Raw genomic sequence first — 72,089 nt, 5'->3', positions numbered from 1 at the left:
AAAAAATTACGAGAAAAAAGATAAGAAAGAAAGAAACTCAGAATGAGCAGAGCTGCTGTAACAGGCTGCCGCACACGGGGGGCGCCGGAAGGATAGAATTTGGATCACCATCTTCTTCTAAAAGGCACCGAGCCTTTGCTCTGGAAGTTTCACTGATAGCCATGCACACATCACATCTTCTGCGCATTTCAATATCAGGACTTTGTATTTTTCTGATCTCATCATGAATGTTACAGATGTCAGTCATACTAGTGTCTATAACACTTACAGCTTCAGGTATTAACTCAATGTCTTTACTCTTCACCATTCTTTTAAATAAGTTTATGTGGTATTTCCACTTCTTGTAAACTCGCTCAAAATTGTTTGTCAAGTCATTTAACTTGGCTTCTTGTACTGAGCACTGTGGAGTTTCTTCTCCATTTGTCTGCTCTTTACTTTCATCATTTTGAAAATTATCATCAGCACTTTCTTCTTCAGTGGGCTGTATTGCATCTTCATTTTCATCTGCCATGTTGTCTTAATAGTATTTTCACTTGACTTTAACATTTACTTGATAAATCTTGATTTTAGCTGCTCCTTAGTATGAAAGGTCACTTTGAATTTCAAATGGAACTGAGGCTTGATAACAATTTACAAGTGCTTTGTTACTTCCAAGACACGGACTTTTGTGCTTGCTTGACTATCTTTCACTTGTTAGCTTGCTTCTTTACGTATTCAATGCATTTGCTGAAGCATGTGATACTTCTCTTGCTAGTAGCTTCTCTTGCTAGTAGCGTCTCTTGCTAGTAGCGTCGGTCCAACCATCTCGTTGCCTTCTCCGGAGCAGTGGAGTGTTCTACTATGCCGGCTTGTACACATACACGAGAGACACGAGAGTTCTTCTTTACTGATGTTTACTGTGCTTCTCTTAACGTACAGGTACACCGTAGAACTGGTGAATACAAATGTACAAGAAAATTATATTTCAGCATTAAAACATATTACAATATAAAATTCACAAAATATAAACAAACATACCACTTTGGCCTGCAAGTAGACAAACCGGTGTAACTGGAACTTAGGGCTTATTTCTTCTTTCTTAGCTTGACTTTTACACAGCTAGACCGTCACCATGCGCAGCTTCTCTGACCTTACTTCCCAAAACAGGAAGTGACCTCTGCCCTTACCTTATACTTACAAAATTAACTGGTTACTTTCCATGTATCAAATTAACTTTACACCAATCCGGTAGGCAAAAAAGGAAAGTGTTAACATGCTCAACACAAAAATAAAACATACAAAATAAAATGCGTTAGTTACATTATCATTACAAGAGCTCCGCCTAGTGGTCAAATACTAACATTTCACCAACTGTTACAATGATCAATGATTTTGCTGTAACGGCTCCAGCTGTCTGAGTCAGGGACACGTTGGAGATGAAGTGAGTGATCCAGTGACAAAGGTTTGGAAACCTGCAGTCAGCTGAGACTAAAGGAGTCACCTGACCGAGAGACGAAATGTTTCACTGAAAACGTCCAGATGAACAGAATCAACCTTTGGGATAATCTGTTACACACATCCATGTTTCACTTACTGCATTATATTTCCTCATTGCTGTGCACACAGGCCTGTGGCTTATAACCAACTCCAAGTTCAGACTCAGAGGCTGCTGAAGCTGTTTTCTGGAACAGAGACGTGTTGGATATAAAACCAACTCTTCTTTATGTGTCAGCACTGAGGAAAGGAGCAGCTTCGTTTCTAAGTGTATGAAGGACTGTAGCAGTGTGTGTGTGAGGTTTATTTCACAGACAGAACCATGTCAAAAACACAACTTCAGGTAAAAACAATACAAAATCAAAGAGTCTGATCAGAAGGATTAAACAGAGGAGTGTGGGACTGTTTTTAACAGACAGCAGGTTAAGCCAGGCTGGAGGAGTAAACTGAGCCTCGGTGTGAGCAGCAGTGTGTTTGACAGGAAGCTGAGATAAACAGTCTGGAGCCCATTTAGTGCTTCATATGAAAGTGTGAGGATTTGAAAGCAAATCTAAAATCAAGCAGGAGTCAGTGTGAGAATGATTTGTGCTTTTCCTCAGTCAGATGCTGGGAGTTTCAGTTCATCCATGTTCAGCGTGCTGTGCTTTGTGTAACAGGAGAATATGACAGTATAAATCAAGTCTTCATGTCACTGAAAGCCTCCACAGTCTGCTATGGAGGTGCATCAGTTTGGATTTACAAGAAGAACATTTCTTAAACCTGCCACAAGATGGCGCTCCAACAGAAGGGATGTCCACAGTGTAACACAGACACACACATACTGTGTGAATGTGTGAGGGAATGGGCTTTCAACACAAGGCTTCTGCTGCTACCTTTAATTACATAATTAGCTAACAAGAACAAACTGTTAATTACCACCAAAGAACGGCTCCAGATTTTAGCTGCTGACCATTTTGTGAAACGTTGATTACATCAGCTTATTGTTGATTTTTCAACCTTAATATCAGCTGCTTTAAAGGAGCCTCGTTCTCTCGCAGTAACAGTTTTCTTCACTAGATGCAGTGCAGGCACAGTCTGTGTTTCTAAACTACACACTAATGTTCATTGTTGTGCAGCTAAATCCTCCCTCTGGATGGGAAGAATCCCTGTCAGGCTTCAAACACCTGGCTTGGTGTTCTGGAGCTAATGTGTCACCTGTGAGGACTCTGAGATGAACACACAGCAGACACTTCAGTTCTCCGTCTGTGTGTCCTCAGTTTCCCAGCATGCCTTGGCTGTGGTGGTGGAGGTGAATGAGGGGGAACATCTGTCCTGCTGCTCTGTCAGCACTCAGGTTTCATACCTGGTGATCTCAGAGGACAAAGCGGCGTTACAGCAGCGCACGTTGATGAGACCTGATGCTCTGAACAGTTCAGACTTCAGCCTCACTCTGAGAAAACAAACGACTGACTGTCAGCAGCAACTACACCTGCTCCATCAGTGACGGAGAGAAGAACTGAGACTGAGAGACATACAGCTGCAGGTCAAAGGTCAGAAACGCCCGCTCTTTGTACGGGTCAGGAGTTAGTACTGCAGAGGTCAGAGGTCAGCTTGCTGACAAACCATTTGAAACAGTTTGGAGCTAAAAGCACAACAGCAGAGGAAAGAAGAGACACTGCAGAGATGATGCAAAATATTGTGTTTTGTTCTCAGCTGTCAAAAAGTGTAACACACGTGTTCCAGCACAGCCTTTGTGTACTTTCACTTCTCCATACTGTCCATTGGAAATCCTGTTTGTTAGTTTTTGATTTCAGTCCATGTGTCCAAAGCAAACTTCTGTCCCACACTTTCTCTGCTGACTCTTCACCGATGCTCAGATGATCTCAGATGATTTCACCAGAACTCATCAAAATTCGGGCTCCACAGAAACCCAGACGTCACTAAACAAGCGTAACAAGCAAAGTGAAAACTGGTCGTTCAGCTTTATTGACCAAAGATAAGCTCACATGTCACCTCATGACACAGACACTTATTTCCACAGCATGCACGAGGACTGACAATAAGTGTCTATAAAGCCACTTCTATCTGCCACACCTGTGCTTCTGTCATGGTTGCTCTCCTCTCACTCTGTCATTTATCCACAGTCTGCCTCCCTCTGCTCCGTCAGCTGACGTCCTCTCTACACCACCTGCTGTGTTTTATCCTGCAAAAACACATTTAAGAAGCGTTGCACCGAGTAACGGGAGTAACTGGTATAAAATACATTTAAAGGAGGTGGTGCTGAGTGCTGTGACTGGGGTCCCACCACTGACATCACGGGTGGAGGACATGTTGGAAAACTGCTACAAAGTTCTGTGCAGCCAGCAGAGCTTACAGTCTGTCCTGTGTGTCATACAGGCTCTCACACTTAGTGTTTCTGTGACACATTGAAGAGAAGTTTGTGTTGTTCACAGTTGTGCTTGTACTGAGTGACAGCTGACATGACCTAACAGGAATAATGTGTCTGTGCTGAATGAGAAGTAACACACAATGAAGTCTTGATGCATCTCAATCATCCAGGAAAGTGAGTCTGTTGGTTCTGTTCATCTGGACGCAGCGTTTTGTGGGAGAAACGTGTCGTCATCATCAGGTGACGTCTTCAGTCTCAGCTGCAGGTTTCAGTCTTACAAACAGGACAGAGAGTGATATTATACCCCTCATGTCAAACTGACAGGTCATGAATTATTCATGAGCTCCGGAACTAATAAAAATATGATATTCATAGCTCATTGCTTTTCCCCCCTTAAAAACAACTAATTGATTATTTAGAAAGTTTCTTATATATCAAAATAGGATTCTTTTATTTTTTAAAGCCATTAAAAAGGTTTTTTTACTTTTTATGCTCAAAAATCGCCATCTGATGGCGGGTCAGTGTGTGTGCGCGCGCCCCTGCGCGCCCGAGGCTGTGTGTCTGGGCGCGCGGGGGCGCGCCCGTGTCTCCGGACCGTGCTCTCTCAGGCTCCGTGCTCATGTGTTTAAAAATGTATTAAACCATATTAAAATTGTTTAGTTAAACTTGTGCTTTTGTAACGTTCAGTGTGGCCACAAATACAGGCTGCATGCCTTGGGGGAAAACTTTATTTCGATTTATATGCATTTGTAGATTTAGAATAAAACTCATACTCAGAAAAAACTCGCGATCCCCGCAGCCCCCTTAACCTAATCCTTAGAAACATAATCAGGGAAAACTCCTTAAAAAACCCTCCGTGTTTTCTCCAAAACCCTACAATAACTTGTTAGGGTACCCCCTCTATTCCCAAAACCTTATATTCGATAACAGGGAAAATCCTGCAAAAATCCTTAGTCTTTTTTTCTCAAATTCAGCGCCCCGCGGCTCCTGTCATGCTCGGCCAAACAAAGCCAAAACTCCTTTAAAAAATCCTCCGCGATTTCTCCAAAACCCCAACTCTGTTAGCTACCCCTCTATTCCCAAAAGCCTTATAATCCAAAAACAGGGGGAAAAACTCCAAAACCCAAAGAAAAACTCCTTATCTTGCAGGTGAGCGTTGTTGCCAGTCAAAACCTTTTTGGAAGCTCTTTACAAGAATCAATGTAATTATTTGTTTTACTTGAATCAAATGTAATGGTTTATATACCTGAAATAAAACTTTTTTTTGGAAACCCGTTACATCAAATAAAACTTTTTTGGAAAAACTTTACAAGAATCAATGTAATTATTTGTTTTACTTGAATCAAATGTAATGGTTTATATACCTGAAATAAAACTTTTTTGGAAACCCTGTACATGAAGTAAAAGGTTTTTGATTTTGTAAGTTCTGGCTTTAATATTTTCAGCTGATAAAGTGAACTTCATACAAACTCTGTGTTAGAAAAATCAAACTGTGTCTCGTGCGGGTGTATTGTGACTGCTCCATCACAATGTATAATTTGACTTGTGAGGTACACAAGTCAAATTATAGTTCTAGTACTACTGCTACTGCACAAAGCATATTGTTCAGAAATTTCACAAATTTGCTTAAGTCTAATGTGTTGGCTTACAGGTAAACTTGTTTTGCAGGTGGATAGGATGAAAACTTCCAGCATCACATAATGTTTTCCGATCAGTAGGTTTGGAGTAAAAAAGAACTGGACATATATTTGTCTTCTTTGGGCTACTTTTATGTCAAGAAAGTTAACTTATTTAGAACTGTGATCAAGGATAACACATAAACCCTTGCAAATGTGATGGTAAAAGAGTCTAACATCTAGGTGTTACATGGTGTTGCAGGTGATAAAGATCCATAAACTACTTCCATTTGTTTAGAGGTGATTGCCAGTTTTGTTGGGATTTTTAGAGATACAGAGATCCTGTTCTGCTTTACTTTAAAAAAAAAAAGGATTTTCAGAGCTGTTGATATATTAATCAGTGTTCATAGAAACATGGATCAACCCTGTTTTGACAGTGAGAGTGTTACATTGTGACAGTTTCCATAAAAGTCTGCAAATTCTCTGAACAGGTAGCCATGAAGCAGCCATTTTTTTTTAAGATTAATTAAACATAATATTATTTGTATGGCCATATCACAACAACAGCATAGCCTTAAACCAGGTTTGGAGTAAAGAGAACTGGACATATAGTTTCTTTTTTGGGTTACTTTGAAGTGAAGAAAGTTAACTTGTTTAGAACTGTGATCAAGGATAACACGTAAAACGTTGAACGTTTCAATATAAAAAGTGTACAAACTCCAGAAAAGTGGCAACTGAGGTGGCAAAAGTGCAGGCAATTTTCACTTAAGTAGAAGTACAGCTGCTAGTGTCAAAAACACTCGAGTAAAAGCTTGATAAAGTATCGGGTCAGAAATGTGCTCAAATTGAGGAAGTCAAAGTAGTAACCTAATTGAACCTTGTGCTATAATAAAAAAATAAAATAATATTAGTAGATAGGACTACAAACTTAGTCTGGTGGTAAAAGGCACAAAGGCCTCAGGGGGACATTTGGCAGCCAGGGTTAGAGCTCAGACACCTGGAGCCTGGGGGTTGGGGCTAACAACACTGACTGGTAAAAGAATCTAACATCCAAGTGTTACATGGTGTTGCAGGTGACAAAAAGCCATAAACCACTGTTTAGAGGTTGTTGTGGAAGTTTTCCGTTTAATAAAGCCTGCAGACAAGCGATGAGCGGTAGCTAACATTCTTTAATCAAGACAAAGAACAGAAATCGAGCTTGGTGAGGGACTGCCATCGCTGGGGCAGAGGGTGAGCAGAGTCTCTCACTGAGCCTAGCATGGCTCTCAGTTTTGTCTTTCCCGCAAAGAAAGTTTCACACTGCCTTGCTATCTTTTACAGTGGAGAAAAGACAAAAAGACTCTTCCTGTGGAGTTGTCTGCTTCCCCCCAACTTCCTTACCAGACCCCACTATCTGTTAAACTGTTTAAATGGAGTGTGAGGCAGACATGCTAAAACAGTGACCTAAAAGCATTACCAATAAACAATGTGATCAATACATAAATGAAAGAAATGCAGCTGATAAAAAAGCCATAAACTACTTCCATTTGTTTAGTGGTGATTGCCAGTTTGGTTGGGTTTTTTTGACACACAGAGAGTGAGAGATCCTGTCCTACATTACTTTAAAAAAAGAAGATATTTTCAGAGCTGTTGATATATGAAGCTCTGAGCATTGAGTGTTGCATTGTGAGAGTTTCAGTAAAAAGCCTGCAAATTATTGCATTTATACTGGAGAGCAAAGAAAAATTAAATTCTACTTGTACTATGGAAAATCAGTTTCATAAAAGCTACATAAACAGAGCTGAAGAAGACTGCGTTTGTAAAACTAGCGGTAACGTGTGAGAATTATAAGTTATAAGACTGTTTCTGCTATCGATACAATTTGTGTTGTTAATCCTAAATGATTCACGGTGACAACATCATAAGAACAAGGTCATTTTACTCCACACACACACATTTGGAAAATCACATAGTTTGACCATAAAAATTCCCAGAATAATTAGTATTTGAGATTGCTGAAGCAACATCACTAAAGAAAAATATCCTTGCATGTCACTTTCGTTTAAAAATATAAAAAATGTGAAGTTTTTTTTTGTAAAACATAAAAACAACAAAACTTAAGACCTTAAGAATCTCCTTATGAATTTTGTGAATATCTAGATCATTGGTGTTTGGATTTGAGGGTCAACAGGGCGAACACTGAGGCTGGGTATTAGAAATACAACATGGCAACATGAGACATGTTAACTCTGAGAACACTAACATCTAGATTAAGGTGTGAGAGGTAAATACATAACAGAAGCTAAAAAGGAGTTGCTTGTCTCTAGATTAGTTAAAATAAATTGAAAATAAACGGATTTGAACACGTTTGATGCATTATACAAAAAAAGGTTCATGATATAGTTCACATGATCTAAGCAAGAGTGACTCGGAATCTCAAATGTTAAAGTACACTTACTGATTGTACTTTTACTACATGAGCTAATGTAGATGCTCTAAAAGCACGCTGGCTGAAAAAGAAGCACACACTTGGAGAAACTGTGCTGTAACTTCTCATACTGTGAAGTTTTCTGACAAAAGTGAATTGAAAACTTATGCTGTACAGTTTACTAAGGGGTCCTTTGCTGGGCCATGTGCAATTACACAAAAGAACAAGTTAAATTTCACCATAACACTGACTGGAGAAAAGCCAAATTGGGATTCTAATTGAGATTACAACTGAAATCAGTAAAATCAGTGCTGTGATAGTTAGTTTAAGATCACAACCTGATTTAAAACACAGTCTAACATCAACATTCTTGCCCCTGAAAATAGGTCAGGATGGCCGAAAAATGTACTTTAAAATGAGATTTTCTTTTTGTTTCATTGGAACAGTAAAGTACCATAACAAAGAAATGAGTACACCTTTGTAGATATCACTGATATGGAGTTTTTCATGTTTTACATAAAGAGGGCTGCTAGTTTCCTAGTGGCATTTTCTCATTTAAACCATGATGACTTAAAAGTTTAGCAGCAAGACACTTGTTTCCTTTGTTCCATCAAACATTTCTTTGAGCCATCTGTGTTTATCAGAGCGATATGTGACTCATTTTTTATTGAATCACCAGAAAGTACACAAATACAAGATTAGATATTTTATTTATTTATCAAAGATACATAATTACACATTGATACAATGAACAAGGTGTTTATAAAAATTACACATGGTGTAAGAAAAACATAATAACATACAAAAAAGTGTTTTATGATAATCTGACATACTTTAAAAGCATAAGAATAAAAGTTTAAAAAAAGCATGTTCTTTGATGATCACATTACATGTATCATATTTTTAAAGCATAACATAGGGAGCAAAGTGCTCACAAAAACAGTTTTACAGGACTTAAACACGATCATTTTTTCCACAGTGCTTGTATGCCTCTTGCAAAACGATGTACTTTTCACGATAAGACACAATAACTCACGATTATCTAAGACCAGCCATGAAATGTCCGTCGCTTCATTACAATCATTTGTCCCCGCTGCTGCCCTCAGATCCAGATGCAGTCTTCTGTACTGGGGGGTAAAATGGCTCTTTTGGTGGTTCATGAAAAATATCTCAAAAAGCGATTCATGTTTGTGGCAGTGTAACAGGCTCATCAGCAGATCAGAATCATTTTCTGATCACATGAACACATTTCACCCAGCAGATAATCAATATGTCACTGAAAGCATACTTTAAAAGACTCAGTGAAAATGCTTCCAACTGGTTTTAGACTGAACTCTGGACATAACCTGCTCCTGACAGTTTGAGCTTATATTCTCTCGACTGCAGCTGTTTGAGATTGTGAACCAGCTTTGTAGTACAGAAAAGTCAACCCTGAAATAGCCTGAATGAGCAACATTCTCTGGAGGTAAAACCTTTAGTAGTTTAAAAATAAGGTTTTAACAACGAATCATCAAAGATCAGCTAAGCAGGTAAGACATGCTTGCATAGATGGGACCTGTTTTATAGAAAATCATCACTAAACTTTGAGGAAGTAATGGAAGATTTCAAGGATTAAATAATCTGTTATTGCTTCTGCTGTAAATACTTTCTGAGTAATATGTCATGGTCCTGAGTCTGACGACTTAGTGTTTTGTGTTTCTTTATATCATCCTATGTTTATTCTGTTATGTCTTTTGTTTGGCTTTGCTATGTGTTTGGGTTTTGTTTATGCCTGCCTGTGTTCCCTCTGTCTGTCCACGGCTTCTGCCGAGTCCTGCATTTTGGGTCCTTTCTCCCTGCCTGCACACAGCCATGACAAAATACTAATTTGATGTTTCCTGTGCATTAATTTCAACATGTGATTCTTTGTTTTCTGAGCCCTAAACCAATAAATAAATTAGACTTTACTTTAACTTGTCCCTGTGCTTTATTCACTGACATCTCATCTACTTTATTGATCTGATTGCTACCATTTAGCCCTCTTGGTTAGCTGACAGTAAAAAAATTTTATTAGCAAATATCTTGATAAAATGGAAACCCGTGCTCATGTGTAAAAGGGACCATGACGTCTCACATAAACTTCAGATGAGGTTTTTGCAGGTTTTATCAAATCTCAGCAAACATGTCCAGTTGGCGACTTTAAAGAAACTGAGGAAGCCTGAAGGATGATTTCCTGAGAAAAAATACAAAACCATAGATATTCTCTTCATTCTGGGGCGTCTGAGACAGATAATATTCCTCATAAATTAAAGGACACGTATCCTCAAACCCATTAAGGGTACTGAAATATTCCATCATATTCAAAAATTAATTAAAAATCCTTCTTTATAGTTGATGTCCAACTTTCAACACATGCTTCCTCTAGGGCACCTACTGTACCTCTGGGGCAGGTTTCATCTCAGTCCGCTGTAATATTTATCAAAAATTAAAGAAAGGCTGTGTGCCTTTCACAGTGACACTAAAAAACAGAACTCAGGCACATCAGGGAATAATCCAAAAGGTGGTTTTATTAAACTAAAACAACATACAAAATGTCCCTAACAGTAAATGGAGTGGTTCTTTTATAGCGCTTTTCTACTTTTCTGAGCACTCAAAGCGCTTTACACAACTTGTGAATTCACCCATTCACGCCAGCACATTTTTAATGTAACATTCACACTCCGATGGACGCATCGGAGAGCAATTTGGGGTTAGCATCTTGCCCAAGAATATTTGGCATGCAGACTGGGGAAGCCAGGAATCAAATCACCAACTTTCCGATCAGTAGATGACCTGCTCTACCACCTGAGCTACAGCTAACCCATACTATATAACTAAAAAAGGAACATGGTGGAAACAAAGGAAGCACAAGAAAACAATATTACACTGAAAGAGCAAGAGACACAGCCCAAACATAACTCACAACTTAAACTCCAAAAGAACAAGTCATGAATTATGTAAAAATAGAAACAAGTAAAGTTTATTTATTAAGCGCATTTCATAGACAGGCCATCACAAAGCACTGTACACAAAGATTAAGATAAACAAAGTTAAGTCAGAATGGACAATATACACAATATAAAGGTTAAAAGTAAATAAAAATGTAAAATTTAAAAAGCGTTGATTAACAGTAAAGTTTATAACTGCTTTTTAAAGGAGTCCACAGAGTCAGCCAAACGTAGTTGTAGAGGTTCCACAGCCTTGGTGCCACAGACTGAAAGGCTCTGTCCCTTTTGGCCGAATAAGTTTGTTGGTTGTTGGAACAACCAACAAACTTATTCTGTGAGCAAAGACAACAAGTAGCAGTGTATTTTGTACGAAGCTTGGATAAATAGTCTGGGGCCATTTAGTGCTCTGTATGTTAAAACATGAATTTTAAAACGAATTCTAAAATTGATTGGGAGCCAATGTAAAGAACATAAAATAGGAGTAATGTGAGCTCGCTTGCTAGAACGTGTTAGTATCCTGGCCACTCCATTTTGAAAAGCTTGGAGGCGAGAAAGAGATGATTTGTCCAAGCTGGTAAACAGGGAATTACAGTAATCTAAACATGATGACACAAATGCATGAGCAATTTTTTCCAGTTAGCTGAGGAGACCATATGTCGGAGTTTAGAGATGTTCCTTAAATGAAACAAACAGAAACGAGACAAAGATTTTACATGAGAGTCCAGGCCCAGAGAAGAGTTAGATATTGCTCCAAGATTTTGAATATTTGACTTAAGAGAGGAACAGAAAGGGGCAAGAACCTGATTGATTTTACGGTATGTTCAGCCTATTGAGTAGGATTTTAGTCTCAAAAATCTCCTAAAAACAGTCAGTGATCACTGTTGGCCCCCCCAGCGCGCCCCCGGATGCCAAAAGAGTGCCAGCAGATTGAAACCGAAAAAAGTGGATTGAAACTGAAAAAAAAATTGTAAGCGGAAAACAAAAAAAATTTGCAGTTTCAATTAATTGTTTTTCACTATCAATTTTTTTTTTCAGTTTCAATATTTTTTTCGGTTTCGTTTCAAGGTGGCATCGTTCTGATCCCATAAAAAACCAACTACTCACATTTCAACTTTTAACTATTTTAATTTTCGGCTTTTTCCTTTTAAACAAATTTAAAGTGAAACAACACAAAACATTGCAAACCACAACACAATTAAATATAAATTCCATCCATCCATCTTCATCCGCTTTATCCGAGGCCGGGTCGCGGGGGCAGCAGCCTAAGCAAAGAGGCCCAGACCTCCCTCTCCCCAGCCACCTCCTCCAGCTTATCCGGGGGAACACGAAGGCGTTCCCAGGCCAGCCGAGAGATATAATCTCTCCAGCGTGTCCTGGATCTGCCCCGGGGCCTCCTCCCGGTGGGACATGCCTGGAACACCTCACCCAGGAGGCGCCCAGGGGGCATCCTTGTCAGATGCCCGAACCACCTCAGCTGGCTCCTTTCGATGTGGAGCAGCAGCTGCTCTACTCTGAGCCCCTCCCGGATGGCCGAACTTCTCACCCTATCTCTAAGGGAGAGGCCAGCCACCCTTCGGAGGAAGCTCATTTCTGCCGCTTGTATCCGCGATCTCGTTCTTTCGGTCACTACCCACAGCTCGTGGCCATAGGTGAGGGTAGGGACGTAGATCGACCGGTAAATGGAGAGCTTCGCTTTTACACTCAGCTCCCTCTTCACCACGACGGACCGGTGCAGCGTCCGCATTACTGCAGCTGCAGCCCCAATCCGTCTGTCGATCTCCGGCTCCCTTCTCCCATCACTCGCGAACAAGACCCCGAGATACTTGAACTCCTCCACTTGGGGCAGGAACTCATCCCCGACCCGGAGTGGGCACTCCACCCTTTTCCGGCTGAGAACCATGGATGATTACTATACCTTTCTAATGTGACGTTGTTGCCCCTGGCTCTTTCTCTCTCTCTCCCTCCCGCTCTGTTCCTGTGCTACTGAGTGTAACTACCGCCCCTCCCCCCTCTGCTCAGCGTAAAGCACAAGGCTCGCGTGCGGAGTGAAGCGGAAAAAAAGTGCGAGAGAGAGAGAGGGTGAAAAACCCACGGCTCCCAATAAGGAGCCGGCTCGCGTTGTTCACTTCAAAGATCCGGCTCTAAGAGCCGTCTTGTTCGCGAACGACACATCACTACTCTGCCTCCCACTCAACCTTAAAATATTATAGGAACCACAAGTGCGCCTGCAGTCCGAAAGACAGAAGCGGCCATTTGGGGATATATAGTACTGTGAGGATTTTAACATAAAATTGACCCTTTATGTGAGAAAAAGATTCCAAAATTTTAATCTGGATTTCAGAGGGAGTCAGTGAAGACAAGCAAATATGGGTGAAATATGCTGTCTCTTTATAGTCCCTGTCATGACTCTCTCAGCAGCATTTTTGATCCATTAATATTAAACAAATATTGATGCAGCGGATCAAACCTGGCCCAGAAGTACAGTAGGTGTCCCAGAGGAAGCATGTGTTGAAAGTTGGACATCAACTTTTAAGCATGATTTGTAATGTATTTTTGAAAATGACATAATTGCATTGAGTCTACTGAATTGAATATAAGTTTCCTCTAGTTTTTGTGGAATATTACAGTAGATCTGTGTTAAAAGTTCGACATCAACTATCAAAAATTATTTTTAATGACTTTTTAAATATGCAACCAGACTGTCCCGATGGCTTTAACGGGCTGTCCCAATGCAATGTGTGCGTGCGCGTGCATATGTGAGTGCGTGTGCGCATGTACTTGTGCACGGTTCTATGCTTTCAATAGGGAAATAAGGAGAAAAGACACTGCCGTAATGGCCATTGTAGAAGCGCAAGAAAATTGATGCGGCGGATAAGAGGCGGCTGGCTTGACTGCGGCTCACAAATGACGGCTCACTTGATCGCAGTGGCTAAACATGAGGACGCTGATGACGCGCAACAATACACACATTAGATGCACTTATGTACTATTTGCTCCTTTTATTCCACATGGTACTGTGGTACTATACAAATCAGCATATGGGATTAAACCATCAAACAAATGCACAGACTGCACAAACAAAATAACTGCAACTCATAAAGAATTACACCAATTACTATGCCAAACTACAACATTGGCCTATGGCATCAATTAGTGCATAAAGCATACATCAAGTTACAGTGAAAAATGCATCAGAAAGACTGCGGTCAACAGAAAGCTTCCCCTCATGCTCACCCCACCTTCCTGCTCATCAACATCAGGTACGGTGAACAGGTGAGTGCAACCACATTTATCACCTAACACACCTAGGAGTCATGCCACACACCCTTACACCAATACAATGTGTTTAAACCAACCCTCTTAATCCAAAAAAGGACCAACTCAAATATGTATACACCTGACGTTGTTGTTTCAGTTTTGAAATAAATACACAAACACAAGTGGGGCTCAGTTTGGCTCATTGGAGACAAGTCACAGCTCAAACCAACTCAGCTGGCAACAGCTTCATTTGTGGAGGGAAGTCGCAACACAGAGTTGATCAGATGATGTTTAAGGTGTGTCATGTGACATGTTCAGTATTGTCACACATGTCTAGATTGTCCCTGATCAAACACTGATGATTATATTTGAAGAATTATTCCTGATGGCAGCAAAGTTTGAATGGAGCTCTCTGTCTGTGCTGATTTGTCGCCCTCTGGAGGTCAAAGCACAAACTGCATGATGTCACTGTAACCACCACAGTGACAGGAAGTGTTTTTAAATGATGAAATATGTCAGTGATGCTGATAGTGTGTTCATCACAGACGTTCAGGAGGAGAGGAGATGACATCATCACAGTGATCACATGACACACACGTGTTGGTAGAGTCTGTCTAATTACTCACACTCTGGGGAACATCCAGGTCCACCATGTTTGTAGTTTTCTCCTTCCCACTGTAGCTGTGTTTGAACAGTGTGTGCACACATGCTCTTCATCCACCCACAGTGACTCCACGCTGGTACAGAGCTCTCCTCTAACCTGTCACATACTTACAGGGATGTATTTCCACAGTCAGTCTGGCTCTGGCAGAGTCACCTGTGGGCTCCACCTCTGTGTGGACTTTCACACTGAGAGTGGGGACATCAGCAGGTGTTGGGATGTTGTAGGTGGCAGAAATCTGGGAAACAAACAGAACCAATCACAGCTCAGTGTAGCCTGCTGTCATTTTTCTACACCGTGACACTTTTACATTTATATCTCTATATTTATCTCAATATCCATCCATCCATCTTCATCCGCTTTATCCGAGGCCGGGTCGCGGGGGCAGCAGCCTAAGCAAAGAGGCCCAGACCTCCCTCTCCCCAGCCACCTCCTCCAGCTTATCCGGGGGAACACCAAGGCGTTCCCAGGCCAGCCGAGAGATATAATCTCTCCAGCGTGTCCTGGATCTGCCCCGGGGCCTCCTCCCGGTGGGACATGCCCGGAACACCTCACCCAGGAGGCGCCCAGGAGGCATCCTTGTCAGATGCCCGAACCACCTCAGCTGGCTCCTTTCGATGTGGAGCAGCAGCTGCTCTACTCTGAGCCCCTCCCGGATGGCCGAACTTCTCACCCTATCTCTAAGGGAGAGGCCAGCCACCCTTCGGAGGAAGCTCATTTCTGCCGCTTGTATCCGCGATCTCGTTCTTTCGGTCACTACCCACAGCTCGTGGCCATAGGTGAGGGTAGGGACGTAGATCGACCGGTAAATGGAGAGCTTCGCTTTTACACTCAGCTCCCTCTTCACCACGACGGACCGGTGCAGCGTCCGCATTACTGCAGCTGCAGCCCCAATCCGTCTGTCGATCTCCGGCTCCCTTCTCCCATCACTCGCGAACAAGACCCCGAGATACTTGAACTCCTCCACTTGGGGCAGGAACTCATCCCCGACCCGGAGTGGGCACTCCACCCTTTTCCGGCTGAGAACCATGGCCTCAGATTTGGAGGTGCTGATCCTCATTCCCACTGCTTCACACTCGGCTGCGAACCGTTCCAGTGCGAGCTGGAGGCCCTCACCCGATGAAGCCAACAGAACCACATCATCTGCAAAAATCAGAGATGAGATTCTGAGGCCACCAAAGCGAAAGCCCTCCGCCACTTGGCTGCGCCTAGAAATCCTGTCCATAAAAATTATGAACAGAACCGGAGACAAAGGGCAGCCCTGGCGGAGCCCATCACCCACCGGGAACGAGTCCGACTTATTGCCGGCAATGCGAACCAAGCTCTTGCAACGGTTGTATAGGGATCGAATGGCCCGTAGCAATGGGCCAGACACCCCATACTCCCGCAACACCTCACACAGGACACCCCGAGGGACACGGTCGAATGCCTTCTCCAAGTCCACAAAACACATGTAGACTGGTTGGGCAAACTCCCATGCACCCTCAAGTATCCTCGAGAGGATAAAGAGCTGGTCCAGTGTTCCGCGACCAGGATGAAAACCGCATTGTTCCTCCTGTATCCGAGGTTCAACTAGCGGACGAACTCTCCTTTCCATCCTTTTTATCTTAATATTTATCATCAATATCTGTGTTTCTCATTTTGTATCAGTGCTTGATGTTTGTTGTGTGTTTGCTGCTCCGACAGCTCAGTTTCCCTCTGGGATGAAGAAAGTTTATCTGATTCTCATGGAGACACAAAGTGACTTTATTGATTTTTAATTTAGTGTCAAACAGAATTGTACTGTGTGCAGTTCTTATTGTCAGCTCTAATGTTGTCTATGAAAACACATTTATTCCATGTGAAAATGCTTCTTTAGCGTTTTAAAGGTACAAAGAAACAAAGAAATCCTTTGTTTGACACCAACCAGGACCTGGTCACATGATGCTGTCACTGACCTGCACTGAAGCACATGCAGCTTCACCTCCAGCCTGTGTTTTCCTGACACGTCCTGCAGCGCCTCCTCCTGGTAGAACAGTTTGTTGCCCTGATTTCAATCAAATGTCAGCTGACTGCTGGAGCCTGAACTGTCCCTGCGCTCCAACCTTCAGGACTGAACACCAGAGTGGAGCAGAGAGCCTGAAGAGCCTCCACTGTGTCCTACAGGATGGATTCATGTTGACATGAAGTTCAAACTGCCTGTGTCACTTCAACACACTCTCACAAAAGAGTTTCTAACCTTCACTTCCTGGTTAAATAAAGGTTAAACAGGTTAAACATGTTTAACAGAGATGATCTCAGAGAAACAAAGTAGAGAAAGCACAGGTATAAACTTACAGACTGCAGCTGAGCTGTTATTTACAGGCTGTTACGTGTAGTTGGTGCACAGAAGGCTGTTCTGTTAAAACAACACATTTTTAGACCAAAGTCAATTTCATCTTGTAAATAAAGAATAAAAACATCCCTGCCTGCTAAAACAAGTCTGTATATCTGAGAGAAAAGCAACAACATGAAAGCTTCAGGATTATTTCTCCTGATTTGGTCCAAGACTGTAGATGAACTCAAAGATGAGCTTCATGCTGTTCGGGTGGTGTCGTACCTGAGTGGAGGAGAAGCCTCCGTAATAGTTCTGCTGCCCAGTCAGCCACCTGATAATACCAGAGGCATATCCCAGATCCTCAGCAATCGGGGAGGCGCTGAGTTTGGCCAACAGCACATAAGAACTGATCTCCACTGACAGGGAGGCTGATGTTTCTGCTGCTGTCTGAGACCAGTAGAGGAAACCTCCTACAAACACAATAACAGTCACAGTGATGCTAATAAAGCCTGAATGATGTCCTGCTAAAGGATGACTCACCTTCCCTCACTGCAGCTGTGTCTAAGTGCTGCAGAAGGTGAGCTCGGGTCTCCACGTCTCCTACAGGGTGAACACAAAGGCCAGCAGAGCTGTAGCTGCTGCTCAGGTCACTGAGAGACTCCTGGAGACAAGCCAGGCTCTGGATCATCACAGGATCCTTTAAAAGATCACAACAAAGAACTTTAATGGACAAACAGAAACCTTCTTTCATTAAACCCAGTGTGAGAACAAAAGGAGGCAGAGTTCCTGATTCAGTGACTCAAACAACAAAGACAAAACTCCTAAACACAAACTTAACAATGTGGTGTGATAGGTTTGTAGCATAAACCTATTCGCTGGAACGTTAAGACAATATAATTACACTGCAAGCAAGACGCAAGTAGGCAAACTTCTTCATGGTACTCGTGCACGGGAGAGAACCAGACAAACGCCGTTCCTTCGCTTGACCCCAGTAGCTCTCGTCCGTCCTCCCGTACACTGTCCTTTTATTGAGGTTACATGAATATGCATAAGTTCATTAACATATGACATACTGTGTGTGTGTGTGTGTGTGTGTGTGTATGTTACTGCTGATCAAAGGGTCATAAAAGCACACAAGCAAACATCCTTGGTTAGGAAGAGGGTAGACTAGACCCCCCCCCCCCCCCGGTGAGGAAGTCCAGCAGTTCATCTAAACAGAAAAGCACTTAGACTAGAACAGATGTAACTACGTTAATCCTACCATAACAATTAAACAAGGTACAAACTTTCCCATGCTCCCAGTGTGGAATGCACACCAGGCCTCTGTAGCCTGTTAAAGATCACACAACTTATCACTACACAATTAATTATACACTTCTAAGCATCTATGGTTAAATATTTCTAAGCATAAATGACAATCAACAATACAACTCTATCAGGTGTTTGCTGTACAGTGCAGCAAAGAATGCCCAGACCTCTACATTGGAGAGACCAAACAGCCACTTCACAAGCGCAAAACACTGAAGAGCCACCTCCACAGGACAAGACTCATATATATATATATATATATATATATATATATATATATATATATATATATATATATATATATATATATAAAAAAAACACCCAGCACGCCCCTGCGGGCGGTTTATCCTTCAAGCTCGGGTCCTCTACCAGAGGCCTGGGAGCTTGAGGGTCCTGCGCAGTATCTTAGCTGTTCCCAGGACTGCGCTCTTCTGGACAGAGATCTCCGATGTTGTTCCTGGGATCTGCTGGAGCCACTCGCCTAGCTTGGGAGTCACCGCACCTAGTGCTCCGATTACCACGGGGACCACCGTTACCTTCACCCTCCACATCCACATATATATATATATATATATATATGTATATATATATATATATATATATATATATATATATATATATATATATATATATATATATATATATATATATATATATATAATGTTCTTCCTCTACACCCCCCCCCCCCCCATTTTTGCACATGTCGAGGAGCGTGTCAGGCTACATTTCACTGTGTGTTATACTTGTATAACAATGCATGTGACAAATAAGAACCTTGAACCTTGAACCTTGAACCTTGATATCACCTGGAAGACAGTCTGGATGATCCCATAAATATCTAATTGTGAACAAGGTGAAGGAAATCTCATATAAAATTCTTCATAAATGTGACCCAGCCAGTCACTATATGGTAACATTTAAAAGAGACATAAATACTAATTGAACTTTCTGTGGGGATCATCCAGAAACTGTGGCACATCTCTTTTGGTTCCTCTACACAGAGATTCTGGAAGAATTTAGCAGTTTTGTCATTGTCCATATTTTAAGGGAGTTTTCTTTACGATGGGAAAATGTTTTATTCTGTTTCTTTAAGTTCCCCAGGAAGAATGATAAATGTTTTTTTATTAAAAATTTGTTGATACTTTTAGCTATTTTATATCTATAAATGTAAGTTTATTAATAAAACACCATATTTGTGCCTTTTTATAAGGATATGAATTGTACATACAATCAATTTCAGACTCAACCAACAAAAAGCCTCTCAGAACAATATTTATATGTAGATTTTTTTCGCCTACTCATATCATCATTTTTTTACTCCTGGTTCTGTATGTTCATGTTCTGTTCTTTTGTAAACTTCATCTGTTTGTATGTTGTATACTCATTGTGTTTCAATAAAGTTTGATTTTAAAAAAGGTACGTTCTAAACGAAGCTTCAGACGTCACTGATCACGTGACTCTGGCCAAACGAATCAAGCCTCGACACGGTGCTTCTGAAGCAGCGCGTTGTTCTTTCTGACACACGCACCGGAGCGTCAGCTTCAAGCGGACCATCACTACCTCTCACATCTAAAGGTGTCAAGGTAACTTTGAACTGAGTTCAGTCAATCTGGAGTTTTTCCAAGTTTTCTGTTGCTCTCTGTGAGAGAAGAGCGTTAAAGGCGGGGCTCTCCAGAGTCCAGCAAAACAGGAAACCACAGCTGGGTGTGTGTAAGTGTGCAAACCAATAGAATGCATCGTGGTGGAGGGGGGGCATCACGGGCATTGGCAAGAAAAAAATAAAATAATCGGTCGTACCCATGCTTCCCCGACGTCATGCCAGCGCATATTGGGAAATTCGTAGGCACCGATCGGTTTTCTATCAGCCATTTGCTGGGAGTAAGGGCGCCCTCCGTTTGCGAGGTGCGCCTGCTGCTGGCGGCACAGGGAGGAGAGGGCGGGGCGGCGGGGAGTCTCTGGCTGGCTGGAGCGGCATCTAATAACAACTCGCAAAACAAAATAAAAACAACAAACAGATATTATGATACAGACTTATAATCTGCACCCATGTTTTTTCTAAATTCTATAAAGTGAGCGCGAGAGCCCTCGGTGCGCCTGCGCGCTGCTGAAGTCAAAGTAAACTTTATTGTCATCTCTGCTACAGACAGTCCAGCATATAGAGAGACGAGACGACGAGGCTGCAGTTACAGCGATGCAAGTAAACAAACAATAAATATAAGAAGAGTAAGAAAATAAATCTACACTTTAGGACTCGGGGTAAAGGATCAATAACAATTTAAATTTATAACTTACAGTTTGATGATTTAAAGTCTCACACAACCCGTCAAAAGGGGCGGGGCCAGCTGCTTCCAAGTAGAGCACATTTCATTTATAATGATGTAAATCCAAGCCCATCATGGATTCACGATCTGAATCGTGGGTTGTGTGAAATCCCAGAAATCAACCTTAGACAAAGTGAATCTGTGAACTAAGGTGTAGGTCTGTTAGGTTAATTGTGCTGATCCTCGGGTTGGGGGATTTGTGTTTGTACTGCAGCGCAAAATTCAAACCAATGGAAGATGGACAACAAAAGTTCAAAGCCATCAGGTGCTCAGGTTAGAAAAAAGAGAAAAGATGCAGGTAAGCAGACGTGTGATTGGATAATGGCAGCTCATCCTGAACCAATCAGACTAAACTCCAAACAATACATTATGTTACAGATTTTAATATTAATTAGTCATTGTTACTTGTTGATTTGTCCTTTTCTCATTGTGTGAAGAATTATGACGACTGTTTGGTAGCTGTTATTGTCTCTCTCTCTCTCTTCATGTGTGTTTCTCTGGTGAAACAATAGTTTTGTGTTAATGTTAGGGCTGCACGATTTTGCATAAAATGAGAATCACGATTTTTTGGCTTAGAATTGAGATCATGATTCTCTCATAACAATAAATAAACATAAAACAACAAATGTCTCACGTTTTGTTGTTGCAGCAAAATGTTGTCCTGCTTGAAATTCTGTCTCCACCGTTGCTCGACGCTGCGTGTACAGAGCAGGTAGTGCAACAATAGAAAAATAGTTGCGGGACGGCACTGTGTAGCATTTGTCTAGGGTGTTGATCGTTTTCCTAAATCCCTCGTTTTGCACAGTGTTGATGGAGCCATATCTTTGGTCAGGTGATAAGTGATAGCCTCCGTGATGTCTTTGTGCCTGCGGGAGTTCGACGGGTATAGGGAAGCGCTGTATAAGGTTCCCGTTATTGATGTTTGGGTGGTTGACCGGGACGGATTTTCTCCTGTCACTTTCTCGTCATCCCTGACGTGCTCTCCGTTGTTTTTTCCCTGCTAATTTTAGCATCACACGGCACAGCTTCTGTATCACGTGGTATAAGGCTCCGCCCTTGTCATTTGTTGAGCAGGAAGAGTGAGCGCTTGTTTTCATGCAGAGTACGTCCCGGATCAAAATGTGAAGTTTTACAAATCACCACTTCTTTAGTGAATATCATTTCAGTCTCAGACAATCTCGTTTCTCCTACAGAGGTTGAATGCACCTTCTGCGGATGGCGGTACCACACAGTGTGCGTGGACTTCCCCTGCACAGAAGGCAACTACAAATGCTGTGAATGCTAAATAAACAGAAACAAATGATCCCTGTTGTCTTTGCTTGATGATTGGTTTGAGTCTTGACAATCCACATTGCTGGCGTTGCATCTTTCAATGGCAGCAATGGCAGGTATCAGTGCTCAAACCTTTTGTGTTTGTTTCCAACAAGTTGCCCACCTCGGGAAACAAAAATGTGTTCTTTTACTTGTCAGATGAACATATGAGACACTTTGACTCTTCAGTGCAGTGTGGAGCCTAACAAAGATCTGTTTTGTGTCCCAGCTGATCAGCAGGAGGAGGAGAGTCTGACGGAGCAGCAGAGGAACATTTTCAGCTACTTGGACTCAGCTCAGCCACTACAGAGGAAACAATGAGCTCAACACAGAAGGTGACAGACAGAGCAGGACCATATGACCAAAGATATTTATCACCATATACATCTGAACATTTGCCATAACGATGTAGCTGACGATAGAATTGACACCAGACAAAATACTTTACAGCTGCACAACTTTATTACAAACCCATCAATGTATTTTCACTGAAACAAGCAGCTGTTGTTTATGTGCATTAAAGTTATATAAAAATGTAACAGTGCAAATGCAAATTGCTCGCTGACAGTTTAACCAAAAGGCGTTTCCAGTGGAAACTGGCCGACACATCCTGAGCATAACCATGTATAATATCCACTAAACTTCAGAAGAGGTTATACAGTCGTGGCCAAAAGGTTTGAGAATTGCATAAATATTGGAACCTGGAGAAGTTGCTGCTTAAGTTTTTATAATAGCATTTTGCCTGCACTCCAGAATGTTATGAGGAGTGATCAGATGAACTGCATCGTCCTTCTTTGCCATGAAAACGAACTTAATCCCCAAAAAGCCTTACCACTGCATTTCATTGCTGTCATCAAAGGACCTGCTGAGACCATTTCAGTGATCGTCTTCTTAACTCAGGTGAGAATGTTGGCGAGCACGAGGCTGGAGATCATCATGGCTGTATCCCGATTCAGGTTCTGCAGCTTTAAAGTCCTCAAGGGCCGCGTACTCAAAGACCGCTAAGGCCGAAGTGCGAGGCTCGTAGGCTCGTGAAATGGGACGTCTAGCCTCCGTCGCGCTGCCCAGGTTGCCTAGCAACCATGATACTAACAGCTGGAAACGTTTCATACAGCTTTGTTTGACAGAAATGAAGGAGAACATATTTAGTTCATTTGTTTCTACATGAGCTCTGTGTGATTTGATGAGTATCTGAGGCTGAGACCACAGGACTGTGAAACATGATTCTTGGGCTTCATTTCTGTGCTGAACAGTCGTTTAAGATTAGCTGTAAATAACAATTAGCTGATGTTGTTCATGAGACTAAAGTCATCTCACTGTGGTAATGTAAATATAATATGGCCAATATTATAGTTATTATATTAATCACTTCACTCACAGACAAGTATCTGTGACAGTGTGTATACAGATGTATCATATATAAGAGACAAATGTTGTTCCTTCAGTATGTTGGCATTATTACATTTGGCTCAATGCTTACATATATGTGTAAAAAGCAAATGTACGAGCTGTGATAACTGTGTCTGATAGAATGAAGAGTAGACTGATATATGAAATATTCCTTTATTGGGTGAGAAAATCAGACCATGTCATAACTGCTGTAAGTCACACAGAATAGATATCAGAGCCTTAAACAGGCTGACGTCTGCTAAATGGGTCAAACTGGGCAGAAAGTCTACAAACACATAACATCCTTATAGAATTTTGATTGATTGAATCTTTATTTTGAACATGTTGAAAAAGTATAAAAAAAAAAAGAATTAAAAGAGACAAATGAACAAAGCAAACAAAAGGAAAACGAGCAACCACAACTCCAAATAACGTCCATGTTCAAAAAGGAGCAGGAAGAAGCATAAGCTTATTTAATCCCACCCCTTTTCCACTATCTAGTATCAATAGACTACAGAAATACCTCCTTGTAATTACATTATATGTTATGTGTAATTTTTTTTTTATTTTTTTTAAAAAAAATTTTAATATATACACATATATGTTTCTATCTATCCATACCTACGTATATACACACATACGCACATATACACATTTTCAATAACCCCATTAACACCTGAAGGATACACAACCTACAATTTTATATATATTTTATATATATATATATATATATATACACATACATACACACACATACACATACACATATATATATATACATATATATATATATATATATATGTATATGTGTGTGTATGTATGTGTGTGTGTGTATATATATATAAACACCCAGCACGCCCCTGCGGGCGGTTTATCCTTCAAGCTCGGGTCCTCTACCAGAGGCCTGGGAGCTTGAGGGTCCTGCGCAGTATCTTAGCTGTTCCCAGGACTGCGCTCTTCTGGACAGAGATCTCCGATGTTATTCCCGGGATCTGCTGGAGCCACTCGCCTAGCTTGGGAGTCACCGCACCTAGTGCTCCGATTACCACGGGGACCACCGTTACCTTCACCCTCCACATCCTCTCGAGCTCTTCTCTGAGCCCTTGGTATTTCTCCAGCTTCTCGTGTTCCTTCTTCCTGATATTGCTGTCATTCGGAACCGCTACATCGATCACTACGGCCGTCTTCTTCTGTTTGTCTACCACCACTATGTCCGGTTGGTTAGCCACCACCATTTTGTCCGTCTGTATCTGGAAGTCCCACAGGATCTTAGCTCGGTCATTCTCCACCACCCTTGGGGGCATCTCCCATTTTGACCTCGGGACTTCCAGGTTATACTCGGCACAGATGTTCCTGTACACTATGCCGGCCACTTGGTTATGGCGTTCCATGTATGCCTTGCCTGCTAGCATCTTGCACCCTGCTGTTATGTGCTGGATTGTCTCTGGGGCATCTTTACACAGCCTGCACCTGGGGTCTTGCCTGGTGTGATAGACCCCAGCCTCTATGGATCTTGTGCTCAGAGCTTGTTCTTGTGCTGCCATGATTAGTGCCTCTGTGCTGTCTTTCAGTCCAGCTTTGTCCAGCCACTGGTAGGATTTCTGGATATCAGCCACCTCCTCTATCTGCCGGTGGTACATACCGTGCAGGGGCCTGTCCTTCCATGATGGTTCCTCGTCTCCCTCCTCTTTCTTGGGTTTCTGCTGCCTGAGGTATTCACTGAGCACTCGGTCAGTTGGGGCCATCTTCCCAATGTATTCTTGGATGTTCGTTGTCTCATCCTGGACTGTGGTGCTGACACTCACCAGTCCCCGGCCCCCTTCCTTCCGCTTAGCGTACAGCCTCAGGGTGCTGGACTTGGGGTGAAACCCTCCATGCATGGTAAGGAGCTTTCTTGTCTTTATGTCAGTGGCTTCTATCTCCTCCTTTGGCCAGCCTATTACCCCAGCAGGGTACCTGATCACGGGTAGGGCGTACGTGTTGATGGCCCGGATCTTGTTCTTACCATTCAGCTGACTCCTCAGGACTTGCCTGACCCTCTGCAGGTACTTGGTGGTTGCAGCTTTTCTAGCGGCCTCTTCATGGTTCCCATTCGCCTGCGGGATCCCCAAGTACTTGTAATTGTCCTCTATGTCTGCAATGTTGCCTTCTGGTAGTTCAATCCCCTCAGTTCTGACTACCTTCCCTCTCTTTGTTACCATCCGACTACACTTCTCCAGTCCGAACGACATTCCAATGTCATTGCTGTATAGCCTGGTAGTGTGGATCAGTGAATCGATGTCTCGTTCACTCTTGGCATACAGCTTGATGTCATCCATGTACAGGAGGTGGCTGACAACTGCTCCGTTCCGTAGTCGGTATCCGTAGCCAGTCTTGTTAATGATCTCACTGAGGGGGTTCAGGCCTATGCAGAACAGCAGTGGGGACAGAGCATCTCCTTGGTAGATCCCGCACTTGATGGTGACTTGTGCTATGGGCTTGGAGTTGGCCTCTAGTGTTGTACGCCACATCCCCATTGAGTTCCTGATGAAGGCTCTTAGGGTCCCATTGATCTTGTACAATTCTAGGCATTCCAGTATCCAGCTGTGGGGCATTGAGTCATAGGCCTTCTTGTAATCAATCCAGGCAGTGCACAGGTTGGTCAGTCTGGTCTTGCAGTCTCGGCTGATTGTTCTGTCTACCAGTAGCTGGTGTTTTGCGCCTCTGGTATTCTTGCCAATTCCTTTCTGTGTCCCACTCATGTATTGACCCATGTGCCTGTTTATCTTAGCCGATATGATGCCTGACAGGAGCTTCCATGTAGTACTGAGGCAGGTTATTGGTCGGTAGTTGGAGGGGACCGGTCCCTTCTTGGGGTCCTTGGGGATCAGGACCGTCCGGCCTTCAGTTAGCCATTCCGGGTGTCTCTCGTTAACTAGCAGCTGGTTCATTTGTGCTGCCAGACGGTCGTGGAGTGCAGTCAGCTTCTTCAGCCAGTAGGCGTGAACCATGTCGGGCCCTGGTGCTGTCCAACTCTTCATACTGGAGACCCTTTCTTGGATATCTGCCACTGTGATGGTTACTGGACCCTGTTCAGGGAGGTCGCTGTGGTGTGCCCCTTGTCGCTGTTCAACTTGTAGCCAAGCATCTCACTGATCACTGCTGCCGTATTGTAGATCAGCTTGTTAGTGTCGGTAATCGTGGTTGTAGGTATTGCCCGTAGTGCTGCATTAACATCATCTAGCAGACCTTCTGAGGGTACTTCACGTAATCTTGGTAACCGGCTACGGGGGATCCAGGTTTCAAGCTTGGCCATGATCCTATTTTTCAGGTCAGTTCCTCTCGCACTCAACGATCCTTCTCCTATCACACTTGGGGCTATGTACCCAATCTCGGGTGGGGGTGATGATATCTCCCCCCTGACCTGGCGTCCTGACTCCTCCTTGCCGTAGCATTTGTGTTGTACCTCGTCAATCTCTAGCTGTGAGAGCAGTCCCTTCTTTCGAATGTTGGAACACTGAGCTACTAGTTGTTTCGCCGTCATTGTGGATGTTGGGTATCGAAGAATCCATAGGTCCCTCATCCTATTCATGTAGCCCCTTCCGCCGGGGTTACTTGCGTAGTAGCATTCCAACAACGCCCTGTTTTCGTCCCTTGCCCACCGATGCCTTCTTGTTCCAGTAGCCCACTTTTCGTCAGGGTGCCCTGGTTCCTCAACACCTGACGCGGACCTTGTTGATCCGGGCGACGTCCGAGCCGGCATGCCTTCATATTTATCTGTCTCGCTCATGTCTGCGGTAGGCTTGCTTAGCATAGGGGGTCTAGCCTTAGGACCCTTACTGGATACAGATGCCCCAGGCAGGAATCGAACTTGCGATCCTCTGTTCCAAAGGCGTGTAGTTTAACCACTACGCTATCCAGCTGCTATATATATATATATATATATATATATATATATATACCCATACCAACAAACCCGTGCATGCGCACACACATGAAAATATTAGACAAGAACACCCTATCAAATCTCTACCTTTTCCCTGTACCCTGTAAAAACCATATCCTTAAACCGCTTTTTAAACTGCGCCATGCTTGGACATTGCTTCATATCTTTACTTAGTCTGTTCCACAGCTTCACTCCACACACAGAGATGCAAAAACTTTTTAATGTTGTACGGATACGAGGATGTTGTAATTTAATTCCCCCCTCAAATTGTATCCCCGTTCCCTTTTAGAAAACATTTTTAGAATATTGTCAGGAAGCAGGTTATTTATTGCTTTATATATAATTTGTGCTGTGAGAAAATGAACCAGATCTGTGAATTTTAGAATTTTTGATTTTAAGAATAGTGGATTTGTATGATCTCTGTAACCAGTTTTATGGATTATCCTTATGGCCCTTTTTTGTAATATAAAGATTGATGATAGCGAACATTTGTAAGTATTGCCCCAAACCTCTGCACAGTAATTCAAATACGGTGCAATCAGGGAACAATAGAGAATGTGGAGTGATTTGTGGTCCAGAATGTGTTTTACTTTACTCAAGATTGAGACACTTCTTGAAATTTTGTTATGTATATGATTTATATGAGACTTCCAGTTTAATTTATCATCTATAATCACACCAAGAAACTTATGTTCAAGTACTCTTTCAATTTCCACACCATCTACATGAATCTGCACTTGTGCATTTCTAAGGGAATTCCCAAATAAGATAATTTTAGTTTTACTTAGATTTAGCGATAGTTTGTTCCTGTTAAACCATTTTTTAATTTTGCACATTTCTGAAGTAATTGTATCCAGCAGCTCCTTTAGATTCCCCCCAGAACAAAAAATATTTGTGTCATCTGCAAATAATACTAATTTTAATATATCAGATGCCTTACAAATATCATTTATATAAATAATAAATAATTTTGGACCCAGGACAGAGCCTTGTGGAACACCACAAGCAATGTCCAAGCATGATGAGGAATGGACACCCAGCTTCACAAATTGTTTCCGGTCACTTAAATAATTTTTCACCCATTGCAGTACAACCCCCCCTAATCCCATACCGTTCCAGTTTATTAATTAATATGTCATGATTATGCTGATGATTATGAGAATATGATGTAACACTATAGATCAACTTAGCTCAGAATATATAAAGCATATAAACAGTTACAGCAATATGGTGCAACAAACACAGCAGCTACTGATCCAAAATACTCAAAGCTTCATAGAACTGAAACCAACATTTATTTTTAGCTCCATCCTGCTGCTGATACAGACTTTAGGTTTCTGAACATTAAACTTGTTGCTGCCTTTCATAGTGTGTAACTTGAAGGCCCTGAGTACTTTCTCCCACACTGGAAACACTGGGATGATCACATTATTTGAACATTACCTAATAAGACTGATTCAGCACAGACAGTTATGTTAAACTTTCCTAGCAGTCCTTCACAAACAGGGAACAGTCTGTCTATTCTCTCCATCTGTCAGCTGCTGCTGGCTCTTCCTCCTCCTCTTCCTCACACACTGCTGAGTTTGTCCTGGTGGATCATCAGGGGTGCAAAGCCTCACAGATGATGTGCAGCAGTGGGTCCCTCAGTCTGTCCTCACTCTGGACACTTGCAGTCGTCACGCATGGAAATCAAATGTGTGATAAGCTGCAGGATTCAAACACAAGTGTAACTTATAAACACATGTTCATACTTTTATTCCACAATCAGAGAGAAAGAAACAGAGAGAGAGTGCAGGACAGACAGACAGGTGACAGTCTCAGGTGTATACACTGCTACACAACAGCACAGAGAAGCACGATTTAGTGTTTGTGTTATTACGAGTGTAAACAAGAAGAGTTCCAGATGGTGCAGTGGACACATGTGTGACTGCTGTGATTAAAGCATCTTTCTTTCAGCTTAACGAGTGAACCGTCAGCTCGTTCAAACACACGTTAAAGTCCGTTTGGCTCGACACCACCGAACAGAGGCAGCAATATAACACAGCTCACATTAACAGTGCAGTGAATCCTGCTTGTGCCGTGATGTTCAGGACTGCAAACCGAGCAGCATCACTGACTTTCAGCTTGTTGTGTTTGTGGATATATGACTGACTTTAATTATCCACAAAATCATCACAATCTCTGTCAGATTAAGGTCGACTATTGAACGGCGTATATTTTAAAGGCTTTAAAACCAAGTTAACGCTGAAAGTACAAACATCACTAATGTCACATAACTCTGCCGACAAGGCATAGCTATGGCTATGAAATGCTCTTTGTGTATCACTTCTTCATTATGAAAGATGTCATTAATGCACTAGTAATGTCTCATCTGGAGTATTGTTCAATCATTTGGTCAGCAGCTAATAAGACAGATCTTAACAGACTTCAGTTAGTCCAGAATAAGGCGTCCAGATTAGTGTGAAGATGTTCATACTATACTAATATTGATCGAATGCATAATAAACTTTCTTGGCTTCCTGTACAGGCTAAAATATTCTATGGCTTACTTGTAGTTCTAAAGAAAGCAATTCCGTTAAACACACCACATTTATTCTGCTCAGCTGCAGTATCCAGATGAAATACATCATCATATTACACAGTTTTCAACAAACTGCAATTTAGTAAATGCTCGAGTTAAAAGTAACGTTTTGTAAAACTGTTACATTTAGAGCAACTTTTAAGTGGAATAAGTTGCCTTAAAAAATTAGAGAATTATTCAAAACTTCAATGAACACTTAAAAGCCGATTTACAGAGCTTTTAGTTGTTGTAAATATTGTAAGACATGATTTGTTTTTGAAATTTGTGTAATGTGCCTCAATGTTATTGATATTATTATTATTATTATTATTGATTGCTTATATTTGAACAATTGTGAAACCTCACTGTGGATGTAAGAGTGAAATTATGTGGATATCTTGAATCCACTTTATTGTGTAATATTTTATGTAAGTATTTGACGGAAGACGAGCAACATCTGTTGTGGAAGCTAACGGGGTTCCTTTAGAATAAACAAACATAGGATTTATTATCACTGAATAATTCTGTATAAATCTATACAAATTATAGAAATATGTAATAGGAAACAACAAAATAATCTAAATTATAAAATAATGTGTGTGTGTGTGTGTGTGTGTGTGTGTGTGTGTGTGTGTGTGTGTGTGTGTGTGTGTGTGTGTGTGTGTACAATCAGGAGGGATGGGCATGATTTTAGTGTTTGAACAGTCATGAGTTATCTTTAACAGCAGGTTGGATGTAATGTGTTAGAACTACCAGCAGGTGGGGATAAGAGACCTTTAAGGTGTTTGGTGCCACGCGCTCCACCTTCAGGTTTAAAACTAGTGTTAATGGAGTTTGAAGGTTGAGTTTGTTCCACGACTGCATTTCACTCACTGCCTCTGTTTGTATCTCTGTCACTGCAGGACCAACATGGAGCCAGAAGTCAGCGCTCTCAGGAGGCCGACAAACCTCACAGAAGAAAGGGAGAGAAAAAACACACCTGTGACGAGTGTGGGAAGGGTTTTACTGTGAGGGCTAAACTAAAACGGCATCAGGTCATCCACACTGGAGAGAGACCGTTCAGCTGTGACTTGTGTGGAAAGTATTTTTCCTGGAAGGATTCCCTAAAAAAACACCAGCTCATCCACAGTGGAGTTAAAGCGTACAGCTGTGATCAGTGTGGGAGAGCTTTTACTCACAGTAGCCACTTATAGAAGCATCTAGTTACCCACTCTGGAATTAAGGCATACAGCTGTGACATCTGTGGAAAAACTTTCAGCCAGAGAGAGAGCCGAAATATACACCTACGCATTCACACCAGACATGATGTGTACTGCTGTGAACAGTGTGGCAAAGAGTTTACTCAAAGTAGCAGCTTACAGAAGCATCTAGTTACCCACTCTGGAATTAAGCCATACAGCTGTGACGAGTGTGGGATGGAGTTTACTCTGAAGGCTTCACTAAAACAGCATCAGGTCATCCACACTGGAGAGAGACCGTTCAGCTGTGACATGTGTGGAAAGTCTTTTTCCTTGAAGGGTTACCTAAAACAACACCAGCTCATCCACAGTGGAGTTAAAGCGTACACCTGTGATCAGTGTGGCAGAGCTTTTACTCAAAGTAGCCACTTACAGAGTCATCTAGTTACCCACTCTGGAATTAAGCCATAAGCTGTGACGAGTGTGGGATGGAGTTTACTCTGAAGGCTTCACTAAAACAGCATCAGGTCATCCACACTGGAGAGAGACCGTTCAGCTGTGACATGTGTGGAAAGTATTTTTCCTTGAAGGGTTACCTAAAACAACACCAGCTCATCCACAGTGGAGTTAAAGCGTACACCTGTGATCAGTGTGGCAGAGCTTTTACTCAAAGTAGCCACTTACAGAGTCATCTAGTTACCCACTCTGGAATTAAGCCATAAGCTGTGACGAGTGTGGGATGGAGTTTACTCTGAAGGCTTCACTAAAACAGCATCAGGTCATCCACACTGGAGAGAGACCGTTCAGCTGTGACATGTGTGGAAAGTATTTTTCCTTGAAGGAGTACCTAAAAAAACACCAACTCATCCACAGTGGAGTTAAAGCGTACAGCTGTGATCAGTGTGGCAGAGCTTTTACTCAAAGTAGCAGCTTACAGAAGCATCTAGTTACCCACTCTGGAATTAAGCCATACAGCTGTGACATCTGTGGAAAAACTTTCAGCCGGAGAGAGAGCCGAAATATACACCTACGCATTCACACCAGACATGATGTGTACTGCTGTGAACAGTGTGGCAAACAGTTTACAACAGACGCACACTTACAACGACACATGTTTACCCACACTGAGGAGAGACCTTATCAATGTGACCTGTGTGAGAAGACTTTTAAATCTCCACGTTACCTGAGACAACACCAACAGATCCACACCAGAAAGAGACTCTACAAGTGCAGCTACTGTGAGGTATGTATTTATATTGTTATCTTGTCATTTTAGCCTGACTGTTTGGAACAACTCTGCTCATTAAACTGTGTTAGCATGTTAGCAATTCTACTGCATGGAAAAGCAGCTCTGAGTGATTATTCAGATTTTCCTTTCAGTTATGATTTTAGTATTACTGTAGTATTATGGTGGTAGTATTGTAGTTATTGCAGCCCAGTAAACTGAGTGTGTTAACTGAAACAGTCAAATGTAGTTGGACGTCTGCAGAGATGCTCTTTATTTCAGGCGACGTTCAGGATACAAATGTTGAAGGACTGACTTACTCTGTCTTTGTGTCTTTGTTTAGAAGCAGAGCGACACAGATGGATCCAGTTCTCAACCCTGTCATCACTGTGGTGGTGGGAAAGACTTTCATTGTGACTGTTAGGTTTTGTATTGTTGATCGTCATTTATGCTTAGAAATATTTACTTATATGTGCTTAGTAGGGGTGCAACGATATTCGTATCGATATTGAACCGTTCGATACAGTGCTTTCGGTTCGGTACGCATATGTATCGAACAATACAACATTTGTAATTTATTTTATCAATTTTCCTTCTGACGATGCTGTCTGTGTTGAGCGCTCAGTGAATCTGTCTTCGACTACTCCGCCTAGGCTGCACTGTCGAGCGCAGATCCACTGAGCGCTCAACACAGACAGCATAGTCAGAAGGAAGAGCGCAGGGCAAGCTAGCGAGACAGAAGTTAAGCTCTCCAGGCAAATTGAACCTCATTCAGATCTGGCGTTTGGAATTATTTTGGTTTTCATGTGACGTATGACCCTGAAGGTAAGCGAGTCATGGACTAAAGTAAAACAGTATGTTGGATGTGCCATGCAATGCTCAATTACATTGGTGTGAACTAGTGTGTTAGCGCAGTTAGCTCGTTAACGTGTTGGCCGTCTAGCCCCATGCACGGAGCGATCGGCGGTAGCTCGTTAACCGAGATTTGCCGTGTTGTGGCGTTAAGGTCATTTCAACGAGATTAACCTGAAATCACTAGTGGGAACACAACGAATATGACTGCACATTTACACCGACATCATCCTAGTGCAAAGACAAAAACAACAAGCATGCTACTAACTTTAGCCGAGTCATTTAGACAGCTGTTAGCACAGGATTCTCCTTATGCTGCTGAGAATATAGCCCAGAAGAAGCGGATAGTATAGCTTTTATTTTGGAAAGAGCCATTTCTCTGTAATAAACTCTCTTTTCCAAAGATGAGTGATTCCTCAATCAGATACAGGGCTTGCAATATCGCTAGCCCGACGTCCTGGAGCTAGCGATTTTTTTCAGTCGGGCTACCAAAATCTCTCTTCCCTGCCCGTCGGGCTACTGTAGGAAGGAAAAATATATGTCAATGCTTTTGCATTCTTTCGGAAATGTAGCTGGGTAATTATGTCATTGGCATCGGTGAGCCACTGTCAATATGTGACATTGAAATCGCGTTTGAATTTGCGCTTGTTTTTTTGCTTTCACTTTGCAATCGTGAGAACTGTGTATAGAGAGCGACAGCACTGATCTGTGAGTGATGATAATTGTGCACCAATTCCTCTGACATCGTCTTATTAATCGTTAGCTTACTATGCAAACATGACAAGTGAAATCTCCCGCAGCTTAAACATGTGAGAGGTTGATCGCGCAGAGAATCGCTGAGCTTATGTGAGTGAGTGTGTAAAAGCAGCAGGATATATATTTCAGTTCTGCTGAGCCAAATAAGACAGGTCAGGGTGAAGAAGTGACAGCCAAAGAAAAGCTTACCACAAAACCGAGAAGTTATGACAAATCAGACTATAAGGCAAAAAGAAAGTGCAGCTTTATGGTTTCATGGACAAAAGAATTTCTGTGGCTGCGATATGACGAGCTAAATAACCAGGGCTGCACATAAGTGGTCCGCAGGTGCGCATTCGCTGTCAAAATAAAAAACACGCACAAGGGTTAGGGTTAAATTTAAAAACTGTACTTTTGAGTTAAAATATATATTTATAATTTTAATAAATGACAAATTAAAAAGGCATGAACATTTTTTTGTATCGAAAAAATATCGAACCGTGACACCAAAGTATCGAACCGAACCGTGAATTTTGTGTATCGTTGCACCCCTAGTGCTTAGAGTTTTGTAATTAGTTGTAGATTGGTAGAGGTTTTGATCCTTGATAGTCTGCAAACTTTGTGTGTATTAGACAGCACTCTGGGAGCATGAGAGAGGTCGTACCTTGTCTTATTGTTTTATGGTAGGATTAACGTAGTTACGTCTGTTCTAGTCTAAGTGCTCTTTGTTTAGATGAATTGCAGGACTTCCTTACCTTGTTATCTAGGGTGAACCATTTAGGGTGAGGGGGGGGTCTACCCTCTTCCTGACCAAGGATGTTTGTTGTGTGCTTTCATGTATATGACCCTTTGATCAGCAGTAACACACACACACACGGTACTCTTTGTGTGTATGTAGACGTCATATGTTAATGAACCTATGCATATTCATGTAACCTCAATAAAAGAGCAGTGGTACGGGAGAGCGGGCGAGAGCAACTGGGGTCAAGCGAAGGAACGGCGTCTGTCCAGTTCTCTCCCGTGCACGAGAAACATGAAGAACTTTGCCTACTCGTGTCTTGCTTTGCTGTGTAATTATATTGTCTTCAGCGTTCCAGCGGATGCTGCATTTACATAAAGAAGACGCACATTCATCAAACATGACTGACGCCCTGAATGTTTTGAGACAGATCCAGCAGGCCCAAAATCAGGACTATCCATGACGAAAAGGAGTGCCTGAGAGGATCGTCCACAAGATGGGAGCCGAGGCCAGGAGAGAGACTTCAGGAGGATCAGAGATCATCTTCAGCACAGCAGACATCACACAGAGAGCTGTGCTACTGAGCTTCCAGGAGATCAAGAGGAGACTTCCCACAGCAAGATTTTAAATACAATGAAAGATTCAATGTTGACGCTGAGGAAGACAACTAAGGTGTACGACGTGCTCTGCCTTAAACCTTCAGCAGCGTTGGAAGGAGTCTAAGGATGACATCATGATTCTGTGAAAAGCACAGGAACCAGAAGCTATGGTGGTGATAACAGCAGTTTCCTATGAGGTCTGCAGCTTTGGAAATAGCTGAGACCCATGTTGACAAACAACAAAACTAACTGGTATGTTTGAATGTCTATTCTACATACATTTGGACTCTGGTCCTATGGACAGTGATGGAAACAACTGGAAGAGACATTTATGACACCCTGCAGAACTCAAACCACTCTGCAGAGAGACATGTGATTGCACACCCGGAGGAAGCATCACCAAGATGGGATGTTTTTGAAATTGTTATCTTCTTATTTTCACTATTAAATTAACAATTTCTTTGTTTGTTTGTAGGATGCAGTTTGCCATGAGATGAGATCAATGGGGAATGGGATATCCGCTAATACCTTTGTTAAACTCTGTACTTTTACAGTGATTTAGGGTGATTTGACGTATGCTGAGTATAACAATGTTGGCATTGAAACTGTCAGACATGAGGTATTCATAACTGGAAACTTTTCTAGCATAAAGGTCAATAAAGGGGGGAATGTTAGGTTTTGTATTGTTGATTGTCATTTATGCTTAGAAACATTTACTCATATATGCTTAGAAGTGTATAATCAATTGTAGATTGAAAGAATGTCTCATCCTAGGAGGTCTGTAACAACTCTGTGTAGCATGAAGAGGGGAGTGCGTTCACTCCTCTACAGAGTGTGTTCTGGCATAGATCACACCCCCTAGGAGAGGTTTTATCTTTTCTTGATATATGGTATAGCAAACACATGTATATCTGTTTGAGTGTAAGAGCCTTTTGTTTAGATGGACCTGTTAGACTCCTGGCACCAGCTTTGGGGAGTCTTCACAGGGTCACATCTTGACCTCACACACACAGTATTCTTTGTTCACATGTATACCTATGTAAGATGTTATATGTTAATGACCCAATGCATATTCATGTCACCACAATAAAAGGAGTGCTCTGGGGAGTCTGGCTGAGAGTCTGACGGAGGTCAAGTGGTGGGACAACACTTGGCTCCAGCCAGATCTCCCTCATGCATGAGTGAACCAGAGAACTTTGGTACCTTGAGTCTTGCTTTTTGCTGCGTAGCAGATTGTCCTTAACGTTCCAGCGAATAGGTTTATGCTACAAACCTATCATTCCCCATCACATTCATCACCTGTTCCTCTGGTGTCTCTGATTGGAGCACGCAGGTGTGTGGAGCAGAGTGAAATCACACACCTAATGCTGTTTTATTCAACCTGGATCTTAGAAGTTTTGATTAACATTAAACATCGTTTAAACTGTATGTGTCTGTATCATGGGATGGATACACCCTTAACAAAACAAAGAAAATATGACAAAACCAAGTTTCCCCTCATGCTGTCGGACGCGCCTCGAGGAACCAGCTCCATTTAAAACATCACAGTCAGCTGTAAAGTGTCGTTTCAGTTTTTATACAACGTCAAAGAGCTTCATGTTTGAACAATCAGCTTATGAACAGGAATAAGAACTGCACGGTCTGGTTCTGGTTGGATGCAAACAAACAGCTGTGTGTTAATCCAGCAGCAGGACATGCTGGAGGATGGAGCTCAGCTAAAACGACCCATGAAGTCCTCACCGGCTCTCATGTTTACCATCAGGACCAATCCCTGCAACTGAAATATAATCTACTAAATATCAGAGTTGAGAAGGTTGTGTTAGCGTGTGGTGAGTGCAGGATGGGGAACTCCATCCTAACGACAAATTTCATTTCCTTAAAAAGGCATCAAGAGAAGCTTTGAAGGTAAAATGAAGGTTTTAGTGTGAAACTGTTTTATCACAGCTGCAGATTTATGAATACACAGGATTTAGTTTCACATATTTCCAGACAAAGCCATAAATGCTTCTTAATCAATGCCAGTAATATACTGCTTCCTGCTTTTAAGCTTGGGCGAGCCGTAGATGCTGAAATATTGCACCGTTCTTACAAATAAAGCAAACAAATGAAGAAATGTATTTCTATGATCTTACTCCATGGCCACATTCATACATGTGAAAGTCTCCATCCTGTGTCCTTCACTTATCTTCATCCCAGGTGTGAATTGTTCACAGGACTTAAAAGGAGGACGTGTCTGTGGAAAAGCCTCCGGTCAACCTAAACTCCTCCCTCATCAGGACACAGAAGAGCCGCTGAGGCAGCGCCTTGGAGTACGCTGCTGGTCGCGGCACACAGGTGCGCAACAAGATCTCCCGGCCTGCTGGAGGAGGGAAGTCTGGTACTCTGCTGCTTCCCCCAGTTTGCTTCTTGTCAGATCCCAAGTCCTCATCGACGGGCGCCAGAAGGGCAGCCTAAAAGGGCAAAGGTCAAATGTTAGCAAACAGCAACCGATTCTGAAGAAATGTGCTGTGTGAGGTGGACACGTGGATATTCAGAAGTACTGTAACCGAGTCTCCCACAGAGACCTGATCCAGACTACAGCTCACAAACACAGCTCCTCTACTAACACCTCACTGCAGCTGCACGCTGCTGATCCTGTCTGTGATTAGAATTGATTTCAATAAAGTAAAACAGAGGCTCGTTTTCTATGAGCGTAAACAGGGATCTCTGTTTCAGTCTCAGTGTAACAAACATGTTTACTGAATAAGTCTTTCAGTAAATATGTTTTTGTTAATTCAGTAAAATCTGCAAAGATGACTTGTACTGTTGGCAGCAACAAACAGAGACAACAGAGTGTGGGACAGACAGGAAGTCAGGACACGTCTATGTGCTTCACAGTGGGACTAGAACATGAACATTTCTACACACACCACAGGCAGCAACTGTGCAAACCTCCACGTCACCAAAAACACCCTGCAGGTCCCATCAGAGCAACGGCAGAGAAAACAGATGAAACATCTGTTAGAGAGAAAAACGCTTCGCTGCTTTCTTACCTGTATGACACCAAAAGGGTTTTGTTTTTTTAATAATAAAGGCTTCATGTTTTACAGTTAAAGCTCATGCAAACATGCAGGCTTATTTGTCTGAACAATGCAAAAGTTCAAACATGTCTCTTTCAAGCCTCATTATCAGCTGAGATCATAGTAAAGACACAGACAGGATCCTGATCCATCTGTTCTTTATATAATTACTGTTTTTACTGTAATGTACAGTGGGGCAAAAAAGTATTTAGTCAGCCACCGATTGTGCAAGTTCCCCCACCTAAAATGATGACAGAGGTCAGTAATTTGCACCAGAGGTACACTTCAACTGTGAGAGACAGAATGTGAAAAAAAAATCCATGAATCCACATGGTAGGATTTGTAAAGAATTTATTCGTAAATCAGGGTGGAAAATAAGTATTTGGTCAATAACAAAATACAACTCAATACTTTGTAACATAACCTTTGTTGGCAATAACAGAGGTCAAACGTTTACTATAGGTCTTTACCAGGTTTGCACACACAGTAGCTGGTATTTTGACCCATTCCTCCATGCAGATCTTCTCGAGAGCAGTGATGTTTTGGGGCTGTCGCCGAGCAACACGGACTTTCAACTCCCGCCACAGATTTTCTATGGGGTTGAGGTCTGGAGACTGGCTAGGCCACTCCAGGACTTTCAAATGCTTCTTACGGAGCCACTCCTTTGTTGCCCGGGCGGTGTGTTTTGGATCATTGTCATGTTGGAAGACCCAGCCTGGTTTCATCTTCAAAGTTCTCACTGATGGAAGGAGGTTTTGGCTCAAAATCTCACGATACATGGCCCCATTCATTCTGTCCTTAACACGGATCAGTCGTCCTGTCCCCTTGGCAGAAAAACAGCCCCATAGCATGATGTTTCCACCCCCATGCTTCACAGTAGGTATGGTGTTCTTGGGATGCAACTCAGTATTCTTCTTCCTCCAAACACGACGAGTTGAGTTTATACCAAAAAGTTCTACTTTGGTTTCATCTGACCACATGACATTCTCCCAATCCTCTGCTGTATCATCCATGTGCTCTCTGGCAAACTTCAGACGGGCCTGGACATGCACTGGCTTCAGCAGCGGAACACGTCTGGCACTGCGGGATTTGATTCCCTGCCGTTGTAGTGTGTTACTGATGGTGACCTTTGTTACTTTGGTCCCAGCTCTCTGCAGGTCATTCACCAGGTCCCCCCGTGTGGTTCTGGGATCTTTGCTCACCGTTCTCATGATCATTTTGACCCCACGGGATGAGATCTTGCGTGGAGCCCCAGATGGAGGGAGATTATCAGTGGTCTTGTATGTCTTCCATTTTCTGATGATTGCTCCCACAGTTGATTTTTTCACACCAAGCTGCTTGCCTATTGTAGATTCACTCTTCCCAGTCTGGTGCAGGTCTACAATACTTTTCCTGGTGTCCTTCGAAAGCTCTTTGGTCTTGGCCATGGCGGAGTTTGGAGTCTGACTGTTTGAGGCTGTGGACAGGTGTCTTTTATACAGATGATGAGTTCAAACAGGTGCCATTCATACAGGTAACGAGTGGGGGACAGAAAAGCTTCTTACAGAAAACGTTACAGGTCTGTGAGAGCCAGAGATTTTCCTTGTTTGAGGTGACCAAATACTTATTTTCCACCCTGATTTACCAATAAATTCTTTACAAATCCTACCATGTGGATTCATGGATTTTTCTTTCACATTCTGTCTCTCACAGTTGAAGTGTACCTCTGGTGCAAATTACTGACCTCTGTCATCATTTTAGGTGGGGGAACTTGCACAATCGGTGGCTGACTAAATACTTTTTTGCCCCACTGTAGAATATCATGGACATAATACACAGACTGCAGCCTAAATACTGCTAAAAACAGCCCTTTTTATTTTTAAGGTTTTACGTATTAACCTTTTATTATAAGAGTCACCTGATCCTTAGCAGGTGTGTATACAGAAATACACCAGGTCATTATTTAGGCAAAGCGAAGCCAAACTGCTCCTGTGTGACAGATGAAGTCCACCTTTAAACAGCATTTAGATGCTGCTAATGAAACTCGATTAGTGGCAGCACTGGTCTGTGGGCTGGGGACACTGGTGCCACCAGTACAGCGCGCACTTTTCACAGCGCCATCATGTGGATCAAACTGTATTCTGGGTCAAACCTGATGTTTTATCATTTACACTGAACAAAAATATAAACGCAACACTTTTGTTTTTGCTCCTGTTTTCCATGAGCTCAACTCAAAGATATGAAACATTTTCTACAAACACAAAAGACCCGACACTCGCAAGCAATGTTCCCTCTAAGCTGCGCGCGTGCACAATTGCGCACTGCTGGCACAATTGCGCACTGCTGGCACAATTGCGCACTGCTGGCACAATTGCGCACTGCTGGCACGGTCTCTGCACAGAAAATCTGCGTTGCGCACAAAAAAAAAAAAAAAAAGAAAAATCACCTGAATTGAAATTAAAATGAAAACTTTAACGATTCTGTTTTGCAGTGTTAGTCAGTGACTGGCTGCTCCCGTATGGGATCAGAACGAGGCCACCTTATCCCGTAGTCCAGCCAATCACGCGATTCACATTCGTATATAAGCAGCTGATCAACGTGGCTGACAGGCTATGACAGCGTCCTTATGTGCGACACCGGTGTTTTAGCAAAGCGGCTGATGTGGAGTGAAGCCACGTTAATGACAACGTGTACAACCATTGGAGATGTGAGCAGGACAGACGGAACAATTGACGGACAAAGTGTGGACTTTATACCAGTTTTTGAATTGTGTTGATCGGCCGCGTAAAACCAGAGTTATGATAAAATATCTGCAATGTTTGTTTTTCTTCCTGAATACTGTCGTTGTTTATATTTACTGCAGGAAGAAACGGTAAAAACGCCGTTTTATAAGGAAAACGCTCGAAAGCCTGCGAGCAAAAACAAACCCCCTCCCTCAGCCTTTCCTATTGGTGGAAAAATGCACCATGTCGACCAATCAAAAAATGATATGGCAACATGACATTTAGTTGTTTAGGAAGGGGGAAGTTTTAGGAGTGACGGCGTGTTTGAGATGCAATTGCCAAGTTTAGCACAAATCTTGTGTAGTTAGAGTGTAGTTAGTGTGTAGTTAGAGTGTAGTTAGTGTGTAGTTAGTGTGTAGTTAGAGTGTAGTTAGTGTGTAGTGTAGTCAATAGTTTTGTTGTGTGTGTCAGAACAATGGTTTACAGGTGTTGCAGCAGTGACACATCTGCTGCTGTCAGGCCTGCAGGTATCAGGCTGCTGTTCTCCTTCATCTCATAGTGGACAGAAATTATTTTTTGCAGCGGCACAAATAATTTGTGTGGCATCAGATTTGATGCAGAACAGCTGATTGTTCTGCAAATAGTTTGAAATGTTTATTTAAAAAACACCTCGGCTGCATTTTTAGGTAAACAGCTGCAAAAAACTCTGTTTGCAAAACTCAGTTACTTTTTTGAAGAAGTCTTGTTGTGTAAAAGTATTCTTGGATGCTGGTGTGACCACAGTGCACACGTCTGCTGTTGCTCACAGTGGTCCAAGGGACGCTCAGGGAGTTTGTGTGTTCAGACACGTGAAACATTACAGGGAACATTGCTCGCAAACACTGCTCACAAATCTGTCTAAATGTGTGTTAGTGAGAACTTCTCGTTAGCTGAGATAATCCATCCCACCTCACAGGTGTGGCATGTCAAGGTGCTGATTAGACAGCATGAATATTGCACAGGTGTGTCTGAGACTGCCCACAATAAAAGGCCACTCTGAAATATGCCGTACATGTGTAGCACAATGACACACATGTCGCAAAACCAGTCAGGATCCGGTTCAGCTCATGGAAACAAAAGTGTTGTGTTTATATTTGTGTTCAGTGTAACAAATACTGAGACGTGTAATAATGTCGTGTGTTGTTCATCTGAGGACGCTGCAAAGAACCAGATCATTTTTATTATCCTGTTTGTCTGTTATGTGAACCTTTAGAGGATGTACCTTATAATGACTGAGTGTGTTTATCGCACTATGTTAAATGTAACTGTGAGCGACACGAGGCTTACTGCTCATGGTTACCTCATCAGTGGTGAAGTCAGCCAGCTTGATGCAAGAAACAGGAAGAAGAAAAGGATGAAAGAGCAACACACAGATGAAAAACAAAAACAGACTTTCTAATCGACAGAGCTGAAATCTGAACATGTCACCAGCTGCAGGAGGCAACGCTCTGAACCACGTCGTTCCTCCTCCAGATGGAGCTTTCACTGCCTATAGTCTCTTGACATACAATGGTTGGATTCTCCTATGATACTGTATCAGCTGAGCCTCAAATTCTTATGATCTCAAGCTTCTTCAGTCTCAGTGAATCCTTAGTTGGCTCAGATGCATCATCTGGTGTTTGAGTGTAACAAGGTGGTTGTAACACAAAAGGAGTGTAAACAGGTGAGTGTGGTTTGTAGTGTAAACTAAAGCAGCGTGTCTAACCAACCACATCTCCATCGCTCCACAGCTGCTGAGGGAGCTACAACCCTCATTCAGCCTTTCACAGACATACAGCAATGAACTGTATGAACAATAAACTTTATTCATACACACAAATCCCTTTAGGGTTGTGTCAGCGAGGGCAAACGTGCCGCATCAAATACATGGAGCTACAAGCTGTGGTGACCCACTGTCAGTAAGGGAGCTTTATTACACACACACAGCATCACAACAACAGTTACCTCAAGCTGCTTCTATGTTATAAGGCAAAGACCCTGCAGTTACACAGGAAACATTAGGTGAGCGTCTGTGAGCGACAGTGGGAACCAAAGCCTCTAACATCCATCGATAGATGAGGGGCAGACGGGCTGAATGCAGAGAGGTCTACTAACACATGTTGAGTGAAGAAGAAACACCCAGTGCATTATGGGGAACTTAGACCTATAACTTAGACCTGTGCGCCTTAGCATATGCTACTTCCGGCGCATAGCGCTTAGTTTCCGGTGTGATATTCGCTCCTTGTTCAAGGTCGGGTTTTTCAACCAAATGGACGAATCAAGTGGCGATTTACATTTCTCGAGATGTCGAATGTATCTGTAGATGATGTTGATCGACTTGTCGATATTTTTTCCCCCCGCGCCTCAGAGAGAGACAGGATTCAAATTTTATACTTCTCAGTATTTGTATACAGCGCTCCCTCGTTTATCGCGGGAGTTACGTTCTAAAAATAACCTGCGATTGGTGAAATCTGAAGTAGCCAACTTTATTTTTTACAATTATTATAGATGTGTTAAGGTAAAACCCGTCACTACACACTTTATACACTCAGACCGACATGAACATTTTCACACGTTTCTCTCCTGTTTAAGCTCTCAAAGTTCAAACCTTCGTAGACAAATAAGTCCAGTATTACAGAAACCAAAGATCAAACCGTGTTTTCAGGTCCAGCACATGAGAACAGAGCAGCTGAGAGATAATTCAACATCAATGAATCATTAATGAATCAATGAATAAGCGATTCTGTACTGTACAGGAGAGACGGCACGGAGGAGATCAACAATAGTCTGCAGCCAATCAGGACGCAGAACACAAAGCGCTGTGATTCATCCGTGAAGCGCACACCTCTCCAACGTGCCAGACGCCATCGAATGTGAGCATTTGCCCACACAAGTCTGTTACGGCGACGAGCTGGAGTCAGGTCAAGACCCCGATGAGGACGACGGGCATGCAGTTGAGCGTCCCTGAGACGGTTTCTGACAGTTTGTGCAGAAATTGTTTGGTTGTGCAAACCAATTGTTCCAGCAGCTGTCTGGGTGGCTGGTCTCAGACGATCTTGGAGGTGAACCTGCTGGATGTGGAGGTCCTGGGCTGGTGTGGTTACACGAGGTCTGCGGTTGTGAGGCCGGTTGGATGTGCTGCCATATTCTCTGAAACGCCTGTGGAGACGGCTTATGGTTGAGAAATGAACATTCAATGCACGGGCGACAGATCTGGTTGACATTCCTGCTGTCAGCATGCCAATTGCACGCTCCCTCATTGCTTGTGGCATCTGTGGCATTTTGCTGTGAGACAAAACTGCACATTCCAGGGTGGCCTTTTGTTGTGGGCAGTCTGAGGTACACCTGTGCACTACTCATGATGTCAGATCAGCATCCTGATGTGGCACACCTGTGAGGTGGGATGGATTATCTCAATATAGCAGATGTGCCCACTACCACACATTTGGACTGATTTGTGACCACTGTTTGGGAGGGATGGTTATATTGTGTATCTGGAATGAATTTTAGGTCTCTACGTCCATCCCATGGGGAATGGGAGCAGTAACAAAGGTGTTGCGTTTATATTTTTGTTGAGTGTATGTAAGCTCTGCTCCAGTGTAATGCATAGGTACAACAATATGCTTTATCTTTAATATAGTTTGGTCACAAAAGACCAAAACTGAACTCTTTGAAGGCTGTAAACACACCATGTTTGGGTGGCTTCACCCCAAAAACACCACAGCAACACTGAAGTCTGGAGGCGGGAGCATCATGGGGGGGGGGGCTGTTTATTCAGCGTACAGCACTGAGACATTAAACATAACTCCAGGAAGGATGAATGGAGACATTGTTGATTAGAATCTGCTGCCATCTACCAGGATGATGAAGATGAAACAAGGATGGATGTTTCAGCAAGACCATGATCACAAACACAGCCAATGGAAACGGTTGGTTTCAGAGAAATCAAGTAAAGCTGCTGGAACGGCCCAGCCAATCACCTGAGCTGAATCTGTGGGAAGGATCCACGGAGCATTCGGGATTTATAGACTGTTTGTGTGGTGAGTGGGTCAAAGTCATGAGCAATGATGGGACTGGTTTCTCCATACAGACGCTGCCATGAACTGTCATCACCAACATTTGTATAAAGTAATAAATAAATGTCCCTGTGTCACTTTGTATTATTACACAACTTCATCTGTGGTTTGATTCCTTTGCACGTCTGGATTGGAAGTGTTGTTACCGACATCTGGTGATAATTTCACATCAAAGCACCTTTAGAAATATATTTACTTAGAGAACAGCCCGCAGCCCACCGTAGTAATAGTTGAACAGACACACACACAGAGCCAGACGGTAGGTCAGACTGTCACTGGGGGCCGACTTCAGCTGGTGGAAAAGGTTCTACAACGAGGGAAAAGACCATGAAATCAATAAAAATCCTGACAAAGTACTGACAGCACTGAGCCTGTCTTCACTCTGAAACTTATATTGGACCTGACCTGAGTGTAACCTTGAGTGTGCGAGTGGTGAAGAGGCAAACATACAAAATCAGAGGTTTTCTCTTGCTCCGATGTCCCACTGGAGTTGGACAGCTGAGTGTTATTCTTACAGTCAGACTTCTCCACAGCAGCATCTGGAAACAGAGACACAAACACAAATAAATAAGTCTGTCATTTAGAAACTCTGTTGTTTTCTAGATGTTAGAAGAATTAAACAAGTGCAGCTCACGTAGTCATCACTTCATGATAAAACACAGGATGCTGATCGCTCAGTGGCAAAAGCAGGATGTGACCAGAAGTAGACAATAAAAATAAGAACGCTGCCTGATATCCTGTTTAAGATGACGCTCTTGTGCTTTACTGAGCTGCTGTCAGATGGGATCAATATCTGTGGCCAGCACTCTAAGACATAAATGCAATTACGGCTGTAGTTTTAAGATTCAAGGCTGTCTTAGCTCGAGCTCGAGCTGCTGAGTGTGACGGGCTCAACAGTGACCAGGAAGGAAAAACTGTTTGTGACAAGAAGCAGAGGAGCCACATCAGTACGACTCAAACTACCACACGCTCCGAGGTCTCTGCTGCTCTGAATATCACGCTCACCGTCTCCTAACACGGGATCCACACCTCTTCTGTCAGAATCAGTTTCCTCATAAAATGAGCTGAAACCATTAAAACTCAGTCAAGTATTAGTCAACTCCGACTAGTTAATGCCTTTTAAACAGGTTACATGATTAACTCTTACCAGAAGGACAGAATTGAGTATCTCGGTGTTAAGGGGCGACTCATCGATGCGTCGATGGCGGCGAATGTGCTTCCGGGCACTGTGCACCATGTTGGAGACAGACAGTTTGGAAATGGGCACAGTTGCTGCTGGCTCGGTCAGCTTGGACAAAGCAGAGCTGATATCACTGTTTTCTACAGACGACAAACACATCCAAGAGTTTCTGTTCAATTGCTGAGGCCCGGGTCAGCACAGATGCCCAGATCTCCCAGTAAGCTACGCACGTTTCCAGAATGCAGTATGGTCACTCAACAAGTAAAGCCAGGAACCTGACCTTTGCCCTCATCTTCAGCGTATCCTCTTCCAGGAATCTCCTCTGTACACTCAGTCCTACAGCAGAGTTTAAAGAGCTCTGTCACAGCCTCACCTACAGGGAACACAAACAGTTACTGACCTGATATTTTCTTATTCAAACTTTTCATGAAGCACACGCTTCAGCACAGCGAAGCAGGACAACATCTGTGTAACATTTTCTAAATCATGGACGTGGCAACAAAAGAAAAGTCCACTTTACATCACATGTAAAGTGCTTGGGGCTATCATGAGAGGCGGGGCACACCCTGGACAGGTCGCCAGTCTGTCGCAGGGCAAACACAGAGACAGACATTCACACCGTGGGAAATTTAGGGCCCCAATGAACCTGTCCCCACTAACTGCATGACTTTGGACTGTGGGAGGAAGTAGGAGGCCCACACATAGAACAATGAGGAAAAAAAGACACTTTATTTGTCCTTTACTATGTTCTTTCTATCGGTAGCTTGATTACATCCGTCTTATCTGCTGCGTATCATTTGATGCATGAATTTTAGCTTAGAAATAGTTTCCTCTGTGCTGTTTGGACAAAAAACAAAGCCATAAAAAGTCTTCACACATCACACAACAATGTGTATGTTTGTAATGGATCCAAGTGTATTAGCAACCAGAAAAATACAACATTAAGGTCAGTGCACTTAATGCACTGACCTTAATGTTGTATGTAGCGGTGTGTTTGAAATCTGTACTGACTAGTAAAACCTCTGTGGTCTGCCCCAAAGCATCATGGTCTCTGTCCCCGAGTGTCCCACTGATCAGCTTAACTTACCCAGTAAACACTGAGGATTTTCAGCCGTCCTGACTCGAACTGACCAGTGAGGAGCTTGAAGAGGGTCGAGGTCACTGTTGGGTGATAAACAGAGTAAACAGTAGAGGAGAGTTTCTGATACACTTTTAGTTAAAGGGTTTTTATAAGTAATGAGTCATGTTTGATTACATGTGACGTAGTCCTTCACCAGTAATCAAGATAATTACACATGTAAGCATTTCCTTATGTCACACTCAGTTTGTCCCTTCATGCTTGTTAGACCTGTGCCAGCTCTGTTTGGGCCTTACAATCAAACCCATGTACGTTTACCCTTTTAATAAACTGCTCCACCCATTTCCTACTTTACGAGTGAAATATGAAGCAATGCAGTGTGTACACGGATGCAACACTCAGTGCTCAGCGCAGCGTTTTGTGTGCTATAGTGCAAGTGAACAGCTCACTCCCATCAAAGCTTTTCCATTGGATCGTTAACACAAACACCAAATGTCAGGAGGACATGCGCCTCAAACTGGAGTTGTCTTTCTAGCCCGGGTACCTCATCACTCAGTGTGGTGCACTTTAGCCCACGCTAGCATCAGCTGTGGTCACTGGCTGATTAGTGCTGGTTTCTATGGGCTCAGATTGTGGTCATTTGTACTTGTAAATCAAATGTGTAGTTGTGAGCTTTGTAACCTTGTAAGCCAGAATATCTGAAGATTTCATGTTTGTGCATCTACAGATGAGAATTTGTGTGTTTGTAAAAAATATTTACACGAGTTACAATTTTTTTTTTGTTAAGGTCGTCTTACAGACACAAAGCAACAAACTGTGTGTAAAACTCTGCGCTCAGGTCCCCTGGCAGTGTGTGAGTTTGAACTCACAAGTACAAAATATTTATGACCACAATTTGAGCCCATCGGTTTCCTCGTGGCTCAGCTGGTGACACAGTTGCAGTGAGGCTGAGTGTTGCGAGGTAACAAAACGAACTAGCTGGTATATTGCAGCTGCTCTTAGTACAGTACACCAGAACACTGCACACACAGCCTTACCTGTACACGTCATTATCCACAACTATGCCTTCAATAAGATGAGGCCAGGTTGTTGCGAGATGAAGTTCACTACAAAAGTGAAAAACAGAAACACAGTAACAGCAAACAAAGTAAGTCTTCCTCAGACCCACAGATAAGGATGATGATGAAGAGGCTCCGAGACCACGTGATAAGCAACAAAGCCGTCACACCGACTGCTCAGTGTGCAGAAAACATGTGACTGTAATTTTTAGAAAGTATCATCAGTTTTTACCTTATTGGCTCCTCACAGGCACCGAATGGAAACTTCCCAAACTCCACCCCCCCCCACCTCGCCACCAAGGAGCGCATCAAAATCTGCCAGAAAAAACACAAAAAACTGAATAATCATCCAAACAGCAAAGCAGGCAGTCTGTCACCAGAGCCCACCCAGGGCTTCCTCACAGTCAGGGAGTTCAGTAACACAACCAACCTCTGTTTGTGACACACACACACACACACACACACGTAAAACATATTGAACGCATCACCATTTGTCTACATATATTTCTAAAGGTGATGTTCACATGAAATTCTCACTAGATGTTGGTAACAACCCATCCAATCCACACATGCAGAGAAACAACTTTAAACTATACAAACTTTAAATCAAACAATATAACAAATAAACTCGATGTATTGTGAGTCTTTCTACGTACGATGGTGAAAATTCAAAATCCTGCTCCTCACATACAAGGTCTTAAATAAGGCTTTGCCAACTCCAGGCCTCGAGGGCTGGTGTCCTGCAGGTTTTAGATCTCACCCTGGGTCTACACACCTGAATCAAAGGATTAGTTCATTACCAGGCCTCTGGAGAACTTCAAGACATGTTGAGGAGGTGATTTAGCCATTTAAATCATCTGTGTTGGATCAAGGACACATCTAAAGCCTGCAGGACACCGGCCCTCGAGGCCTGGAGTTCGATGCCTGCCTAAATAATCAGGCCCCATCTTATCTTAATGACCTTGTAGTACCATATCACCCTATTAGAGCACTTCGCTCTCGCTCTGCAGGCCTACTTGTTGTTCCTAGAGTATTTAAAAGTAGAATGGGAGGCAGAGCCTTCAGTTTTCAGGCCCCTCTTCTGTGGAACCAGCTTCCAGTTTGGATTCAGGAGACAGACACTATCTCTACTTTCAAGATTAGGCTTCAAACTTTCCTATTTGCTAAAGCATATAGTTAGGGCTGGACCAGGTGACCCTGAATCCTCCCTTAGTTATGCTGCAATAGACGCAGGCTGCCGGGGGATTCCCATGATGCATTGAGTGTTTCTTCTTCACTCACTATGTGTTAACAGACCTCTCTGCATTGAATCATATCTGTTATTAACCTCTGTCTCTCTTCCACAGCATGTCTTTATCCTGTCTTCCTTCTCTCACCCCAACCAATCACAGCAGATGGCTCCGCCCCTCCCTGAGCCTGGTTCTGCTGGAGGTTTCTTCCTGTTTAAAGGGAGTTTTTCCTTCCCACTGTCCCCAAAGTGCTTGCTCATAGGGGGTCATATGATTGTTGGGTTTTTCTCTGTATCTATTATTGTACGATCTACTGTGCAATATAAAGCACCTTGAGGCGACTGTTGTTGTGATTTGGTGCTGTATAAATAAAACTGAACTGAACTGAACAGGTAAAAATATGGCGACATCAGGAGTTTCAGACGGTGAGAGAATGAATCTCGCTGCAAAAGAAATGATGTTTTAAACCCTGCATGTCAACGTCTCCCTGCACACCAAGCAAACATTAAATAAACTGTTTTATAGTCACTGTCTCGACTTGTTTCTGTAATTTGATGTCATCCATTTTTTTTATTTTGCCATTTTTATAAGAACAACAGAGCAGCTTTTTCATTTCAGTCGTTTTATTTTGACTCATGATTTTTTTCTTGACGTCGTTTTTTGTTGCTGTGATCTTTTGATGTTAAAGTCTAGTGTTGACCACAGAAAGAGACTTACTGTGATTATACTGTAATCTGTGAAAATCCTCTGTGTGCAGCTGATGGTTAAAAGAAAACATTTCAGTTCATTCAGATCATTTTTATGTTGACAATAGAAAACCATCCTGAATGGTCGGTTTGAATAAGTGCAAATTTAGATCCTATATGGTTGAAAATAACTTAAACATATCGTGATTTATTTCGTGTTTTGTGATATAGCAAAAAAATATTGTGATATTACATTTTCCTCATATCACCCAGCGCCACCATAGATGTCCATACATGACGTCTAACAATGAAGAATGACACGGGGGAAATGTATTGGACAGAAAGAAAGGTGCAAAAAGACACATTTATGAGTAATTACAGAGCAATCCTGCCACTTAGTGCAAATTAATATCAGCCGGTTCAGTCCCAACTATGGCCTCATTAGCCAGGTTTCACACAAGAAGCGTCTCATGATGGGTAAAACCAACAAGCTCTCTCAAGACCTTTGCACACTTAAGACTGATGGCATCGGCTACAGAAGAACTTCTAAGTTACTGAAGGTTCCAGTGAGCACTGTTGGGGCCATAAACCTGGCGTTGCCCCTGCAGGGTTTTTATTTATTTACGATAAACCAGCCACGACCAAGCGCTCCCCACACGATTTCAGACAGACGAGTGAAAAGACTTATCAGAAGAACGACCTGGAACCAGCAGGTACAATCGTTCCACAGGAAACAACAACATGACCTGCATCACACACGACTCCTAAAAGCCACTGGCAGGGTTTCTGGATGTCAGCCACTTGCTGACATGTATTTAAAAAAAATTTAATAATTTCTTAATAATAATATTACATTTTTCTATTTGTGTATTAATGACATGACATGTACTGCCTACCTGGAGGCTGCTGTGGCCATGAATACTGCTGCCAGTCTTGGAGCACGTAGGTGAAGCGAATGGCGATGTTGACTGGAGGCAGAGGGAACAGGGAACAACCCTGATGACAACAGGAAGACATCAGCTCATGTTTATGGTAACAAGCTGCAGCATTAATCTCTCTGTACAGGCGTGGATTACACCTCGTCATTGTCGGCTGTTTCTGGGAACATACTGAACACATTTAACCCTCATGTGTGGATGATGACAACATCAATCAGGATTTTTATTCTTCTTTAGGAATGAATATAAGATTTTTGAACTTCATTTTTTAAATGTCCACTTAGGTGGACAACATCGGTTTTGACTTATGAAGGGTATGGAGACATCAGTGTGTAGTGTTTCTGTGCAAGTTTACCATCAACATCAACACAAATACAAGAAAACAGCCTTTGAATAGCTGCAGACCACTGTGCATGAAAGGGTTAAACAACGTGATGTCTGGGAATCCATTGTGTTTCCAGGAATAGGAATAAACAAAGTTCAAACAAACTGATCATTAAACCAACATCCACTTCCTAACAGTCTTTATTTTATTCACAAATTAATTTCACAAAAATCCAGAAACCGAATTTACACAGAATTAGACGTCTTCTTCTTCCTCTTCTGTTTTCCCAATGTTCACATAACTAAGCAGTGTGCTGTACTGTTATCAACCTGCTCTTTGATGAACTATTACAAGAATATATTCCTATTATAAGATAAGATGTTTGTGTTATTTTCAAGTTGAATACAGTTTTTGTGTGACTGTCAGAGCACAGCAGGAGGAGGAGGAGGAGGAGAGACTGTACATGAGCAGGAAAAACCAGATGAATAAATGTTTTAGAAAATACATTTACATGCACTTCGTGGATGCTTTTATGATTATTAGTTGCATTTAACAGGATTCACATCGTCCTAAAATCGTCTGGAACAGGATGCTGAGGTGATACTTGTAGAACATGGGTACATGACGCTCTGTGGCTGCACAATTTTAATTTTTCTTTATTAAAAACAAACAAACAACCTTGAAATATGATCCATATAAAGATGTTTGTTCCAGAGCACTTACTATCTTAGATTTGAAGATGTCGAGCAGGCCGGACAGGTGGTTGTACTGCACGGGCGCTCAACGCAGGTGAACGATCTCAAAGTCGGTGCGCACGCCTGGTCCTTTGCACTCTCCGGCATACATCCGCCTCCACTTCTGCTGGATCTGCACAAACATCGGCACCTGACTGAACACAAGATAAACAGCAGAAGGCATTACTAGCAGGATCTCTGGTACACGCCCGACATCCAGCTTCAGTTTCTCTCAACCAGCAACAATCCAGCTAAACTAAACAGTCCGACTGAAACACAGAGCAACAAGCTGCAGAACTGCATTGTACTGGCATGTATGTCAGCACTGTCACTGCACGGACCGCTGAGTTCTACACACACTGGTTTTAATATGTTGTGTTCATTGGCGTAATCTGGGGCTGCAGCAATTCATCACTTCTAAAAAAAATCCTCCAAACCAATTCTTTGCTGCGATGCTGCGATGCAGCGTGCTCTGTAGCACAGACTTGTTCAACGATGTAAACGTGTGTGAGGGATAGGTCAGTAGGTAGAGTGGCTGCCCCGGGATCAGAAGGTTGGGGGTTTGAATCAAGTGAAAAGCTAAGCTGAGGTACCCCTGAGCAAGGTCCCTACACACTCCCCAGGCGCTGCATTGGGTGAATGGGTTAAATGCAGAGTTATTTCGCTACGGCCTACGGGGACTAACACATATACATTATTCAGCCACATTTGTGAGTATAAACAGCCATGCAAACCAAACTTATTTAGGAGCAGCATGTGAATAAAAGGTCTGACAACATTAAGCCCACACATCCCCAGTGTTAAACAAAAACACTGATAACACAGCAGCAGTGATGATGACGCTGCAGTTTGACGTGGAGCTGAAGTTTACACACTGACAGGAGCAAAGAGGCGTTACTGAGACGGTGAGCTCAGGTAAAGTGAAAGAAAACTTCTTTCAGCAGCGCTGCTCTCGTGATCATCATTAAAACCTTTATTCTGAAAGAGCTCGTCCTCCATCACAGCAGGAAAGCTACAGAAGTCAGGCTACATTCAAATATGTTGATGAACTATTCATTTAGTCTGATACCATGTTTACATGTCACAGCCTGCAACCGTCGCATTTTACCTGCAGCAAACAGGGGTGAGTCTAAAGGGGGGGCATGGGGTGGATGAGACCATGTTAATTTAAAGGCTTTTTAACATTTTTCAGATTGGCTTTTATTTTTATATTATTTCACTATCAATCTAAATGTAAAATTCTTCTTCCAGTAGAATAACAATAATAATAATAAATTGTATTTATAAAGCGCCCTTCAAGACACCAAAGGACACTGTACAATAGATAAAAACACATAACAGAACACTGACACAATGAAGAGCAATAAAAACAAAAGTAAGAGATAAAATGAACAAACAGTGGATTCACAGTGAACATGCAGATTTGAACAGATGGGTTTTGAGTTGAGATTTGAACTGGGGGAGAACCAGTGTTTCTTATATGTGGGAGCAGAGAGCTCCACAGCCTGGGAGCAGAGCAGCTATAAGCTCTGCTTCCCATGGTGGTGAGGCGGAAGGGAAGCACAGAAAGCTGGATAGAAGAAGAAGATCGAAGTGAGCGGGCAGAACAGGTAGTGCTGAACAGGTCAGAAAGGTAAGGAGGAGCGAGGTTATGAATGGCCTTGAAGGTGAGCAGAAGTTTGTATATTATCTGGAACTCCACTGGGAGCCAGTGAAGTTCCTGAAGAACAGGTGATGTGCTGGTAGGAGGGGGTTCTGGTGATAATGCGAGCAGCAGAGTTCTGAACCAGTTGAAGCTTATGGAGGGATTTATGGGGGAGACCATGCAAAAGAGAATTGCAGTAGTCAATACAGGAGGTAACGAGACTGTGGACAAGAATGGACGAAGACTGGGTGGAGAGAGAAGGACGTAATCTGTTAACGCTGCATACCCCACCTCTCAACTTTAAATCCATGTAGACATTGAGGGTTCTCGGGAGGGGCCGTGCTAACACCTGCTGCTCTCTGGCAGCAGCACCATGCTCTCCCATGTTTTAAATGCACCTTAGAACAACAAGCAGCAACACTACACATGAGCGAGAGGAGGGAGGTTTGGGGTCTTCACACACCCCCGTTCTCTGCTGGCCATCGGGGCCTCTTCCTGGGCAAAGGGGGCCCTCGGGCCTCCGGGCCTGCGGCTCGGTTCACTCTGGCACAGCTGGCTGCCGGCAGAGCCGGTGGGCACGCCACTGCAGCCCCCTCTGGCTTCTGCTCCGTGGCTACTGGGGTGACCCCTCGTCTGGGGCTCTCCTCAGCTCTTCCCAGGAGGGTGGCACGGATGCCCCTCCGGTGGTCCTCCTTGGGCTCTCACACTCTGGGGCCTCTGGATGTCTGGAGCCTGGATCTCCTCCATGCCTGCTTCATGCCCTGGAGAATGGGCTATGGCTCTCTACATCCTCTTGCAGACCGTTACATGGGGAAACCTTTTGAATACAAGCGCGCTGATCCACACAGGTGTGCACACGGGTGTTCACTGTTCATAGACATAAACTACACCTTTATTGGTGCTATTTCCAAGCACATTGTGCGCTGTCTGTCCTGCGTGCTGCACAACAACATTCAATATTTAGTATTTACTGCTGTTTACACTTAGCTAGATTAATGCGATGGTGTTGTGTTTAGTATGTTGCTTTGTTTTTTTTGCTTGTTTTCTTTTCTTTTTCTCTCAACAGGTGATCCAGAAGATTTTTTTTCTCTTCTTTCTCTTTTTAAGTGCCCTCTCTCACTGTCCCTCTCCCCTTCTGTTTTTCTTTTCCTTCCTCTTTCTTTCTCCCTTTCCTATCCCTCAGTCATGTCTGTCCCGTCTGTAACAACTGAAAATAAAATAAAATAAATAATAACAACAACAAAGGTCGATCAAATGGACCAGTACGGCAATGCCACAATGATCCATTTGGCAAAGTAAATCCACTGGGTCTCCTTGTTGGTCTTCAGACAACAATTGACGGCTAAAGAACCAAATGGGACAGGCAAAAAAAAAAAATGCTGCATAGATGGAAACAGGCAGAATAGGTGAAATTATTGATGTGAGATTTATAGGAAAGTGAACTGTCTAGGATGACACCAAAGCTCTTAACCTGAGGAGAAGGGAAAACTGTGGCGTTATCGATAGTGAGAGAGAAATGGTTCGCCTTCAAAGGGTGAACCATCACTCCTTCAGTTGCACACTTAAAACTCAAACATGAACACACATCACACCGTCAGGAGGCACTAATGTGCTCACAAAACCTTCCACGCAGTGCGATGACCGTAACTTACCAGCCACTGTTGGCCAGAGAGATGGAGATGGAGCTTAGAAGCAGGTTGCATTTCGACTCACTGATGACGGCCTCACAGTTCGTTCCAGGGCTGATGACCACAAACTCTCGTATGCCAAACCTACCAAGACATACAGCATCACAGCAGACATTTATCCACATAGGATGGAAGAAACATTTGCTTCATTCTGTATGCTGTTAGATCCCTTGGTAACAATAAAGACCATCACTAATCAATGGGATATTATTTTACTATTACACTCTGAAGAAAAATAAAATATTCAGAAATTGTCTGAATTACCTCTTTGTAGACGCATCTATGATTCTCTGCTTATATTTACGAAGTCTTTCTGGCAACTCAAAGCCAGAAACACTTGCACTTTCTGGACTTGCTCTCTTAAATGAAAGACACACTTAAACTATATGTTCATGTTGCACTTTATGCTATGCACTGTATCTAGCTCACATATCCATTTAACCTGTGGGATTATAATATTATTTTATGCCATGTTAGACCCCTAATTAAAGATTGTGAATTATTATGTAGTTTTAGTTTGCATTATTCTCCTGAATTAGACGAAGCTGATAACTATTGCATTTGTTAAACTGATTTGCATTACATTAGACTGCTGATTTATTGTGAATGAATGATATTGTTTTATGATGCATTATACTGCTGAGTTATAAGAAATAGTGTTCGCAGAAAGTCATCGCCTTATTTGTCTGATTAGAAGAGAACAGAACATACTGGAGAGGTTTTCTGCCCCATCTCAGCAGGAGCAGATAAACAGGGAGCCAAGGTCGTAGCTTAGGCGCCGTGTGAGGGAAAGAATGTGAATGTTTAGGCTTTATGATTAGGTGGGGGCCACTAGAGGCTATAAGAGTTTGATCAATGCTCCACCATTTTGAGATCTGATGCTGTCTGCGTACGGTGTCCATCTCCCACACGTGTGATCATTAAAATCATCGTTTGACTCAACCCGGCTGGACCAGTGTTGTTATTTTGGTTTTTCCTCTTGTATCCATCCCCAATATTTGAATCCGTAACAAACCTAACATGCACATCTTTGCACTGTGGAGGAAACCTGCGCAGGCACAGTTACAGGATGCATCTCCACACAGATTTGATCCAGGACCTTCTCGCTGTGAGGCGTGCAGATAAATGACTCCACTCCACTTTGAGTGAAGCAGTTTTTTAGCATAAAAAGTAAAGACTAAACTTACCATCTGACCAGGCAGTGGGCTCGTGGAGGGAAATCATTGTTCATACAGAGAAGATCCTGCATTGCCAACGGTATAGCATCTGCCAATAGAAGAACTGTGTCAAAAACATTGTTCATTTTAAACACCATCTGAGGTGCATATGATTATTAAAGTGGGACATCTACCAAAATAACTGTACTGGGTTGACTTTCACAGATGCTCATTTCTGTTGCGGCCACAAGGTGGCAGTAATTTACTGTCCTGTACATCACTGGTGTCTCTAGTGATGTACAGGACAGACCCAGCTGACTTACAGGCCAATCTCCAACCTTCCTTTCATATCAAACATCCTTGAAAGAGTAGTTGTCAAACAGCTAACAGATCATCTGCAGAGGCTTATTTGAAGAGTTTCAGTCAGGTTTCAGAGCTGAAAAACAAACCTCCAGGTTCATTATGACATTTATAAAGAGAAACTTCACAATTATAATTTACAACTGAGGAATGCAAGGAGGTCCTACTTCTCTGACATCATCACTAAAAACAGCCATAATGCTCGGGTCTTATTTTCTACAGTTGACAGGCTAACAAACCCTCCTGTGTCAGTGGCAGCTGAACTTCATTCAACCATGGCCTGCAATGACTTTGCCAAATTCTTCACTGAAAAAATCCAAAAAATTAGACAAGCAATTGGTACATCAACAGCAGATCCAGGATATGTACTGTGTCCACCAAAAAACTGTTTAAACACCATGAAACAGTTTCAACCTATTAACAGCAAAGACCTGGAGGACATCTTAGGTCAACTGAACTCCTCCTCCTGCTGTTTAGATGTCCTGCCAACAAGTTTTTTCAAAAAGGTCTCAAAGACTTTAGAGTCAGACCTGTTACAGATCGTCAACTTTTCTTTATTATCAGGTGTGTTTCCAGAATCACTAAAAACTGCTGTAATCAAACCTATACTGAAAAAGGACAATCTTGACAAGACACAAATGAACAACTACAGGTCGATCTCAAATCTCCCGTTTTTAAGTAAGATCATTGAAAAAGCAGTTTCCCAACAGCTCAGTTACTTCTTAAAACAGAATAATTGCTACGATGCCTTCCAGTCAGGTTTTAGACAGAACCACAGCACTGAAACCGCTCTGACCAAAGTGTTTAATGACATATGTCTGAATACAGACAGTGGAAAAATGTCAGTCCTAGTTTTACTGGATCTCAGTGCAGCATTTGATACAGTTGACCACAACATATTACTCAAACGACTGGAGAACTGGACAGGTCTTTCAGGAACTGTACTAAACTGGTTCAAAACATACGTAGAAAACAGGAAATACTTTGTATCAATAGGTAACTTCACATCTGAGCAGACAAGTATCACATGTGGAGTTCCCCAAGGTTCCATCTTGGGACCCCTTCTGTTTAACATCTACATGCTCCCACTGGCACAGATTATAAACAACAACAAAATAAACTATCACAGCTATGCAGATGACACACAAATATATATCACAATGTCACCAGGAGACCAAGGCCCTGTACAGGCTCTTGGTAAATGCATTGAGGAAATCAATGACTGGTTGTGCCACAATTTTCTCCAGCTAAACAAAAACAAAACTGAGGTAATAGTCTTTGGCGCCAAAGAAAAACGATTACAGGTCACCAGAGAACTTCAATCTATACATCTAAAAACCACAAACCAGGCGAGAAATTTGGGTGTAGTGATGGATGCAGACCTAAACTTAGAAAAACACATTAAGACAATAACAAAGTCAGCTTACTATCACCTCAAGAATATATCAAGGATAAAAGATCTGATGTCTCAACAGGACCTGGAAAAACTAGTCCATGCATTCATCTTTAGTAGGCTTGATTACTGTAACACCATCTTTACAGGTCTACCTAAAAAATCAGTCAGACAACTACAGCTCATTCAGAACTCTGCTGCTCGAGTCCTCACTAAGACCAAAAAAGTGGACCACATCAGTCCAGCTCTGAGGTCTTTACACTGGCTGCCTGTCCGTCAGAGGATAGACTTTAAAGTTCTGATGCTGGCCTATAAAGCTCTGAATGGTTTAGGACCAAAATACATCAGTGACCTCCTGACCCAGTATGAACCTTCCAGATCCCTCAGGTCATCTGGATCCGGTCTTTTATCAGTTCCCAGAGTCAGAACCAGACACGGAGAAGCTGCATTCAGCTTTTATGCTCCTTATATCTGGAACAAACTCCCAGAAAGCCTCAGATCAGCTGAAACACTCAGTTTATTTAAATCCAGGTTGAAGACTCACCTGTTCTCAGCTGCATTTGAATAAAGCACCAAATCCACACTTTAAGCTTAAATTTCAAAACTTACATTTAACTACTGATTTTATCTACTGTTCTGATTTTATCTGTTTTGATTTTATATACTGTTGTTTGTTTGTTTGTTAATTAGTTAGTTAGTTTATTTGCTTGTTTTATTCAATTTTAAATCATGCTTTTTATTTGTTCTTGTTTCTAATGTCTCTGTAAAGCACTTTGAATCACCTTGTTGTTGAATTGTGCTATACAAATAAACTTGCCTTGCCTTGCCTTGCCTCATCACAGCACAGAAACAGCTTTAGTGAAGGTTACAAATGATCTTCTTATGGCCTCTGACAGTGGACTCATCTCTGTGCTTGTCCTGCTAGACCTCAGTGCAGCGTTCAATTTCAAAGATGGAGCCTTGCTACCCTCCTCAGTGGACGCCCACTGCCATTCACAACCAAATAAGCAAGTATCCAGGTAACATTTCTGCTTTGCCTGCTTTTATTTGTACAAAGAAAAAAGGTGTTTATTCCTTTTTTTAAGCGGATACATCCAAACCTCGTGCTTTTTCCAAGGTTTACTTCATCAGTGTTTCAACAGTGGTGTGGGAGCAGGCTGTGGTACAAGCCAGAGTCAAAGCATGAAAACCAGAGGATGGAGGCCCACAGCTGTGCCCTGGGATGATGTTAATAATAATAAATATTTCTGCAAACCTGCAGGATAATAAAAACTAAAGCTACATAATAAAGGGTGTGGAGTCTGGATGTCAGCTTGTCATCGTTCTGATAACAAAATTCTGAAAACGTGACGGTCCTTCCACCACAGCCTGCATGTGCACTGAGCAGGACTGTCCAACACTGTCGACATCATTCACAACAAACAGTCAATGAAAAGCTGATGTTGATAATAGTGCAGACAAAGTGACTCTACCTTCCTCGAGGTTGTCCTTCCCATCATCCTCTTCACACTCTTGTTTCAGAAAGTAGTGGCTTATGTAGAACTTGAAGTCAGCAAAATTAATTTCCTGCGACTTCTCCGCCCAGGTTCCACTGGTGTATTCCCCCTGTGTTCAGATAATGCAGCATCATACGATGAAGGTGAGATACTTCCTTTCTGCATACTTCACACGCATGTAAAGATTTGATGAGTAAAAAATACCTTCTCTGGAGAAACCTTCTGTGCAGTGTTCCCTGTCAGCTTCCAATCATTAAGCACTTCCTCCACTCTGGACACAAAACTTCAGGCAGATGAACAGATTAGCCCAGCATACATGCACAGTGTCTGGTTCATGCTAAATAACCACTGAAACTAATCTTCAGAAATGAATTTCCCTCCAAGCACACTGTGCTTTAAATATTACATCTACAGTAAGCAATGAATATGACTGAATGCAAATGTTAACTGTGATTCGTTAAAGAGGCTGCAGCCATTTGAACTGCCTCTGCACACACGAGCTGCACCAACCAATGGATCAACATATTAGGACATGACAACGCAGTAATTTGCCGAGACAGTGCTTTGGTACAAACAACCATTTAGCCCCCCCCCCTCCCTCCTCCTCGTGACCTTTGGTTAGTGGCATTGTGATTTTGGAAGGAACCACTAAAACAAGAATCAATCTGATGCTAACATTGGCCAACCAGATCAGCTGCCTCAGTGTCTCAGAGTCCCTTGTTTTTTTTCCAGTGTGCGCTCGTGTTTCTCGTCATTTAATATATTTATTTAAGGGCTGGCTGTAGCTCAGGAGGTAGAGCAGGTCAGCTGCTGATCAGAGGGTTGGTGGTTCGATCCCCGGCTCCCCCAGTTTGCATGCCAAATATCCTTGGGCAAGATACTAACCCCGACTTGCTCTCCGATGCATCCATCAGAGTATAAATGCATATGTATGATAGTTAGAAAGCGCTCACCGTATAGATAATAGTGAGTGTGGCATGTTGTATAGACCACTTTGAGTACTCCAGGAGAGCAGGCAAGCGCTGTATAAGAACCAGTCCATTTATTTTATTACTGATTTTGAGGTTGAAAATTCCGACTTTTGACAGAGTGACTCTAATCTGTACCATCTAGCTATATTTAGTTTATTGTCACCTGACAAACACAAGGAGCCACAGCCTACTGGTTTACTGCTGTTTTGTTTAAAAAACAAAAACAAACAAACAACAAAAAACCCCAGCCTCCAACAGCACTGTAAACAACGGTAGACGGGTGCATAATAAGCAGCGAATAATGCAGAAAACAGACTTGAGATGGGAAACTTTTCTTGAAGCACACAGAGAGAGAGAGCTGTACAGGAAGTGTGATTTTATTGTGGTGGAAGCAAACCAGCCAAAGTATAAGAGATTTAATGACGATGAGTATCAAACGTGAAGCCTAGTCTGGATCTTCTTTTGCTGCTGGTTCAGTCAATTTTGGTCAGAGTGACAAAACCTGCAGCTCAGACTCTGTGAGCGGTCAGCTCATACGTCTGTGTACGTGCCGTCGGGTGAACGGTCCACGCTCTGTGTTTACGTCTTTGTGTGGAACCCGTGCAGCTGCTCTCATTTACTGTTTCAGCTGTTTGGTGATTGTTGAAATCGTTTTGTGAGGTTTAACCTGAGATTCTGGAGTTTCTGGCAAAATACATTTATATTTAAAATCGATTCAGGATTTAATGAATCAATATCACTTTATTCAAGCTAAAATCGATTTTAATTGGAATATCGATTATGGAAACCCACTCCTAGTTCAAACTTCTGGCTCAAGCCCTAACAAGCAGGTGAGTTCCTTATTGACAAATGTGTCTAATTACAGGTCAGTTCTTGGAAAATGCATTTTATTTAACGCACATTTTGTAATAATACATTTTAGTTGGCTATAGTTTGTTTGGTAATCAATATCCAGAAGATTATTTAAAAATGGCTCACACATATGGCATCAGTCTTCCTATTCATCTACACCGGAAGCACATCTATATCTGTGCAGTGTTATAGTTTTAGTGATGCTGGTGTGCGATATCAGAGTGGTGGTAAATGTATATGCACAGATACACAGCCTCACTCTTTAGCTTGACTATTTGAGGTTAGGTTCGCTGTAATATACAATCATGTTGTTATGTTTAGGCCTGAAGAAATAAATGCAGGTTCGTATCTCCCGAGGGCGAGCTGTGCGGAACACGTAAAGCTGTGGACTAATCCTAGTTTTCAGAGTAATGACCAGCTGGCTTACCGCTCCCACTCGGACGCAGTGGTGAAGTCGGTGATCTCGAAAACCTCCGACTCGGGCTGCAAAACACAAACGTAAACGTAAAATCAGCTGTCGTATTGTTACAGCGCGCTTAACAACCACACTGACATGTTACAAAACAAACTCACATCGCTATCAGCAGCCATGTTGTTGCCTTTGGCTGCCTGATCGGTTCCGGAAACTAGGATGTTTTTCTACGCATGTGCGAAAAGGTGGTCGCTTCCTCTATAGTTCTTTCACAATAAAAGAAAACAAACAAATTCTAAATTCAGTTAAATTTTATTTGTGTAGCGCCAAATCACAACAACAGTCGTTGTGCAAAACTCATTCAGGCATTTAATGACAGGTTTCAAGATGTGAAGAATATCCAAAAGGAACTGGAGATGTTTGCTACGCCGTTTAATGTGCAACCATCTGTGCCAGACACTTTCCAAGTGGAAATAATTGGGCTGCAAAACAACTACGAGCTCAAAGCTAAGTATAACAGCCTCTCTCTGCTGGACTTTCACAAACTGTACTTTCATGCTGAGGCTTTTCCCATCCTGGCGAGACATGCCCTGAAATTTGCATCTCTGTTTGGGACAACGTACCACTTTGAACAGGTCTTTTCAAAACTGACTCTTGCAAAGAGGCGCTTCCACTCAAGACTAACTGAATCAAACTTGAAAAAGCAGCTTCGAGTGGCATCATCATCATCACTGCCAGCTGACATCAGACACCTCGCCAAAAAGAAACAGTTCCAGCCATCTCATTAGGTGAGTCTGATGAGCAGAAATGCAGCAGTAACACAGCAGCAGCCCAAGCAGAGAAGCCTCCTCCAGCTTGTCCGGGGAACGCCAACCCATTCTCAGACCAGCCAAGAGATGTTAATATAAGCAATTAGCAGGGTGTGTCAAAGAGTGAACAGAACATCGCCGAGTCAGCTGACAGCTCCATAAAACGTGTTTCCTACAGCAGCAAACAGGCTTCAAGAAGTGACAGTAAGGAGAGGTGTCAAGATCTGTGGGCCAGTCAGCCTCTTGTGTAAAGGACACAGTGATGCTGAAGTCATAGAGGCTGTGGTCAGGTCAGTCAGCCCAGGTTTCAGTATTCCTGACATGCCTGAGATAAAAGGACCTCACTCCCCGTTAGTTAAAGGAAATATTGAAAGCTCATCAAAAAACTGCTGACTTAACTCTTTGTGCTTGCATTTGCTCTCAGGAAGGCATCAGTGCAGCACCGTACCAGTGACAGTGAGGAAAGGTTATGGCTCAAGAACTGCTCCAAAATCGAATTACCACCTCATTCCTGAAAAGCAGGCAGTTTATGAAAGATTTTGAGAATATATCAGTGATTCTTGAGATAAGGGACAAAACATGTCCAAAGTTTCTGTCAACACCATCAGATTTTTTAAAAAGTACAAAAAAATCAGGAATTATTGTGGGTAACTTACACTGTGAGGACCCCTTTACCACTTCCTGTTTGATACACATGCCATGAGGTCACTGCTCTGGTGAGTTTTTTTAATTTTTATTTCATTTATTGCATACCTTTCTGATAAGAAAAAACTCTGTGTCACACCCATAGTGCATCAACACCACAGTAGAGGCCATAAGCAACTGATGAAAAACAAGATGGCGTCTGTCAGAAAAACGTGCTATGAGAGAAAGTAGGGTATTTTGTCAGCACCATCAGGATTTTTGCCTGACGGTGTTGACCCTTTTTCTTTTTTCTTTTTTTTTTTTTTTTTTAATAAATAGGACAGGGGGAATGAATGAGAGAGAGAGGGGGAGAGAAAGAAAGAAAACCAAAGGGGAGAAGAGACGGTGAGAAGGGGGGGGAAGAGAGAGAAAAAAACAAAAAAACTCCTGGGTCACCTGTATGGAGAAAAAAAAAAACAAAAACAAACAAACAAACAAAAACAAACAGAGGAGACAGCAAACAACAAAGAGCAACATAATAATAGAGAAAACAAAGCACCATCACAATAAACTAGCTAGTCATAGATATCAGTATTTACTAAGTAATAAACGATATTGTGCAGCACGCAAGATAGACAGCGCACAGTGTGCTTTGAGGCAGCAGCCAAGAAAGCCCTTTTTCTAATGATTTTGGCAAATGTCACAAAAGTGTCCTATTCACTAATTATATTAAGTTATTTTTATTACTATTTCAGTCATATTACTTCCTGTGCATTTTACTGATATTTCTGCTTTACAGATGTGTTGAATATTATGGAATTTGCCTGATCTTGAATCTCATAGTTAATGTATACTTTATTAATCCTGTAGGAAAATGCTTAGTCCTCTGCATTTAACCCATTTACTCAGTGAAGCAGTGGGCAGCTACCAATCCATGACCCGGGGAGCAGTGTGTAGAGACGGTACCTTGCTCAAGGGTATCTCAGGATAGCCGCTGTTCAGTGGATTTGAACCCCCAACGATCATGGGGCAAACACTCTATCTACTGAGCTATCTCTGCCCCGAGAGCTGGTCTTTTAAGTGATGATGTATGAACCCTGCTTTCGGGTCCAAACTACTCTGTGTTTATTAAGGCTGTTGTGTTTTAACATGTTTTTATTCTTTTTTTATCTTGTTCTATTTAATCTGAACAAGCCCCTAAAAACAGTCAGTGATCACTAGGGTTGCAAAGGGGCGGAAAATTTCCGGTAAATTTCCGAAAAGTTTCCGGTAAATTTCCATGGTAAGTTAAGCTTGGGAATTTTGGAAATATTCCATATTGGAAACTGTCCATGGAAATAATGGGAATTATGGAAATTAATGGGAATTTAGGAGAACTAACTGGGAATATATTATTTCCAAGCATAAATATAAACAGAAATCATAAGAAAACCTCCATGCGAAATGTTTTCAACAGATATTTAAACAGATTTATTTGTAAGTACAGTAGAATAGAACACGTTTCAATAACTTGTTTCATGGATGAATAAAAACAGAAATGTTGAGTTCAATATTACCATCCCCTAACCCCGCTCATTCAAAAATGCCCCCTGTCCAAAAATCTCCACAAAGTCCCATTCAAAAGGTTAAATGAAAAATGCCACTTATCCTCCAAAACGTCCCATTAAACATGCAAATCTTCCTTCAAGCAATCCTCTTTTCTCATTTTTGCTCAGTCAATAGACTCTTCCTGGACCTCATCATCATCCAACAACATGTCCACTTCCTCAGCATCCAACTCTGAGTCTTCCTCTTCAGTGTCACTTTCCAGCCTTGTTGAGGATGGCTCTGTGTCAGGCTCAAAGAGCCGTAGGTTTGCCCGAATGCCGACCAGCTTTTCCACTCTCACATTTGTGAGCCTGTTGCGAACCTTTGTGTGGGTGTTCCCAAACAGTGACCAGTTGTGCTCGGAGGCAGCTGATGATGGTGGGATTTGGAGGAGAATGGAGGCTACAGGTGCAAGGGCCTCAGATTCACATAGTCCCTTCCACCAGGTGGCTGCAGATATGTGCTGGCATGACTGCCATATTCCATCCCCTTTCCAAAGGCCTTGCTTTGTTCGATACTTTGCCAAACTGCCTAGAACTTTGCCTTTATCGAGACCCAGGTGGTCAGACATGGCTGTAATGACCGCATAGGCACCGTTGATCTCTTCCCCAGAAAGTATGCCCTTGTCATATTTGGGGTCCAGCATGTATGCTGCTGCATGCACTGGCTTCATGCAGAACTCCCTCCGCTGTTCCAATGACTTGACCACAGCCGTTTCCTCTGCTTTCAGTAGTAGGGAAGTGGGCAGAATTGTCTGGATTTCTTCTTTGAGTTCTGCAAAAAGGCACTGGACATCTGACAAGATGGCACCATCCCCCTCTATCTTCGCTATTGCTGCTGCAATAGGTTTGAGGATTTTCTGACTGCTAGATACTCTAGATACCCAGAACACATCATCCAAGATGACCTTCTTGATGTCACTGTCGATGCCTACAGACTGGGATATGGCCATCTCTTGCAGAGACTCCTTTCCCTTCAGAAGGCTGTCAAACATGATAACAACACCACCCCATCGCGTTATGCTGGGAAGCTTCAGTGTAGTACTCTTGTTCTTTAACTTTTGCTTTGACAGAAATGTAGCGGAAGTTACTTGTTTGCCTTTAACATATTTCAGAACTTGCTTCACTCTCTTATTCAGAGTGTCCATTGTTTTTAGTGCCATTATGTCTTTTAGGAGAAGGTTTAGTGTATGGGCTGCACAGCCAATAGTAATTATATGAGGGTAGGTCTCCTCCACATGTGCCCAGGCAACCTTCATGTTGGCTGCATTGTCAGTGACCAGTGCAAAAACCTTATCTGGTCCAAGGTCATTGATGATCACTTTTAGCTCATCTGCAATGTATTGGCCTGTGTGTCTGTTTTCCTTTGTGTCTACACTCTAGTAGAACACAGGCTGAGGAGTGGTGATTATGTAGTTAATAATTCCTTGTCCCCTGATATTGGACCATCCATCAGAGATGACTGAAATACAGTCAGCTTGGTCAATGGTCTGTTTCACCTTTGCTTGAACTCGACTGAACTCTTCATCCAGTAGATGAGTAGACAATGCATGTCTGGTTGGGGGAATGTATGCTGGTCGGAGAACATTCAAAAATCTCTTCCAGTACACATTGGATGTCAGCATCAGGGGTGAGCCAGCTGCATAGATTGCACGAGCGAAACACTCATCTGCGTTTTTCTGGCTAGTGTCATCCATAAAATCAAAGAATCCTCTGATGCCAGAGGGACCAGGAGCTGATGAGTGGGTATCTGACTCTGATACAGCTGAAACAGATTCATTTTCCCCTTGAGTGGAACTCCTGGCTGCTGCATGTGTTGGGCCTTGAGGAATTTTTTTGCACTTTGCAATGTGCTGCTGCATTTTTGTGGCATTCTTCACGTACGTCTTATCACAATACTTACACATATATACAGATTTCCCTTGTACATTAGCTGGTGTAAAATGTCTCCACACATCAGATAGCGCACGTGGCATTTTTCTGTAAAATAAAACAAGAGCTTGTAAAAATGCTAATGCAATGCAAGAGATCGTAATAATACAATTGCAATATGATAATAAACAGATATAAATAGTAAGGCTAGCTAAACAACTGGAATGATCTTCAAAACAAAACAACCAAATGAGGAAGCTAGCATCTTCTTTATGTTATACTAGCTATGGCTTATTTAGCATCTAACAGATGCTAGCATTTTATTTAGCATCTAACAGATGCTAGCATTTTATTTAGCATCTTATTAGATGCTAGCATTTTATTTAGCATCTTATTAGATGCTAGCATTTTATTTAGCATCTTATCAGATGCTAGCATTTTATTTAGCATCTTATCAGATGCTAGCATTTTATTTAGCATCTTATCAGATTGCTATCTACCAGATTAATACATTTTATGTGATATTCACAATTTAAACATTTAATGAATATATTTTCCCATAATATCATCAAAACTTACCTCACTTGTTAAGTCCACAGGCTCAAATGTGTGCCTTTAATACTCTTTGTCCTTCAGGCTCAAAAGTGTGGTCCATGTGTACATGTGATGGAGGCATGCACAGTGCCAGTAGGTGGTCTCAATAGCCATGCAGCAAGCTTGTGCTCTGTACATGTGATTAAGGAATGGCATGGATATTCAAGTGTATTTGAATTGCATTTGTTTGTTTTTGTCAATATTATGCTAAAATATACTTTCCTCAACTATATTTAAGTTCCCTAAGAAGAGCCAACCTTCAATTTTGAAAATTCCCACTTTATTCCCATTAATTCCCGTTAATTCCCATAAATTCCCGTTAATTCCCATGGAAAGATTCCATCTTTGAAAATTCCGGGAATTTTGCAACCCTAGTGATCACTGTCAGCCTAACCATCGGGAACCCTCACGTTAACTTTTATCAAGTGGAAAAAAGTTTCACTGTGTTTATGTTACACTAACATAGCTGTGTTGCTAGCAATCACGTAGCACATCATTATATACCAGCTAGTCCAACATCAGTAACCCTACAAACGCCAGTGCTGTTTAGTTTTGTCTTCATTTATGTTGGAAGTGATAGCAGAGCTGGTGTTAAGGTGGAAACCGGCGAGCTAACTTCTAACTCTGTTAAATTTCATATATTCTGTTTTCATGGATGCCTGGATGTTACACCTGGTAAAACAGCCACACTGATCATTTTATTAAAGATGAAAGAATTTAGACAGTTTGTAACTCTCAGTGATGCCGCAGAGTTCCTTTGACTTTGGGATCTGCAGCGGAGTTTGGACCTGGAAACGGCTAATGACATCAGACTTAAAGACCGGATAGCATTTCTGTTGCTTAATACATATTTGTGTTGTGAATATTCATCCTTAATATGTGTAAATGCATATGCTTCAGAAAAATTATAGCAATTACAAAATAGTACATTTCAGGCTAGAATAGCAAAGGGGAAGCTGTCAGTAGAGGAACAAAAGAGAAGGAACAGGGAGGATCAAAAAATAAGTAGAGAAAAAATTAACAGCCAGCCTGAGTTTCTCATAAAGGGAAAGATGGACAAATAGAGTGAAAGAGGGAAAAATAAAGAACATCAGTGATCTGAAAGGAAGAGAAAAAAGGCAGAAGAGAAGGTTTTGGAAACTAGCACAGAGAGTCAAAAGTAGAGAAAGTCCAGCAGGGTCTAAACACACAACCACAGAGTACTTTAGGAATCAAGGAGTAGTAGGCAGCTACTTGCTGGTGAACTATTAAGATGTAGAACTTGACATGTGCAAAAACAGAATTGTTATGATGTGTCTTGTGATATTACAAAGGTTGTTAAGGTTTAATGGTCATTTTGAAAGAAATAATATCTTGCTTTCTACTCGTGTGTCACCACTTGTCAACTCCATAATATGGATTTTTTGTTTATTTTTCTGTTTTGAAGAACCATATATTTTCCTCCCTCATGATCTTCCAATAAAAATACGTAATTTTCTAAATAAATATGTCATTTTCATGCTGCTAAATATGATTGTTTCTTATGGAGATTAAATACAAGCTTCTGAAAATATGTATGACTGTAACTCTAATAATCCATCCATCCATTCATTCGCTTCCACTTATCCTTCTCAGGGTCGCGGGGAGCGCTGGAGCCTATCCCAGCTGTCATAGAGAGAGAGATGTTTCTCACCACATATCCAAACCGACATCATGACCAGCAGCTTTACAGCTGTGGCTCCAGCAAACATCAGCTGATACTAGAAAGTAATATTAAATAAATTCTAACAACAGCTGATCAAGCTTAAACGTGCTGCTGTTTTTTAGCGCGACAACCGCTGGTTTCCTCTTTCTGGCGCAAAGTGGGAGATAAACTAACGAGAGAGACGATCAGCTGATCATTGATCAATTTCATGATTGAAGTAGCAACAGGAGAGGGAGGGTGAGAGAATGAGAGAAGAAGAGACAGCTGACAGTGTAAAGACACAGAATAACTCCAGCTTTGTGTCTTTTTCCATTGTAGCTGAAGTCCGGGACAAACTGTGCTCCTTTTCACCTCAATACGAAACGCGTAATATTTTCTCTGAATGCGGGACAATTCCGTTTTTTAGGGGACGGTTGGCAACTCTACTAACTAACCTTATGAATAAAATGAAGTTCACTATCAGTAACATCATAGCACCACCCAGCTGTAGAAACTCCATCATGCTGGCTAGTACGCAGTACGAGTTATTGTAACTGACTGTAAAAAGTCAGCACAACGAAAATAAACTCCACCTAAACTTGGTTTATATCTGACCCAGATAGACTGCAGGTCATAACTTCTTACCTGAAGTTCAATTCACCTGACACTCGGACCGGCGGCCGCCTCGGGCCTCTGCTCCTCCTGCCTCACCTTTCCCTCATCCACCTGGCCTCTTGTGGCAGCTCCGCCATAGCCACCACCAAACAACTGTGAAAACGTAAAGTGGGCAGCATCTGACTGCATTTCAATGGAAGACTGCAAAGCTGAGTGCAGACTTGTTTTTATTTTCTGCTATTTTCCATTGTTTCAAACTTGTCCAGGCCTTAGACCTCAGGTGTGTTCTCCCAAGTAGTACTTAATGCATAAAAATACTATTTTCATGAAAACACTGAATAAAATGTTGCTTTGTTGAAAAAGAATATGTACATTTGAAAAATAACATAAAATCAAGTTATACAAAGTGTCTTTGAATGGCAGAGATGTGTGCACATACCACAGAGCCATGGCTCACTGTCTGAGTGTCTAAATGAGTTTCACAGGCCTGAACGCTCGCTTGAAGTCGTTAATAATTCTTAACTTGTTGGATCTGCTGCTCACCACAAAGAAGCACAAGCATGAAATTTGGACTTTTAACCGTGTTTTTATAAGTTTTACAGCTTTTCCTAGTGATAAAAACCTCCTTTATTGCCATTCATGCTACACAAAGACATCAAGCAAATAACAATTAAATGACAGAAAAGTTTGTTTTTCACTTTTTACTACAGAAATCTCTGTTTTATATGACTACTGACAGGGGATTTTTAAAAATCACCCCGCAGTTCTTCAGCTGAGACACCTGAGTTAGAAAACACAAACACTGCAGTTGTGTTTACTCGTGAGGACGGTCACAGAGCGCTCGCACAGGAGACATTCATGGACTCGCGCTCTGTCACCGTCTGCTTTCTTTCTTTATACAACAGGAATTAATACATTCGTTCAGTGACATGAGCATGTGCATGTGCATGTGTGCGTGTGTGTGTGTGTGTGTGTGTGTGTGTGTGTGTGTGTGATGTCAGAACTGCTTGTTCAACTTCTTACTATCGCTGTGGAAAGATTCAGATACGAATATCAGAACACGTTTCATAAAGAACAATCAGTTCTGAGCAATGAAGAGATCATCATGCAGCATTCTATCACGAATAAACTTATATCATTAAAAGCTTATACTGACTAAACAAATACAATTTTCTATTGACATTCCCTCCTGTTGTCAGTATAACCTTTATACGGTTAATTTATGCGGTTAATCAATTTTCTATTGACAACTACAGTTTAAAAAACGAAAGGAAAAACTGTGCAGTTTGGGCAATGAGCTGTCAGGGCTTTTTTCTGTAATCTTACATGTTTATTTCTTACGATTTAAGTACAAAGAGCCGTGCCGACAGATTTCTGTCTTTGTCACATCAGCTTTTTCTTTATCATGTAGAAAAACAGTTAAATATGTCATCTTTACACTGACAGAAAGGAGAATTTCACTGGTCCAGCATACAGGGAGTGCAGAATTATTAGGCAAATGAGTATTTTGTCCACATCATCCTCTTCATGCATGTTGTCTTACTCCAAGCTGTATAGGCTCGAAAGCCTACTACCAATTAAGCATATTAGGTGATGTGCATCTCTGTGATGAGAAGGGGTGTGGTCTAATGACATCAACACCCTATATCAGGTGTGCATAATTATTAGGCAACGTCCTTTCCTTTGGCAAAATGGGTCAAAAGAAGGACTTGACAGGCTCAGAAAAGTCAAAAATAGTGAGATATCTTGCAGAGGGATGCAGCAGTCTCAAAATTGCAAAGCTTCTGAAGCGTGATCATCGAACAATCAAGCGTTTCATTCAAAATAGTCAACAGGGTCGCAAGAAGCGTGTGGAAAAACCAAGGCGCAAAATAACTGCCCATGAACTGAGAAAAGTCAAGCGTGCAGCTGCCAAGATGCCACTTGCCACCAGTTTGGCCATATTTCAGAGCTGCAACATCACTGGAGTGCCCAAAAGCACAAGGTGTGCAATACTCAGAGACATGGCCAAGGTAAGAAAGGCTGAAAGACGACCACCACTGAACAAGACACACAAGCTGAAACGTCAAGACTGGGCCAAGA

The 72,089-nt window shown here is 42.2% G+C and overlaps 1 long non-coding RNA gene and 1 pseudogene across 2 annotated transcripts; both read right to left on the bottom strand.

The window, feature by feature from the left end:
* Positions 1-876: 876 nt before the first annotated feature.
* Positions 877-1,156, bottom strand: LOC145422575 (uncharacterized). Its single transcript, XR_013903892.1, has 2 exons — positions 1,018-1,156; positions 877-931 (listed from the first exon to the last, which is right to left on the bottom strand). It is a non-coding gene; the product is annotated as an uncharacterized LOC145422575 (long non-coding RNA).
* Positions 1,157-34,095: 32,939 nt separating this feature from the next.
* LOC113012710 (rab3 GTPase-activating protein catalytic subunit-like) lies at positions 34,096-63,097 on the bottom strand (annotated as a pseudogene). Its single transcript, XR_013903911.1, has 17 exons — positions 62,406-63,097; positions 62,260-62,315; positions 60,214-60,292; positions 59,986-60,118; positions 56,791-56,869; positions 55,568-55,687; positions 52,260-52,425; positions 51,170-51,269; positions 48,591-48,673; positions 48,338-48,406; positions 47,310-47,383; positions 46,503-46,595; positions 46,190-46,362; positions 45,459-45,581; positions 45,248-45,349; positions 42,288-42,320; positions 34,096-37,637 (listed from the first exon to the last, which is right to left on the bottom strand). The product of XR_013903911.1 is annotated as a rab3 GTPase-activating protein catalytic subunit-like (transcript).
* Positions 63,098-72,089: the final 8,992 nt, after the last annotated feature.

Source organism: Astatotilapia calliptera, chromosome 19 (assembly GCF_964374335.1).
Source record: "Astatotilapia calliptera chromosome 19, fAstCal68.1, whole genome shotgun sequence".
NCBI lineage: Eukaryota > Metazoa > Chordata > Actinopteri > Cichliformes > Cichlidae > Astatotilapia > Astatotilapia calliptera.
The sequence above is the reverse complement of the archived record's forward strand: the minus strand, read 5'-3'. Positions and strand labels throughout refer to the sequence as shown.